Source organism: Acartia tonsa, chromosome 12, assembly GCF_053477335.1.
Source record: "Acartia tonsa isolate MP-2025a chromosome 12, ASM5347733v1, whole genome shotgun sequence".
NCBI classification, from domain to species: Eukaryota; Metazoa; Arthropoda; class Copepoda; order Calanoida; family Acartiidae; genus Acartia; species Acartia tonsa.
In genome coordinates this window covers 34,259,434-34,316,944 of record NC_137271.1, presented here as the reverse complement: position 1 = coordinate 34,316,944, position 57,511 = coordinate 34,259,434, and the positions used below count along the sequence as shown (strand labels likewise).

General features: G+C 32.8%; 2 protein-coding genes and 1 long non-coding RNA gene across 8 annotated transcripts; all 3 read left to right on the top strand.

The window, feature by feature from the left end:
• Positions 1-2,643: 2,643 nt before the first annotated feature.
• Positions 2,644-40,551, top strand: LOC145334295 (patatin-like phospholipase domain-containing protein 2). 6 transcript variants are annotated; one of them, XM_080179691.1, is made up of 24 exons: positions 2,644-3,033; positions 17,519-17,627; positions 18,463-18,523; positions 20,341-20,452; positions 20,926-20,986; positions 21,558-21,617; positions 24,204-24,279; positions 24,693-24,808; positions 25,360-25,454; positions 28,194-28,294; positions 28,809-28,927; positions 29,336-29,433; positions 29,765-29,869; positions 33,211-33,324; positions 33,977-34,055; positions 35,024-35,092; positions 35,545-35,615; positions 36,347-36,447; positions 36,967-37,058; positions 37,979-38,047; positions 38,581-38,625; positions 39,017-39,263; positions 39,801-39,894; positions 40,216-40,551. In XM_080179691.1, exons 2-24 carry the CDS (start codon positions 17,529-17,531, stop codon positions 40,235-40,237), a joined length of 2,106 nt encoding a protein of 701 aa, XP_080035817.1. In that variant the 5' UTR covers positions 2,644-3,033; positions 17,519-17,528; the 3' UTR covers positions 40,238-40,551. The 6 variants fall into 6 exon arrangements, 5 of the variants coding, with proteins under 5 accessions (XP_080035817.1, XP_080035819.1, XP_080035815.1 ...); XM_080179689.1 differs by lacking the exon at positions 2,644-3,033 and adding an exon at positions 6,512-7,048; XR_013884797.1 differs by lacking the exon at positions 2,644-3,033 and adding an exon at positions 6,944-7,048 and having other exon boundaries at positions 39,017-39,241.
• Positions 40,552-40,555: 4 nt separating this feature from the next.
• Positions 40,556-41,381, top strand: LOC145334296 (uncharacterized). Its single transcript, XR_013884798.1, has 2 exons — positions 40,556-40,760; positions 41,319-41,381. It is a non-coding gene; the product is annotated as an uncharacterized LOC145334296 (long non-coding RNA).
• A 12,094-nt stretch (positions 41,382-53,475) lies between these two features.
• On the top strand, positions 53,476-57,149 carry LOC145334294 (uncharacterized). The gene is made up of 3 exons (XM_080179688.1): positions 53,476-53,924; positions 55,565-55,742; positions 55,947-57,149. The coding sequence occupies exons 1-3, from the start codon at positions 53,847-53,849 to the stop codon at positions 55,994-55,996; spliced, it is 306 nt and encodes a 101-aa protein (XP_080035814.1). The 5' UTR covers positions 53,476-53,846; the 3' UTR covers positions 55,997-57,149.
• Positions 57,150-57,511: the final 362 nt, after the last annotated feature.

Here is a 57,511-nt window from a genome sequence, read left to right as displayed (position 1 = left end):
TTTTATTTAGGTAATTTAATTTACTAAATTTCATATTAAGTAAAATTTTTTGTGCAGCTAACCGTTTTTCGTCGAGATGGATTTCAATTGTTAAAACAAGAAAATTAAGTGAATATAACATAAATAATTGCTATAACATAAGTGATAAAAGAAACATAAATCTTGTGCATTTGAAATTCCTTTTGACAAAATCGGTTGGATATACAAAAAAATTTACTTCACATGAAATTTAGTAAATTAAAATGCCTAAATAAAAGTATTTCACAGTTATCTTGATAAATCAACGTCTTCTTACCACAAATGCCCATTAGAACCTCGGGAACGGCAAAAAACGTAAAAAATTCTGCCTTTGGCGGTGAATAACGGCAAAACGGTTCGGTTTTTGCGGTTTTTGCATAAATAACAAATGATGTGTCTTGAAAAGTTCTACAAAAATGAAGAAATAGTCTATGGCCATAAAACGACTCCTTCCCCCCAAAAATGGGCAAAAACCATCATTTTTCAAAAACATGCACAGGGTGTCCCAAAAGTGTAAAAAATTGTAAAATAGGCAAATATTATTGTTATTAGTCAAAATCTGTATCTATATGACAGTTTTAAGTAACTTAAAAATAGAAAAAAAAATTTAAAAAAAACAAAAATTTTTTTTCCCTTTTTTTGAAAATACAGGGTGTCCAAAAAATATGAAATTATTGATCTGGTCAGAAAACACTATGGCAAAACATACTAAGACACATATTAGAGTAATTTGAAAAAAATAGCCAATTTGGACCAAGTTTTAGCTCTACAGACGCAAAAATCACATTTACAGGGTGTCCCAAAGTGAAATTTGACAACCCTATAGTCCCGAGTGGTCCGAACCGTTATATACCACATATGCACACAGATAAAACACAGGATTTAAGCAAAAAAAAATGATTTTTTTCGGACAGGTATTTTGGGTATTACACTAGATATCCAAAATACACTTTTTGTTGGACACCCTGTAAAATTAGAGTTTTGGCCAAAATAGCATTATGTGCGCTTTTTACATGAATAAACGATCATTTTGGTGTATAAAATGTATAGATTGGATGTAAGATTGATGAAAAAATTAATTTTTAAAATTGTGAAAAAATGGGTGTTTTTTACATTTTTGTTACCTACTTTCATAGATAGCTAGATATCTAGACATCCAGGGACTCTGAAACTTTTTTTTGGCCATCCAGCATCCTTGAATGACCCAACGGACCAAAATATAGAGTATTAACAAAATCGGAGAGGTAGTGCAGAAAAGTGGTACATTTGGCAAATAATGCACCATATAATTTGTTTATTCTAAAATTTGTGTTGTATTTGAAATCCATTTAATAAATTTATTTTGAAAACTCAGTTTGTTTATTATTTACCTAGCCGATTTTGCGTTTCATAAATATTTAATTTTAACTTTTCCTCATTATATCCCAACACCAGTTTTTTCGCTGTTTCCTTCCCTTTCTTTTAATTTTTAACCTTCTCCTCTTTATTGTTCTTTTCCTTGGGGGTGTGGGGGGGGGGTAATAAAGCAATTTGCAATTTCCCCAGGGGGAGGGGTTAGAATTAAGGGATGCTAAAAAAGAAAAAATTATTTTTAAAGAATCATAAAAAAGTGATTTTAAAGAATATTCCCCTTTTTATTTTTTTCTTCTATTTTTTTGGGGAAAATATTTACCCCTTGCGTACTGCATGAATCGGGGGGCCTGGCAAAACGACAATAGGCCTAATTGTGGGAGGGGGGGATAGTTCCCCCACACCTCGGGTAGAGGCTTACTTAGAGGAGTGCCATTAATTCCGCCATAGTATATAACAAAATTCCAAAAATTATTAAAGCACAAACGTCCTTCAATTTCTATTTATAGGTAAACACCCAATGAAAATGAGAATGAAACTATGTGAATATGACATACAATATGCGGAAACGATAACCCATCTACTAAAGCGTAGTAAAAGCAACAAAAAATACTACGTTTTGGCAGTAATACACAACGTTCTTTAATTTTGTCAGGACATTTTTCATAATTCCAAAATAGGACTAAAAAATACAAATGTAACAGGATGTTTGACTGTAGCGAAAGATTTGCTTTTTGGGGGCGAGGGTAACTTTATACTACCAAAAGTAATCAAATTAAAATTGAAAATAGATAGTCATCTACTCTCCCCAACCCTTAAAGTGCGTCTAGAGGCTTCTATAGGCACAGCCGATTGTTTAATACATGTGATCAAGTCTATAATGTCGAAATATCAGCTAATATGTCTAATATTTACATCGACATAGTGACCAACAAATATTACAATTATATAATGTTATTCTAATAATGATTATATGATTATAAATTATTATGTTGTTAAGATAAACAGCACAAAATTATGATAGGGTAATATATGACATGACAAAATGTCTTAAACAAACTTAAAGATAACGTGTTACATACCTTTTTTCTCTCTCTTTCTCTCTCTTTCTCTGTCAGTCTCACTCTCTCACTCTCTCTCTCTCTCTCTCTCTCTCTCTCTCTCTCTGTCTCTCTGTCTGTCTCTCTCTCTCTCTCTCTCTCTCTCTCTCTCTCTCTCTCTCTCTCTCTCTATCTCTCTCTCTCTCTCTGTCCCTTTTCCCGACCCTCGGGTTTTGTGTTTGTGTGTGTCTGTCTATATGTGTGTGTGTGTATGTATGTGTGTATGTGTGTGTGTGAAAAAAGTGTTTTAGTTAGTTATCGTGTTATATAACAAAATACACACACACACACACACACCCTTACAAACCAATACAAACAGACACACACACATATCCCTAGGACTTACAGCTGTTTTTTCTTTTATAGTGCGGCAGCGTTAGTGTACTTTTAGAGTTATCTATATACGCAATAAAAAAAAATAAAAAACGCAGCTTATTTAGTTAGTTAAAAAAAATACACGTGAATTTGAGAGATATAAAAAGTGTTTTTTAAGAAAGAAAATGTGAATAATTTATCAAGTGATTTTATAAGGGAATGAAAGAATTGTTTGTTGTTTTTATAAAAAGTAAGTTTTTTTATAGTAATCCAAATATGATTACTTGGATGTTGCACAATATTTTCATGTACTCTATTAATAAAGTGCAATACTCCCAGCTGGCTAAAATAACGTTACCCCACCACCAACCCCCTTTACCCCGTCGATCCCCTCCGCTTTCTACTGGATTAAAGAACTGACCAACCGATGAGATCTATATTGGCAAACTAAATTAGCGAAAAATTTTCCCCTGTCAATATATCCAAGTATTTGTTAATCGATTTTTAGCTAGATAGAACGTTGTCTGGTTTTAATTTATATATTTACAATTTCCTTGACATTATAAAAATATGTAGTTTATTCGACCCTAGCTTCTAGGAGAGGAAGGGGGAGGTCAGGTAAAATAACCTAAAACCAACCCAAGACATATACAGGGTGCGGCACATAAATCGAGACAATTTTTAAACGACCATGGCGCCAAAACTACTTGACCAATCAGGCCGGACGTTTGACCCCACTATAGAAAGCTTACGTAATGACCTATTAGCACAAAAAAATCTTTGGACGAAGATAGACGTGTACACCGAGCTGGCCGCGCATATGTTCAACAAGGCAGATTCCAAATGCGCCGGTGGTTTAATGCGCAAAATCACAAAACGTAGGGTCCGACAGGGAAGGAGTTGGAATCTTGACCCCAAATTTTGTGGGTGTCTTAGGCTCATTGAGACACACATTTTGGCGTGTTTAAATTCATTTTAGCTCAATCCTAGCCGAAATGAGGTCGATTTTTCAAGATTTTGAGCCTTAAGAAATCACAAACAATAGGGCCAGACAGGGAAGGAGTTAGAAATTTGACCCAAAATTTTGTGTGTGTCTTAAGCTCATCAAGACACGCATTTTGAGTACTTAAAGTCCACTGTAGCTAAATCCTAACCCAAATGAGAGCAAAAACATGGATTTTGTCAATTTAGCGGTTACTCATGTTCCTAATAATGTGGCCTTCCAGCAGCCCGATCTTAATTCAATGGACTTTTGGGCCTAGGGCTACTTTGAAGCATGCACCAATAGACGTGACAATACCACAAAGACCTCCCTCATTGCCACTATAAAGAAGAACTACGCCAGCTTGGACAGGTACAGTTTGACCTGGACCTGCCGGCGGTTGAGGAGACCTGTAGAGGCGGTGATTGAGGCTGGCGGCGATTTTGTTGAATAATCTACTAGTCATTTACATATTGTGCTTCCCAGTTTTTAAAATTCAATAAAATCTTTAAAATTGATGATTTTATGTTCATTTCTTTAAAAATTACAAAATGTCTCGATTTATGTGCCGCACCCTGTATAAAGATTACCTGAAAAGTACAATCCATTCGGATCAGCAATATCCGAGATCATTAGTATTAGACCAAAAGCCTTTTTATGCCAAAACTATCCCAAGGCTCAAATCTAAGAATGAAAAAGCCTAAAAAAATTAAAGGCCCTAAGTGAAGATTCCCATAAAAGGGAGAACTCTATCGGTTTAAGTATTTATCGAAATCTTAAGCTACAGACAAAAAAAAACTTACTACTTTATATAAAGGAATATTTGGTTCTAGATGTCATATAGTATTCTAATGTACAAACCTTTCTGAATATATAAATAATTTTTTTATGCTTATTTTAAGCCGCTCGTCAGTACCAATGTGAAGTTTCCCTGAAATGGAAAACGCAATCAGTAGTTTTCGAAATATTAAACTAGAGACAAAAACCTTACTACTTTATATAACAGGATGAGGACAAACATAAAACAAATTGTTGAAATAAATATCAATTAAGATAATGATTTCAAAGTCAAGGATTTTTCAATCATATTTCTCTTTTTCGTTATCTTAAAACATTTTATAGTGAGTATTCACGTCCCCATTAGTCCCAAAAGTTTAGAATAACGTTTTCTTATTCGTTGGCTTAACAAATTTGGGGACTTTTATTTAATTTTGTAAGTTAGTTTATTGAGTGTCCAAACGATTCAACGTCTAGTTGTAATCTAGGGAAGGGGTAGAAGAGTGATTTTGTGTGTTATCTTTGGGGATATACATTATACATCAATTAATCGGTCATTGTCTTATCCCTTTAGATCCCTGGTGAATTATACTGGATCTAAGTAGCCTTTTGTTGGCTTAAAAACTTTGGGTACTTTTCTTGAATCTTGATTAGTTGGTTAAAAAATTTTGCAACCAATAATTTAATCAACAGAGGGAGTTATTTGTTAATTTATCGTCCATTGTCAAATCCATTAAGATTTCTAAAAATAAAAGACACAATCGCCAAAAAAATGTGCGGAATTGAATGTACATCAAGTATTCTAATATGTTTATTTTTCGCATCGTTTTCCGCGGATAATAAGGTTAAAATGAAAATTGTAAAGCAATATCTTTTCTCTCTTTCTTTGTGCCTGTATTTTACTCCTTTTTTTTTCTCTTTCTTTTTTCTGTCTCTATTTATCTTTAACAGAAAACATTAAATTAATCATTTTCTTAATTACTACATACTACAGTTAGGGAGTTGAATCCATTTTTATAGAAGCAGAAATATAATCTATGATTATGGTTTGGACCCTCTAAAACTGTAATCTACCCTTCCACTTTCCCCTCTCTTGGTGAAGATATCTTCAACGCCGATACGATTTTTGAAATATAAGATTCCACTTTTGTCTCTCTTGTTGAAGATATCTTCACAAAGAGAGGCAAAAGTGGAATCTTAAATTTCAAATATCGTATCGGCGTTGAAGATATCTTCACCAAGAGAGGGGAAAGTGGAATCTTACATTTCAAAAATCGTATCGGCGTTGAAGATATCTTCACCAAGAGAAGGGAAAGTAGAATCTTACATTTCAAAAATCGTATCGGCGTTGAAGATATCTTCACCAAGAGATGGGAAAGTGGAAAGGTAGATTACAGTTTTAGAGGGTCAAAACCATAATCATAGATTATATTTCTGCTTCTATAAAAATGGATTCAACTCCCTAACTGTACTACGTAAATTTGTTATCATTAAAATAAAACAATTATTTCTTATTGTTTTTTATACAGTTTTTTAATTTAAATCCTTCACCCCCCAATAAAAAATCGTCCTTATATACTCCCCCCTTAACCTGTTCCAATATACCTTTTTCCCTTCCCATTATCTTCTCCACCTCCTCCTGTCTGTGTTAGCCCGTCGGTCAATCTGTAATTGAAAGATTATTTAGGACAAACAGGTTCCCAACTTGTAATTTTTTCAGAATGTCATAATTTAAAAAAAAGATGTTAAATCATTAGAAAACATAAAAAAAAACAAGTATACCACTCTAATGCTTTAACATATATTAAAAAAGAACTCTGGAGTATTTTAAAGTAGTTTTTGCAGAAATCTTCATAAATCTGTAAATACAAAACTTAGTTTAAGTTTTATTCAAATTCATCAATAAGAAAAAAAATTTATTTGAAACGGTCAAACGAGCATACTTCAATTAAATAGTTATTTCGGTACCAAAATTATTAATGTATGCTTTATATATAATGTTTTTCGTAAAGAAGATTATTTCTAACTTTTAAATGTTGGCAACCATGCCAAACAGTCAAAAACCATTTGTAATGGTATAGGGTTGACAGTTATTAGTTATTATACTTTGTGGTGATATTTATATACCTAGTTATAGTTATTTATCGCATTGTATTTATAGACAGCTTTCCGTGGATATTTAAATGAAAAATTATAAGATTAAAACCAGTTTTGGTGGCCCGGTCTATGAAAACTGGTATTAATTTTATGATTGTTATTTTAATATTTGTGGAAAATTGGCTGTAATACGAAGCTATACCTAATTTTTCAGTGTGGCTGAGAACCGGTTCGTATCCAGCGGATACTAATCGGTTTCGAAGCCATACATGAAAAAATATTATAAGTTAATTTGTGATTTTAAAAAAAAATAACAGGAAGAAATTGCTTTTTTCAGTGTAATTTGTAAATATAAATAAAAAGTGTAAATATTAGTTATGACCATATCTTCAATGATGGACAGTGAAACGTGAGTATTTTTATTAGTAGCGGAGATACTCTATAATTAAGATTTGTCCGTACGTTCGCCTGTTCATTTGATAATCGCTAGGAAAATAAGAGTCTGAATTTGCAAAATTTTCCAAAATTACCTACCTTTTATTGAATGATACTCTACTATCAATTTTTTCATAAAAAATTATTAGCTTTTTGTTGCTACGCTTTTCATGCATACAATTGAACTTGTTAAACTGTATTTGAAGATACTATCTTAAATGTTTTAAAGAATTGGCAAGATCATTTAAAGTTAAAAAGTACTATTAATTACCTTGTGTTTCGTTTAAAACTTAAGGGTTAAAAGAAGTGAAGTTTTTTTACCGTCTTATACATATACATATACTATGTATGTACTAGTGGGTTCGCCTTTTGGCTTTTTTTTTGTATTGGATGGGTGGTCCCCCAAATAATCATAACTTTTCGAATGTTGGAAAGGGGGATGTTTTTACCCTTTGCCCCTCCCCGCTTAATAAACCTGCTTAGAAACTAATGCATTTTTAAAACATTAGAGTAAGTTTTAAAGTAAGAATATTATACCTTCTAAGAAAATTCATATTTTGATGTTTGAATTTAGTTTAATATTAACAATGTTTTTATGCATATTTGAAAGCGAAGCTTTTCTATAATAAAGGTCTGTACGTCCAAACCTCAGTACAACAGGGAGGGCTAAGTAAAATAATTGTTTGATTGGTATAAAACTTACAACATTTTTTTCAATTCTATTTTGAAATCGTTGTGAATATGTACGTATATGTAGATGCTTAACCCAGACAACTACTGGATCCAGTTTTGGGGACCTTTTTCGTCTGCTAGCAAATTGTTTTCTGTTCTTTCGGCTGCGTTATTATTCCCAACTCTATTGGTTAATATTTAAAGACCAAATCGAAATTCGGCACATGGTCAACGGGTAGGGACATACAATTATTTAACCCCTTTCCCCTCCATTGTTTTACTATAATGAAATCATTGATTCAAATATCAGAGTTTCACTTTTATTGATATTATCATCCATGTTTCTAATGATTTTATGCACTATTAACTTTGTATAAATTATAGTTTAAAACTTAAATAGTACATAAACAAAGAATTTTTAATCTTTATTTTACAAAGAAAGTAATTTACTTCCTGTATAAATCATATTCATTTCCTTTTATATTCAAATGGTTCAGTGGTTTGCGAGATATTACTGGAGAGACAAACAAACATAAATTTACACAGCGTTATAATCTAAGACTTTTAAAAAAGGTTCCCATTGCTGCAATATCAGATACGCGACATAAATAGTAAGAGTAGGGGGAATGTCTTGGTCTTAAAAAGGTGCAACTCATGACCATGCACAGTTAGGATTTACAGACAAAGATCTCGTAATCAAAGAGTTGGTTGAATGTAGGACATTTGTCCGCTTATTCGTGCCTTCACTAATAAGATTATGTTCAGAGTTACACCAAAATAAGACCTAATTTAGGAACCTAGTAATAGTGTCTAACTTTTTATCTTTGTGACGTAACACAAATCCATTTCTTTTTAAGGGGTTTCCACTTTCCTTTCCCACCTCCCCTCTCATCCTTCGATTTTTGTTACGTCACAAAGATAAAAAGTTACACTATTACTAGGTTCCTAATTTAGAGGTTATCTAGGGTAAAACTGGTAAACATACAAAATTAGCGAGTTCCTATGCTAATAAACAAGAATGACAACATCCTATGTAGTAGCAAAGCAAGCATACATATACCATCGATTGACAAACGAACAAAGTGAGTTATAGACCAGTTGTTCATTGATCATAAAAAAGAGATGGAGTAAAAGAATGAGAGAAAGGTTATAGATATATTGTAAAACAAGGATGACAACATCCATAAAAGCGAAGCACTGAAACGGTAGGACAAACGGACATTAACACTTGTATAGTGTCTGAACTGAATAATTAGAATATAAAAGTATCAACAGAGTCGAAGCAAAGTTTAAGTAAATTTGTTGGAAAATTGCTTGATATAGGATAATGTTTATGGACATACTTACATTTTGAGGACTTGATTATAGAGTTGATTCGCTTATACTATTGTTCTTTTGTTCTTTGTTGTCCCAGGAATCAATATACCAAAAATTAGATCAAACGGATAACTAGATCACATAAAAATTTGTTGTTAAAAAAGTAGAAAAATCAACATGTTTAAAATGGACGTACGGACATTCTGGTGATGATTATAGAGTTGCTACGGTTTTTAAATCGTACCTAACTACTATAGGAATCATCATGCAAAATTTGAAATCGATAGGACAATTCTAACATGCCTAAATTAACGAATAAAAGCTATCTATCTCGGACGGACGTACGGACGGACGGACGTACGGACCGACCCTAATTATAGAAAAGCTTCGCTTTTAAAAATACATTTTTATTTTGTAAGCATTACTGAAGACTAACAGATATATATATACGGTTTGCCCGTTTGTACATGGAATCTTCTTTAAAATATTCAGCTGTCAATCTTAAACAGCGGCTGAGAAATTAACATTTCCTTCAGACCGTTTCTTACAAACAGACTGATGAATTATCCAGTAGCTTTTCTGCTAAAAATCGATGAAATAATTGTTAGATTCACTCTGAAAGATATGCTAATATGCTTAATTACTTAAATGTATTATTGATCAATAATCTAAAAGGATAAGACAATGGTCAATAAATTTATTACCATCTTCAATGATGATACACAAAATTATCCCTTCAGTAGTGTACAATTAGTGGTTTAAAGGTTGATACACTCAACTTAATGAATCAACCAATCAAAGTTAATTAAAAGTCTCATAAAATGTTAAGCCAACGAATAAGAAAATGTTAATAAAAACTTTGGGGACTAGTGTAACAAACAGTATATTGTCCCCTTCTTTCCCGATTATTGATCCACTGTTATCAGACTTAAATAAATGGATAATAACAAGGATGACAACATCCATAAAAGCGAAGCACTAAAACGGTAGGACAAACGGACATTAACACTTGTATAGTGTCAGAACTTCGCTTTTAAAAACAAAAGTAGAGTAAAGGGGAAAGCTTCAAATTTGTCTTGTGATGGTTTAAGGGTATTTTAATTTCAGATTCAAGTCTTAGGATAGTTTTAGGCTATTTTAATGTTCTTCCTCATATTTAAAACACTAAGCCCCCACAGCAGCTAAAAGTTTTTAAATAAATTAATAAAAAAAATAAGTTAAGTTAAAATTTATGAAAAAGTTATAGTTGTGTTTTTTTAAATATGATTTTGAATGATATTTTTATCTGTTATTTTACTTTTTCTTTGAAATAAATTTGCTGCTCTACATATATACATTATTTTCTTTGTATAAATGTATTATTCATTCAACTTATAGTTAGTAACAATTTTAAATATTATATAATCGTATTATTTAAATAGTATTTAATATTCTTAATAGGAGCGAAGAAAATTATACACTCTCCCCCCCCCCCCAAGAAAAAAAAATAGTTTTATTCTTATATTAAACTTGTCATGTATGGTGATTTCCCTGAAAGTGCACAGAACCCCTTTAAAAGGAGGGGGCGGAAGTGACACTTTTTGAAACCAAAACTAAAAGTCAAAAGAACTCAACTAAATAAAGAGTTACAGCTCTGAGATTTTGCATAGTAGTTGTTTTATAGAGGTACAACATGAAACTGTGAAGAAACGGTGGCGGAATCGCCGCTCCCGCTGAAAATCACCGTATCCCGCCGAATTTTTTTTGCACTTTCTCGCTAAAATAAACAATTTTGAATCAATTGAGACAAACTTTTTTTCAATAAAAAAAAATTCCTGATATTTGCACTTGACATTTTTTGAATATGTTGAAAATGTTTGAATATGGAGAAAAATCACAAAAGAAAATATATTGGAAATTTTATGAAAAAAAAATAAGTTTGACTCAGATGATTCCAAATTGTTTATTTTGAAGAGAAAAGGCAAAAAAAAAATTCGGCGGGAAACGGCGGTTTTCGGCGGGAGCAGTGGTTCCGGCGCCGTTTCTTCACAGTTCCATTTTGTATCTCTTTAAAGCAACTGCAATGTTAAATCTTAGAGCTGTAACTCGTTACTTAGTTGAGTTCCTTTGAGTTTAAGTTTTGGTTTCACAAAGTGTCACTTCCGCCCCCTCCCTTTTAACAAGTTTAAAAAAAAAAGTCAATTAATTGACCTACTTAGGCATGTACTGACATACCAAAGTTATATAATAGCTACGCTTATAAGACAGGTGCATTATGGAAATAATATATTCTATATTGCTATATTATTTAATATATTTCATATAGAGGGGCTTCAAACCTTCTACACCTACCCTACTGTTTTATTATTGGCGTTTTCACCATATAGCTAATATCCTAATTGGTTAAGATATTATTATCCACTGATCCGATAGAGCTCTACAGTTTAAGGAAGCCTAACATATGTAAACTGTAAATTATAGATGGTTTTAGGCTATTTTTGTTTGTATTCGAATTCACAGACTCTATTGCTATTGAACTTTAAAATGAAGACATCCGAATATAAAAAGTAGTAAGTTTTTTGTCGAATGCTAAATAGATGGTGAAATGCTGGTCTCAATTGATTGTACTTTTCTGGGAAGTTTTATAAATGTCTTGGGGTGTTTTTTTACTACATTCCTGGCCCTACCTGTCTTCCCCTAGAAAAAGGGGGAGAAGCAATTAGTATAACATAAATCAACAATCATTTACTAGATTGTGGAAATTGGGAGGTAAAATATCTTTCTTGTTATATCTTTCTGTAAGAATAGCTGGTTTAAAGGAACATTAGTAACCCTTTCTTTTATTGGAATTTACTAATATATGTTAATAATAATCGTAATATTAAGAAACTAAAATAATAATTACTAATATCATAATAATTTAATCCCCCAACCCCCATTTTCGATTTTAGTTTTAAAAAGAAAAAGTAAAATAAAATGGTGGAGGTTAAACCATATCGATTCATCTAAGACACAAAGAGTTCCTTTTAACTTTAAAAAAAAATTGAAAAAATTGAAAAAAGAGGGTAACGCCAAATCTGGAGCAGCATCCAAGTAATAATATAATGATAGCCATATATTTTATTAATTAAGGAAGGAATGTCAGACAGACGGACAAAGTGAAATAAAAAGTAGCTTTTCAACTAACAAACATATTTTTACCATATCTTGTTTTTAGTGTTTCAAGATTTTAAGTAGCAATGATAAACTCATAAAAGATATATTTTAAAGCGAACCTTTTCTGTAATTAGGGTCGGTCCGTCCGTTCAACCCTCCGTCCATAACGGTTGGCTCTTTTTGTTGATTTAGTGTTAGAATTGTCATATCGATTTCAAACTTTTGCAGGATGAGTGCAACAAATTTACTTACAATTTTGTTTATTAATATTTTGCTTATTCAGTTCTGACACTCTATAAGTAATTAATGTTCGTTTGTCCTACCGTTTCAGAGCTTAGCTTTTATGGGTGTTTTCATCATTGTAATTTATAATTATTAAGCTCCTATGTGAAATTATATAATGTAAATATTTTTATTATGCAATACAAAATCACGCAACCTTAGACCAAAGTTAAAGCAAGGATAATTATATCCATAAATAGCTCAGCAACACCGAAACTTTCAGTCATTTCGGACATTAATATGCAGGGATCTTAAGAGATAAGTCGATGGACTATAAATTTATATAAACCCTAATGATAAAAAAAAATACTATTAAGATTATTGGTTTAAAAAGTTAGAACCCCTTAATGAAGGTTTATATAAAAAAAACCTGAATTTTTAAGCCAACAATTGAGTGAACGTGTTTTCAAAATACTTTTACGAAGAAAGAAAATTATACTATATGACTGACTGATTATTGAACTCTCATTTTTAAAAGCGAAGCTTTTCTATAATTAGCGTAGGTCCGTCCGTACGTCTGTAACGGATAGCTTTTTTCGTTAATTTAGGCATGTTAGAATTGTCCTATCGATTTCAAATTTTGCATGGTGATTCCTTTAGTAGTAGGGTACGATTTAGAAAACGTAGCAACTCTATAATCATTACCAGAATGTCCGTACGTCCATTTTTAACATGTTGATTTTTTTACATTTTTAACAACAAATTTGTATGTGACCTAATTATCTGATTGGTCTGATTTTTGGTATATTAATTCTTGGGACAACAAAGTACAATATTATAAGCGAAGCAACTCTTTGATCAAGTTCTAAAAATGTAAGTATGTCCATAAACATTATCCTGTATTTCTGCAGTTTTTCAACAAATTTAACTAAGATTTTAATTCGACATTTATACATTTATGTTCCGATTTTTTAGTTCTGACACACTACAGGTATAAATAATTGTTTGTCCTACCGTTTCAGAGCTTCGCTTTTATGGATGTTGGTCATCCTTGTTATTGTAATTGTTGAACAATTGGAGGCAAAATTGTTGCTCTGTTGCAGAGTGGTTAGTTATGTAGTAGCTGTGAAACAGTTTCTATACAAAAGCGGCTGCGCCCATTTTGAGCTTTGTAATTGTATGGAGAGGGAGGGGCTAAAAATACGGTAAATTCATACTCAAATTTTATTATCAAATAGCCTTAAACCATCCCAAATTCCCAAATTGGTTAACTCTATCGGTTATGTGGTTATAAAGATCTTAAAGAACCAAAAAACACCTTACTACCATATAAAATAGACTAGCGGCTTCGCCCCTAGCCTCTAGGGGCTTCGCCCTATGAAGTAATGGGAAGTCAACCCTCCTTACTGAGATTTTACAAAAATTGTAAAAAAAAAAAATTTGGGGGGTGGTTTTTTTAGTTTTGGGGGGGTTGGGGGTGTCCCACCCCCCAAGAAAATAGCTTAAAACCACCACAGGACCAGTAGGTATATTCCCTGAAGAGTAGAGCCCATTCGGTTCAGCGGTTACCAAGTTCTTAAGCTTCAGACGGACAGACAGACATCGTTCTACTTTGTATTATAGATGATACAGTAAAACAGAAGTTTAATGCTACACTTCCCAATTCGTACCAAAGTGTTACAAGAATCATCATGCAAGATTGAAGTAGATAAGGCAATTTCAACATGCCTAAATTAACGAAAAGAGCTATACAATACGGACGTACTGACGGACCGACCTAATCATAGAAAATATTCTCTTTTAAAAACAACGGCAAAAAAGTACCTATGTATATATGCGGCATGTCAGTTATGTCGCATCTATGGCGGAGTGTGGACGTCTTGACAAACCTTATCCAGTGAAAGACTGAATTACTGAATTTTTTCAGTCTTACTTATGCAGTCAGCTCAAAATTAATATGGGCTGAATAAATGTATAAGAGCCCAGTGAAGCATAGAGTTGTGAGAATACTGAAACCATCATGAAGAAATTTCCACATACCAAAGCCATTCAATAAACGCCAGCTTTTTTTCAAATTGAAAAAATCTCTTTCCCGCCTAAGAAGATTAAATTTACACCTACCCTATACATACACCCTATCTACAAAAATTCCCCATCTTCCCTTAACCTGAGCCTACCTTCCTTCCCTCTAGTCTGACCGACGCACAATTCAAATTGGCGTGCTATTTGACACCAAACTCCACAACACTACAACGCACACAATGGGTAAATCTTGGACATTTAAAATAAATTAGGTTGGAGATGACTAATTTATTTTGACATAACTCCTGATTTTTCAGTATGAATCTCTTGGTTACATCCATGCCAGGCGTCAGCCGTTTTTATTTATGGATGAAGGGTTTCTTAATTGAAACTTTGGCGTCTTGCTGTCGACGAGTTGCAGTTTCCTGACACCTTCCTCTTCAAATTTCAAGTCATGGTAATACTGCAGAAGAAATCAGCACCGAGAAGCAATGACATTTGTCTTTGTGGATTATGTACATAGTGTAAAAAGTGACAGTAGTAAACTTCATTTGTCAGTGGATAAATATCTACAATAAATGAGGAAATATGAATCTAGCTGCTAAAACATTAACTTCTATCATCCATTAACTATTATATCATGATATTAACCATATTATAACCTATGTGTCATTATATTATATATGTTAAAACATTATGTTGCTAATAATCTCATAACTAACTTATCATATTTTTCGTTTTTGAACCTATCTAACTCACTGTGAGATTGTTAAACATTGTTATTAACTTACTGTACTAATGATTATTTGCTATCTGTGTATCATTTTGTTAGTTAATTGTTTGTATTTTTCTTATTATTTTTTATGATTTTTTCCATAAGTTGAATAAATCATTTTAACAACAACCAATATATGCGGCATGTCAATTTTTATCTCTTAATAATTCATAATCGATTCTCTGTAGAGCGCATTATCTCTATCTCTCTCCCTTTTCTGTCTCTCTCTCACACACACCCTCCTTCTCACTTTTGTTTATATTAAAGTGTTTTGCTTCTAATATAATGAGTTGAAAATCAAAGTGTTTGTTATTAGTTTATAACAAGACGTGGTGATAGAAAGGTCAGAAAATATTCTGTGATAACTTAACAATAACAATCATTTATTACTATGCGGTATTAATTCAAGATACTTTTATATAATTGAATATGATATAAAACTTCTAAAAATAGGGGGGAAAAATTAAAATATAAAAAGCCAAAAGTAACTGCAAGTTTTTTTTTGATTTTATTTCTTTTTTTTATTTTAACCAATAATAATTACACAACTAATTTTCATATTATGTAAGCTCCTTGTGAATTTTTATTAAATATTTTATTCGTAAATTAATTTGCTAACAAACAAAAAAATTCAATGACAAAATAAAACATATATACCAATTTCTTTTCAAATTGCTTGGAAGTTTTCAATTAACGATAGATCTTTGAAAAAAAAGTAGCTTAGTTAAATTTGTTTATTTTTTTAATGATACAATGTCTTAAAAGCATTTAGGGACTTCGTGATGTGAAAATATTTTTAGTAGCGAAGCTACTCTATAATTCACTTTGTCCGTCCGTCAGTCAGTCCGTCAGTCCTTCAGTCTGTAACGCTATGGGGGAAATGGGATTTACTCAGCTCCTATAAAAGATAGAATGCTGAAATTTTTTGACAACATTTCCATTATTAAGGAGCACAATTGACTATAAAACATCATTTGCGGTCGGACCGATTTTTAGCAGGTTTTAGGCTATTTTTATATTTTTCACATTTTTCTCCATATCTTCAGTGTATGGTCCGATTTTCAAAATTTTTTCAGTTATAGATATCAAAATTAAATTTCCCGTCTTTTAAAGAAGACAACCATGACGGCCAGACTGCCTTTTCAGCAGGTTTTAGGCTGTTTTTTTTATATTTTTAACATTTTTCTCCATATCTTCAGTGTTTATAGTCCGATTTTCAAAATTTTTTCAGTTGTAGATATCAAAATTAAATTTCTCGTCTTTAAAGGAAATAACCATGACGGCCAGACTGCCTTTTTGGCACGTTTTAGGCTATTTATAAATATATTTAACACTTTTTTCCATATCTTCAGTGTATATGGTCCGATTTTCCAAATTTTTAAAGTTTTTAAGGATTTAAAAATTAAATTTTTTGTCGTTTCAAGAAAACAACGATGGCAGCCAGACTGCCTTTTATCAGGTTTTTGGCTATTTTTATATGTTTTACATATTTCCCAAGATCTTTGTTTATTTTGATCCAATTTTCAAACTTTTATGGGATATCAGTATCAAAATAATTTTTCCCATTGTTATGATCGAGCATCTTTAATATAATTTACTTTGACCATCGTCATCATACAAAATAAAACAAGGTTTCATATTTATCTTATCCAATAAATCTATTCTTGATTTTAGTAAAAACCTTTTAAATCTACCTGTACGTATTCCCATCTACGATTTTTTGTGCTTCGCTACTTATGGATGTTGTCATCCTTGTTTTTATGATGAATAATATGTTTAGACTTCGATATAGATTATAAGTTTACATACTAAACGTTTAATATCATCTATTATTCTAAATAATTATATTTTATTTATATGAAGTACTAAGATTCTGTTGGGTATGGTTTTATGTTTTTTTATTTTTAGATTTTATTTTGGGATAATTTTTGCACCCTTCCTTCCCCTTTGAATGTAGAATCCCTAGATGCTAGGGGTGCATTCATAGTAAAAAAAAACTTGTAGATCAATATTTTATAATTAATAGATTGATACCACAAAATAGCCTTAAACCTGCCTTGAAATTTTAAAGGTTTACACAAATATTCCTGCCATTTCAGATATCATTACCATCAAATAAATAGGTTCAGAACTCAAACGGATTCTAAATGAAATAGCATAAGACCATGAAGATTCATTTCAAGCACAACACAATTAGTCCCTAGCCGGTAGAGCGTCAAAACTGCCACACTATACTAAAATATAGCCTAAAACCATTCTAATGACACATGATAGAAACTAACTAATATATTTCTTTTTTAGGGCAAGTGGGATGAATGTTAGTTTTGCCGGCTGTGGATTTCTTGGCCTGTACCATGTGGGCGTGGCTTGTGCCTTCAAAACATACGCCCCACACATTCTTCTTAATAAGGTATACATATATTTGCCTGTACCCATACTCCCCCCAATACTTCTTATTAGGGTATACCTATCTTTAACAATTACCATGTGGTCGTGGCTTGTGCCTTCAAAGCATACGCCCCCCACATTCTTCTTAATAAGGTATACATTCATTTGCCTGTACCCATACGCCCCCCAATACTTCTAAATAAGGTATACCTATCTTAGCCTGAACCATGTGGGCGTGGCTTGTGCCTTCAAAACATACGCCCCCCACATACTTCTTAATAAGGTATACAAGTCTTTTGCTCTACTATGTGGGCGTGGCTTGTGCCTTCAAAACATACGCTCCCAACATACTTCTTAATAAGGTATACCTTATCTTGGACTTTATCATGTGGGCGTGGCTTGGATCTTTAAAACATACGCCCCCCACATTCTTCTTGATAAGGTATACCTATCTTAGCCTGTACCATGTGGGCGTGGCGTGTGCCTTTAAAACATACATTCTTCTTAATAAGGTATACATATATTTGCCTGTACCCATAAGCCCCCCAATACTTCTTATTAGGAATTTTTTCTCAAAATTCGACAATTTTTATACCCCCCCCCCCCCCCCAGAAAAACGGCCCCATGGCCTGCCTAGCCGCGGGCGCTCGGCCCCCTAGCCTGCCTAGCCGCGGGCGCTCGGCCCCCTAGCCATATAAGTTTATAACTATAAAATTGAAAAAAATTTAAGAAAAAAAATCTTAAGAGGATAACGCCAATTTCTTTTAAGACAATATCATTTTTCGCCAAATATTTTAGATATACCACAACGTTGAAGGTTCAAAACCCAGCAAAAATGTAAATATTTATGATTTTAGATATCTGGGGCCTCCGCGGGTTCGATTGCGGCTGTCTCCCTCCTTGGAGATATTCCCCTTGGTAAGTTTTATTGCATAACACAATACAATCAACAGACAACCAGCAATTTCATTGAATAGCCTTTATCTGGAAGTCAAAAACATGTTTTTTTTATATCCTCATACTAAAGTAACAGGATGTCTGTGTTTGTGTGTCTGTGTGTCTGTACCGAAGGATCTCGCTAACCGCTGAACCGATCGGGTTCTCCTTAACAGGGTAGCTTCTCATAGGTCCCGGGAAGGTTTATAACTATTTTCTTGGGGGATGGGACACCCCCAACCCCCCCCCCCCAAAAAAATGAAAAATCCCCCCCCCCGAATTTTTTATTTTTTTAACTAAAATTAAAAATGAGGGGGGGCACCCCCCCAAAAAAAAATTTCGCCCTCCCTCCAAACTTTTTTTACTGTTTCTTTTAAAATCTAAAATAAGAAATTGGGTTATTAAATTCGACTCTCTCCTCCTCAAGTGCCCCTAGAGGCCTCTAGGGGCGTATCCGCTAGTAGTAATATAACTTAAAATAAAAAAAATGTAAAAATATTTACATTATTTATTTAGATATACTCATAGTATACACATAGTTGTGCCAATTTTTACGAATAAATCTGATGAAAAATTATCAACTTAAAATATCATTCTAGTTAATTCTTTCAATTCTTTATCAAAATTAGTAAAAACATATGTTTTTAAAAGTCAAAAAATCTGACGTCATTTATAAAGTTTTTATTACAGTGTTGTTTATGAAGTTTTAGTCTTGATAAGGTCTAGGATACAGGGATGGGATAATGGAGAATAAATTAAAGGAACTGAAAGGAACCCTCATTCTTACTGTTGGAGAAGTTAAAGGAAATTAAGTTTTCTTTTAGTAGTTAAAACCCCCCTGAAAGTCAGAATTTTTTACTTTTTAACAGACATAGTAAGGGATAGAATAATGGACTTTTAATTAAATGTATGTAAACATTGACGCATGACAAAATTACCCCCTTTTGTAAAGAAAATTAGTTTTTAAAAAGTTGAGCTCTACTAGCATAGAACCAACAAATCAAAATTAAGTAAAAGTACCCAAAGTTTTCGAGCCAATAATAGTTATTTCTCGCATCGTATTATAAACGGCTTTCCGCGGATATAAAATGTACAAGGCACGGGCCAAAAAAATTTGTTTTAATCTTATGATTGTACATTATTATATTCGTAGAAAGCTGGATATAATACGATGCTAGGCATAGTTTTTTCGTATGGATGAGAACCGGTTCCTATCCACCGGATTCGAATGAATACGAGAAAAGAAATTATTTAGTTGTAAACATTGGATATTTTACGGTCTTGTGTCCCAACCTTCTTTGTTATTTTTTAAGGATTGTTAATATATCCCTAAATTCATGAAACAAGGTGTAATACTGTAAATGGCGCATGGACGTTTGTACCTTTTTCTATGGCGTAGCTGCTTAAGAATAGTTTTACAGGAATTTCAAGGGAAAATACAATGGATGAATAATAATGTACATCCGCAATTGCCATAAACAGAAACTGCCAATTTGTACAACCCAATCAAGATAAAGGCAAAAAAACTATTGTTTTTAAGCCATCAAATAAGAAAATTGTATTTCTAATTTAAGTTAGTGGTTGACTCTAATCCTGAGGGATTTTTTTCCTTGCGGTTCAATACCCATGTGCGGCTTTTCCAACCTTAAAATCATCCAACCTAACATAAAAAGCACCTTTAGTTCAAAAGATCTTTTGGGGTCTATTATTTATATAAAGAAAATCACCAGCTTTCAACAAATTATTTCGAAATTTCATGTCAACAAAAGATTCCATGTTTTACATGTGTCTATTTGTAGGTGAGATGACCAGCCGTATATTACAGATAGCCTGTGAAGCTAGGAAGCTTACTCTTGGTCCTTTCTCCCCCTCATTTAATATCACAAACATCCTTTATGATGGTTTAAACAGGTAATCAATGGCGGGCACATAATTTTTTTTCTTAAAGTGGTGAAAAAGAGGTAGATGCAGGCCCATTTAATTCTAAGGGGGGTGTTATACCCCCTACACTCCACTTAAACACGCTTTTGCAGGCAATTTTTTTGTAACGCTTTCAAATTAGTAGTGGCTACGCCCCTAGCTTTTAGGGGTGAAGCCCTAAAAGCGGGTAATGGTAAACCCCCACATTTAATCATTGTTGCTTAATCTACTAAACAAATCATTGTTGATTAATTTTGTAGAGAAAATAGCTTAAAGCCATTACAGGATCAGTGATTTTTTTGGTGAAGAACTGATCAACTGGTTGAGCGGTTACCGAGATTTTAAGCTTCAGACGGACAGACAGACTATAGTTAACAATCATAACTACTAGGACGAAAAATTTAATAATTATCTCAAATTAAAGGTTTCGTGATTTTTTTCAATATATAAATTCTATGTTTCAGAGTTTTGTCAGATGATATCCACTTGAAAGTACAAGGTCGTCTTCATATTTCTTTAACAAAGGTACTTATTAAGGCGCAATTTAACGTTCATTGCTCTGCCCCTCCAATTGATATAGAAATATAAACAGGGATAAGACAATGGACGAATAATTGATGTACATTTCAACCTACAGTAAACAAAATTACCCTTTCTAGTGGTAGAAATTTTTTGGCACCGCTAGTTTGAACCACCCAATCCAGATTTTTATAAGTTGTTCATAGTTTAGGACAAAGAATGAAATAATGGATTTATAATTTTTGTGTACCAGAATAATTTACAGTCTAATGTCCACTCCTTTTCTGGAATTAGGACATTAGATCTATGTTATTTTTTTAGACTTTTTTTTTAATGATAGTCTTCCAAAAAGTATTATGATTAACCCTGTATCTGCGCAATATTCAAGCTAATTAAACTTTTCTCCACTGTCCTATCCCTGCAGGGGACCATGGATAGAACAATGATTATAATCTTATTGTTGAAAAATATGAGGGGAATGTCTAGTGCAACTTATCTTATTTTAGCCTATTTTCATTACTTTGGGGCAAGATGTAATGAATGCGCATGGATGCCGCGCTAATTGAATATTGTTTAGGTTTATGATGGTAGCAATATTCTAGTCAATCAATTTGCAAACAAAGAAGAAGTCATTCAGGTAATATTTTGTGTGTGTGTGACGTGTGTTAAGTCGCGTGAGTATAAATGCATTACAGACAGACTAACCAACCAATCAATAAAGCAATTTTTACTTGTATTAAATTGTTATACTGGTAGCCTCAATAAGACATAAATGGAGATATATTATTATTTGGATCTTCAGGATTCTATGTTCTTTAATAAAGTGAAACTCACAGCGGGCTAAAATAACTACAACCCCCATCCCATCCACTCCCTTTCATTATATGGATATGTACATTCATTAAGACATCCCACATTGGCTTGAATTATTGTTTAATATAGCTTCTGGGAAGGTTTATACCTATTTGGGGGGTGGGTACCACCACCCTCCCAATCAACTTTAGAAAAATATGACACCTCCAAAAAAGAATATTTTTTACTTTTTTTAACTGAAATTAAAACTCCAAACCAACACCGACCTTGAGGCCGCTATTGATTAATATTGGAAGACACCTTTCCCCTTTTTTTTAACAAAGTATGTTCTTGTTATTTAAAACGTTAAAAGTCACATAAACATGATTATCAATTGTTTACGTTGAAACAAGGACAATTGTGTTCATCTTAGTATAAGCGCAGCAATAGAGATCACCACCCCCCTCCATTTTTTAATTTTAGTGATAAAAAATAAAATAAATTTTTTTGGGGGGGCAGGGTGATAGTTTTCTTGTGGAGATTTCTTTGTTGGGAGGGAGGTGGTACCCTCCCCTAAACCTTCCTTGGACCTAGAGAAGCTACCATGTACACTGGTACAGGAGAACCATATCGGTTCAGTGAATAGCGAGGTCCTTAGGTACACAAAGATAGACACACACAGATCCTGTTACTTTATTATAGAGATAATAATAATTAGCGACGTACAAATTGACGAACATACCCTAATTCTAGAGTAGCTGCGCTACTAAAAAAGGATTAGTTATACAAGTATATTACATCTTATCATGTACAATTTTATACAATTTTCACGTGAAAATTTTAACATATTCTTAAATTCATTTTGAAAAAAGTATTTTGAATAAAAAACTTTATAGGTATAATTTTTTTTATACTTTTCAAGATTTAAATTGCATTCAAATATTCAATCATTTCATAAGTCAACATAATAGACAAATAAAGGCTTTAGGGTTGTAGGAATAAAAATCGAAATATGATACCTTGGATATTGCACCAGATTTCTATGTACTCTATTAAATTGATACTCCCAGTTTCTTGAAGAATATTTTATGCATTGTCAGAACATTTTTTTATGCAGAACTTTAAGTACTGTTTTTGAAAACAAAAAAGGAAAATTAATAGATAAAATTGTTGATTTTTATGCATTTTTCTATGAACTTTTATGTTTACGTAGACTTATCATTTCTATTACATAACATAAATTAATCATTTTGGTGAAAATGTTTCTCTTTTTTTTTTGTCTTCTAGGGACACTGGTGTGAGGGTGGTGGTGCTCTACCCCACCCCCCCCCAAAAAAAAAAAAAGTTATAAACCATACCTGGACCTATTAGAAGCTACACTGTAAAGGAGAGCTAAATCGGATCATTAGTTATCCTTCGATGCAGACAGACAAAGTGACAAACACACATCCTGTTATTTTTAAATTAAGAGTAAACTAATGATCAATTTATAATTTAGGTTGATTATAATTTTTTAAAAAGTACTAAATGAATTTTGTGTAGGTTATCCTCGCCTCCTGTTTTATACCAATATTTAGCGGTTTCAAACCGCCTACCTACCGCGGGGCTTATGTTGTTGACGGCGGCTTCAGCGACAACCTGCCGACGGACAAGCACACAATAACGGTCAGCCCATTTTCCGGGATGGCGCACGTTTGTCCTGATACAGAGTTGGATCTAGGGGGTTATCACGTGAGTCAGTCAGAAATTGGCGGATTTTTTAAATAGATTTTTTGCCTTTTAGATTTCTGTTCATTTTAAACTGTTCTTCCCTTTTTATCTATCCTAGCTATATATCTACATATATTTTTTGTATTTCTAGGTTGTGTTAGCAGGTATTTATATCCATATTTTCTATCCAGCTTGTGTTAAAAGAGTATTTATTATCCATATTTTCTATCTAGGTTATGTTTAAAAGTATTTATCCATATTTTCTATCTAGGTTGTGTTAGCAAGTACTTTAATACCCATATTTTCTATCTAGGTTGTGTTAGCAAGAATTTATATCCATATTATCTATCTAGGTTGTGTTAGCATTTATTTATATATCCATATTTTCTGTCTAGGTTGTTTTAGCATGTACTTTTATACCCATGTTTTCTATCTAGGTTGTGTTAGCAAGAATTTATATCAATATTTTCTATCTAGGTTGTGTTAAAGAGTATTTATATCCATATTTTCTTTCTAGGTTTTGATAGCAAGTACTTTTATACCCATAATTTCTATCTAGGCTGTGTTAGCAAGTATCTATATCCATATTTTCTATCTAGGCTGTGGTAGCAAGTGTTTATATCCATATTTTCTATCTAGGTTGTGTTAGCAAGTACTTTTATACCCATATTTTCTATCTAGGTTGTTGTAGCAAGTATTTATATCCATATTTTCTATCTAGGTTGTGTTAGCAAGTACTTTTATACCCATATTTTCTGGCTGGCTACCTCCTAGATACCGAGGCACTAGAGTGATAGGTATGAACAGTCTTGAATCAGCTATGTGTTCAGTTCAAATCTAGGTCAAACAGTGTCATAACTAAAGACATTAAAATGATATCTTCTACTGCTACTAAATAAGACGTACAATATAATCATTCACTAGACTACAATCTGGAGTTTACTTATTACTAAGGTTTAGTTGGTTTCATAGATATTCATATGGATATGTACTTCATTGAGCAAATTCAAAAAGACCTCATGGTGGTACTGTATGTATAATTGCATTTTTAGAATTATACTCTTTCTGTTCTTATATTTTTATCTTTCTGGAAGAATATTTCCTCCTTGTTGACTTAAAATAATCTTGCCTTCTCTATCTTTCTTAATGTTCGGCGCCAAAAAATTAGAGTTAAGACGACCTTTAAGTAATGGCGCGAAATTTTGTATAGATGGTGGGTACAGTGATAATTTACCGGTGCTAGATGGGAACACCATCACAGTGTCGCCATTTTCTGGCAACTCTGACATCTGTCCACAGGATGATACGGCTTGGAAAGTCTTCCAGGTATTAACTAAATATTATGAATCAGAGAGATTGGCTGCTGTTTAAATTTGTTCTGGATTATATAGTATTTTAGAAGGAGGTGTATTTCATCTAAAAAAGGAACAATTTTGACTCTAAGTTTGTTTTCAGATGAAGTAGGCCTTCCCGAGTATTTCGATTATTTTCAAATATTTCTTTCTTCATTTCTCTATCCTGTATTAAATTGTTATAAGAATAAGAAAATTTGTAAAAAAAAAATTTAACTTTCACTTATCTATTTTTTTAAAATGAAGTTTCAAAAATTACTTTTTCGAGGATGAAAAAGGGGGAAATAGGTTGTGCTAAAATTTCGTAATATTATGAGTAAGTTTCCAATCAAAAGCGATAATTAAGGAAATGTTATTAAATATACGTTTAATTTTACTTTGCGTTTTGTCAACATTAAGAACATTTAGACTTAATAATCGCTTTCGACTGGAAGCTTTCTCACAACGTACTTCCCCCTATGTTATCATTGACATATTTAGTTTTTAATTTGTTGTGGTGACCTTTTTGATATTTGTATTGCTAAGGTGAGTGTGGCCAATACCTCCATAGAGATATCCAAAGAGAACCTGTACAGGTTGGGGAATGTCCTTCTGCCACCTCATCCAGAAGTTTTATCCAGGTATAATAGGAAATATGTTGCTGTTTAGTCCATACTCTAGGGGTTAGTTTATTTGAAACAACACGCAACAGACTATGAATCCTTTGATTGCAAAGAATACTTGAACACATTGGAAAATGTCATCTCATCCAGAAGTTCTATCCAGGTATAGTAGGAAATATTTTGCTGTTTAGTCCATATGCTCAGAGGATTAGTGGATTTCAAGTTACACATAACATACAACCAGCTAAGAACACTTATACAGATTGGGCATTACATCATTTGATAACACAGTAACAGTCTTGGCAAAAGTAACAGACAACCAACACATTTATCTCAGTATTTAACATAAACATGGTGCATTATTTGCCAAATGTACCACTTTTCTGCACTACCTCTCCGATTTTGTTAATACTCTATATTTTGGTCCGTTGGGTCATTCAAGGATGCTGGATGGCCAAAAAAAAGTTTCAGAGTCCCTGGATGTCTAGATATCTAGCTATCTATGAAGGTAGGTAACAAAAATTTAAAAAACACCCATTTTTTCACAATTTAAAAAATTAATTTTTTCATCAATCTTACATCCAGCCTATACATTTTATACACCAAAATGATCGTTTATTCATGTAAAAAGCGCACATATTGCTATTTTAACCAAACCTCTAATTTTACAGGGTGTCCAACAAAAAGTGTATTTTGGATATCTAGCGTAATACCCAAAATACCTGTCCGAAAAAAATCATTTTTTTTGGCTTAAATCCTGTGTTTTATCTGTGTGCATATGTGGTATATAACGGTTCGGACCACCCGGGACTATAAGGTTGTCAAATTTCACTTTGGGACACCCTGTAAATGTGATTTTTGCGTCTGTATAGCTAAAACTTGGTCCAAATTGGCTATTTTTTCCAAATTACTCTAATATGTGTCTTAGTATTTTTGGCCATAGTGTTTTCTGACCAGATCAATATTTTCATATTTTTTGGACACCCTGTATTTTCAAAAAAAGAGAAAAAAAAATTTTGTTTTTTTTTTAAATTTTTTTCTATTTTTAAGTTACTTAAAACTGTCATATAGATACAGATTTTGACTAATAACAATAATATTTGCCTATTTTACAAATTTTTACACTTTTGGGACACCCTGTGCATGTTTTTGAAAAATGATGGTTTTTGCCCATTTTTAGGGGGAAGGAGTCGTTTTTGGGCCATAGACTATTTCTTCATTTTTGTTGAACTTTTCAAGACACATCATTTGTTATTTATGCAAAAACCGCAAAAACCGAACCGTTTTGCCATTAATCACCGCCAAAGGCGGAATTTTTTACGTTTTTGCCGTTCCGGAGGTTGTAATGGGCATTTGTGGTAAGAAAACATTGATTTATCAAGATCCCTCTGAAATACTTTTATTTAGGTAATTTAATTTACTAAATTTCATATTAAGTAAATTTTTTTGTGCAGCTAACCGATTTTTGTCAAAAGGAATTTCAAATGCACATGATTTATGTTTCTTTTATTACTTATGTTATAGCAATTATTTATGTTATATTCACTTCATTTTTTTGTTTTAACAATTGAAATTCATCTCGACGAAAAACGGTTAGCTGCACAAAAAATTTTACTTTATATGAAATTTAGTAAATTAAATTACCTAAATAAAAGTATTTCAGAGGGATCTTGATAAATCAATGTTTTCTTACCACAAATGCCCATTACAACCTCCGGAACGGCAAAAACGTAAAAAATTCCGCCTTTGGCGGTGATTAACGGCAAAACGGTTCGGTTTTTGCGGTTTTTGCATAAATAACAAATGATGTGTCTTGAAAAGTTCTAGAAAAATGAAGAAATAGTCTATGGCCCAAAAACGACTCCTTCCCCCTAAAAATGGGCAAAAACCATCATTTTTCAAAAACATGCACAGGGTGTCCCAAAAGTGTAAAAATTTGTAAAATAGGCAAATATTATTGTTATTAGTCAAAATCTGTATCTATATGACAGTTTTAAGTAACTTAAAAATAGAAAAAAATTTAAAAAAAAAACAAAATTTTTTTTTCTCTTTTTTTGAAAATACAGGGTGTCCAAAAAATATGAAAATATTGATCTGGTCAGAAAACACTATGGCCAAAAATACTAAGACACATATTAGAGTAATTTGGAAAAAATAGCCAATTTGGACCAATTTTTAGCTATACAGACGCAAAAATCACATTTACAGGGTGTCCCAAAGTGAAATTTGACAACCTTATAGTCCCGGGTGGTCCGAACCGTTATATACCACATATGCACACAGATAAAACACAGGATTTAAGCCAAAAAAAATGATTTTTTTCGGACAGGTATTTTGGGTATTACGCTAGATATCCAAAATACACTTTTTGTTGGACACCCTGTAAAATCAGAGTTTTGGCCAAAATAGCAATATGTGCGCTTTTTACATGAATAAACGATCATTTTGGTGTATAAAATGTATAGGCTGGATGTAAGATTGATGAAAAAATTAATTTTTTAAATTGTGAAAAAATGGGTGTTTTTTAAATTTTTGTTACCTACTTTCATAGATAGCTAGATATCTAGACATCCAGGGACTCTGAAACTTTTTTTTGGCCATCCAGCATCCTTGAATGACCCAACGGACCAAAATATAGAGTATTAACAAAATCGGAGAGGTAGTGCAGAAAAGTGGTACATTTGGCAAATAATGCACCACATGCAAAAAATACATGTTGTCTTTTTAATGATTGTTTATTTTCTTGACCTATTTCAGAGTATGCAAACAAGGATTTGAGGATGCATTGCGATACCTTCAGAAAAGACATCTTATTTCTTGCACAAGATGCCTTACTATTGATGCTCATTATATCAAAGGTAAAAATTTAATTTTTAAACTTGTTACAGTAATATGGCACCTTAATTTTTCTATATTTTCAAAATATAACGCAAATATTTTTGCAAGATTAGAATGAATTAAAATGGCGCGAAAATTTCATAGCAAAGACGACATATTAAATTACCTCCTGTTCAGTATTAGTTCATCTAGTTTTAACATGTGCAACAATGATATGGTACCGATATCACTTTCTTATACTATACCGAGTTTTAGGGAAAGATTAAATTCTTAGGAAGGGAGGGGACATTGGGTTGTTTGTTACACTAGTCACAAAAGTTTTATAATAATGTTTTCTTATTCGTTGACTCACTAAATTTTGGGACTATTAATTAATTTTGATTGATTGGTTCATTTAGTTTAGTGTTAAACGTTTATTCCACTAATAATAATCTACAATAGGGGTAATTTTGTGTATCATCATTGGGGATGTATATCAATTTATCGGCCATTGTCTTATCCCTTTACATCCCTGTCAATATCTTGTCCATTTAGAAGAGGAGCAGGAAGAGGAGTTGAACATTCAAGATTTCAGGAACAGCCAGGAGTTTAAGAATATCCAAGAAATAAAATGCAAAAATCATAATTCAAACTGCTTAGAATGCAAACTTAAGGTAAAGTAGAATTGCGACCGCAGCTTTAAAGTGCAGATGCGGTTGCTTGTTGTGGGAAATTAAATAATTCTAATACACATCATAACTAAAGACGTTTAAAATATTAACAGTGGCGTGCACAGCGATTGATTCACTACAGGTGTGTTAAACAATTGGGGAGTAAAAAAAAGTGGAATTTAGGTCTTCCTAATTTTAAGTTTTAAGGGGATTATTGACACCTCCGTATCATATGCCATTGGTTCGTACTGCTTAGTATCAGTATTAGGAAATTCGTAATGCCTTGGCCTAAAGATGCAATACAATGCACAGTAATGGCTTATAAAAAAAGATCGACGTAAGGACATTACAAAGTTTTATATTAGTTCTACAATTTCATCAAAATTATGATTATTGAAAGATTTGTTTCAGAGAGAAGTCGCTAAAGGTGATGATATTCCCGAGAGTGTTTGGGTTGTCTTTGAGAATGCTATCTCTGAAGCAGAGGCTGGCTTTGCTAGCTGGCTCAGGTACTGCGCGCATTTTTCATTCTTGTTTAGACTTTAATAGTATTGTAGCACATCGTACTATAGCCAGTTTTCCGTGGATAATGAAATAGAAAAGAGGCCAAAGGCTTAGGTCAACAAAAAAGTGATTCAATTCATGATTTCAATTTAATTTTGATTTAAAATTATCTCTAAATCAATATCTGTGTCAAAACTGGTTTTAAATCAGTGAAAATCAATTAGATTCACAGCCATACTGAAAATATTTGACATCTTAATGATAATATTATCATTGCTGCGCTTTTTAATTGTTATCATGTTTTCATTGGCAGAAAAGTAATAACTCATATTCCAGGTTTATACCAGCCTCCAGAATATTCCAGCTGCTGACCTTGCCAGCTGCCATACCCTTCAACATTGCATCTAAAATGCTGAACAGATTGATTGCTCTGCTTCCTGGGTAAGTTTTGTACTTGTTGCTTACGGTGCTTTCTGTTTCTGTCATTAAAGATCATCCAAACAATTGAACTTAATCAAATTTTAGAAATATATATTGTTTAACTTTAGGAAAAAGAATATTTTAGTTATTTAAAAAAAGATATCGACTTATATTCTGTTTGTTTATTATATCATAAAATAATGGGACAGTGAACAATTTATTAAAATGCGCGTTGCATCTTTAAAATTCATACCAACCCCAGAAAAAGGATAAAAACTAAAATTATAGTGATATTTTCTCAATAAGCCTAAGTACACTTTCATACGTAGAAATGTGTTTTGTTTCTAATTGATTTGAAAAGGATTTCTGTATATTAAATATGCAACTTAGAATATGCGGATCATGGAAAGAAAACGAAGTAGAGGGTTTTGCCGTGTTTTAACAGTAGCCTTTTTCTTATTTTCTGACCCTGCGAGGCAATCATTAACATTTACCTAACCTAACCTAAAATCAGAAGCAACTGTGAAAAAACGACGAAACCCGCTACTTCGTTTTCTTTCCATGATCCGAAGATGCATTTAACTATAAAAACAAATATCGTACTTGTATACAGATAATTTGAGTTATATAAATGCAATTTCTTATCATACAAAAAGGCACGTTATTTTAGAAATATTATTTTATAATTGTATTCAAAAAGGATATAAAAGTACTAAATAAACAAGGGTGGCAACATCCATTAAAGCGAAGCTCAATAAATCAGAATACAGTTAATATTAACATAGAACAAATAGTGTACCTATTCGTCAAAGGAATCACTGTTTTAAATAATCAAACAAATGGAATAAGATTCTATGGCAATTTTAGTCAAACAGTATTTATAATTAATCTATCTATCTATTAATACCGACTTTATTTTTTCAAAAATCTTAGTTTGAATTCGATGATACGATTCTATCAAGCCTGCATTTTGGATCGAAGCCACTATAGTTGCATACAGACAGATGGACATACGTTTAATATTGATACGGGCATCATCCGCTTGATTGCGCTTTCTTTGCCTGGAGGTCTTAACTGTGCTTCATTCTAAATGTGTCATGCGTTAGACATAAAAGCAGTGGGGACCAGGGATCTAAAAATAAGTCAATGGCCGATAAATAGATTTACATCCCCAATGCTAATGCACAAAATTACCCCTTCTGTAGATTACAATTAGTGGTTGAAAACTTTGGACACTCAATTTATCAAACAAAAGTCCCCAGAGTTGTTAAACCAACGAATAAGAAAATGTTATTATAAAGCTTTGCGAATCTATGTAATAAACAGCCCATTGTTTCCTCTCTCTTTGAGTAGAACTATTTTTAACGCAATAAGTAAAATAAAATAAATGTTTGTTTGTTTGACATTAGCAAAACATGTGAGGTTTATGGCATATTGATATTTACCGTATTTGAATGTCATATTGCATAAAAAGAAAACATATTATTATCAAAATATTTATTGATAATAGAAAAGGACAAAAAAAATGTTTTAGTCAAGAAATATTTTTAAAAAATAAATGCTTCCCTGAAAGTTGTAGACTCATTATCTCATATGTTTTTATACGTCCAAGGGTTGGGGTAAAGGGATGTTTAAACCTCTCAAACTTTGCACCTCTAATTTTATTCCCCTCAAAAGCTAAAAATGCATTAGATAACATCCTTAATAGTTATTTCTTTCGTCGTATTATAAACGGCTTTCCGCGGATATAGAATGTACAATTATAAGAGTAAAACCAGTTTTTTTAGCCCCGAGGTGCCAAAGGGCTTTTTATATTCGTAAAAAGTTGGATATAAGACGATGCTAGACATAGTTTTTTCGTATGGATGAGAACCGGTTCCTATCCACCGGATTCGAATGAATACAAGAATAAACCCTTAAAACCCCTCATTTTACCCCACTTAAAAAAAGACTTAGATGTCCTTGTTTTCCTTTACAGAGAAGCTTCATGTAAATCAGGGGATGGCTTTATGGTTTTTGAGCAGCTTAACATTTTTTGCTCAACAAAACTCAGGTGCAATATAGTTTTTCTTCTGGATTCAAACTATTCGCCTAGTATCATTTAAATTTCAATAAAGTTATACTTTTGAAAACAAACTAAAAATTTAGTTATAAAACAATTTTGTAAAAGTCCAAAGTCTGTAAGCAATTCATTGTTATATAAAAGTTTGGGGCAGATGTCATTAAATCATCTGTTTAACTCATGCCTTTAGTAGCACAGCTGCTCTTACTTCGTCACCTCGGGGCTAAAAAACTAGTTTTAATCTTATGATTGTACATTTCTATATTCGTAGAAAGCTGGATATAATACGATGCTAGACATAGTTTTTTCGTATGGATGAGAACCTGTTCCTATCCACCGGATTCGAATGAATACGAGAAAATTCATTAAATAACAGATAAACTAATATCATCCTTGTTTTTTTTAAGATAAGATGTTTTAAAAGAATGCATTAATTATTATGGTGAAATTTCATATCTTTGTTAATTAGTCAAAATGTACTTTAATTGAACATTTTATAGTACGAATTTATTTTAAGATCATTTAGAACAAGGAAGTTTACGTTATTTAGTAGGAAAATATGTAGAATTCTGTCAAATTTTTATAAACGACGCTTTTAATTGAATATTAGAACTTAATCTTGGAAGTATGTGATTCCATTAAGGAAGGGATGTAACGCCGTTCTAATAATGATAATATTTTTTAAGCTATTATTATTCAATTCATATATTCAGGGTGTCTTTCAATTTGAAAGTAAAAAACACTGGGAAGAAGTTAATAAAAACATATTTGTATTGAATTAATATCATATAATTTCATAATGTCCCACAATTTAAAATTCTACAAAGAAACTTATAAATTATGCTTACTTTGATTTGATAATATATATTTACAGGGTATCCCATGAATTGAATGTAGAAACAGCTGATATTTCTTTGATTAATATATTTTATATTTACAAGCTTGTAAAGCTTAAGGTGTCCGACAATTTGATACTATTAAACGCTATATTTTTTTTATTTACTGGGTGTTCCATGATTTAAAACGGTAAAATACTGTGGAGAAACTGCCTCTGAAATTATTATATTAACAGGGTGTCCGATTTGAATATAGACAACGATTTGAAACTATTAAATGCTATGGATAAAGTGACTTTACAATTATTATATTTACAGGGTGTCCCACGATTTGAAACTATGGAACGATGTAGAGAAACTGACTATAAAATTATACTATTTTGCTTAAATTTGTTAATAGATAATTACAGAGTGTCCCACGAAACAGTTGATATTTCTTTGACAGATATATTTTATATTTCCAGGGTGTCCCACGATTTGAAACTGCGGAACGCTGTAGAGAAACTAATAGAACATTTCTGTGCCTATATGACAAACAATGGATATTTTATCAAGCATCATGCTGCACATCTGGCCAAGTAAGTTAAAAGAAATGTCCTGTTTTTGACAAAGAGAGGGGTAGGTTCCTGGTAGAATCCGTAAAGGTATGTTTTTTAAGGCTTAAAAATATTAGTAGAAAGATAATATTCACTAAATATGTGTGTTTCTTATTGAAAAGAACTATAGACAATTTTTTAAAAAAAAGTTAACATAAATTTTTATCGTTCTCCCACTGTTTTTAACTTATAACACATAACCTTTTCGGATTTTACCAGAAACCTACCCCTCTCTTTGAAACTTTATTTTGATATTTATTCAACCTTAGGACCTTAGAAAATGAATTATAATAAACAATATCACCCCTGTAGATAAAACTTATTTCTGGTAAAGTTTGGACACTGCTAGTTTCTGTTAACCATGAAAATTACCCAAAGTTTTTAAGCCATCAAATTAAATGACAGAGCTTGTCCAATTGTAGATTTTGAAAATAATTTGAGTCATCAAAAACATGTATCGTATCCAATTTTAGACAATTTCCTACTCATTATAAAATGAAAATTATAAAGTTAATACCAGTTTTGTTAGCCCGATACTTCGGCTCCTCGGGACAAACAAAACTGGTTTTAATCTTATTATTTTTCACGTTAATATCCTCGGAAAGCTGTCTATAATACGATATTATTCTTTTAGATATACCTGTGAATTTAACATAACCCAGTATGGAGATGAAGAAGAAATTGAACCTTCTGGCCATAGTGATTCTGTCAAGGTATATATTACTAGCGCCCCTAGAGGCCTTTAGTGCCACGTAAAATATTTTATTTTCAATCTATCCTTCTTATACTAAAGTAATAGGATGTCTGTGTGTCTGTGTATCTGTGTGTCTGTGTGTCTGTACCGAAGGATCTCGCTAACCGCTGAACCGATCAGGTTCTCCTTAACAGGGTAGCTTCTCATAGGTCCCGGGAAGGTTTATAACTATTTTCTTGGGGTGTGGGACACCCCCAACCCCCCCAAAAAATGAAAAATTCCCCCCCCAAAAATTTTTATTTTTTATTTTTTGAACTAAAATTAAAAATGAGTGTGGGGGCACCCCCCCCCCTCGACTCTCTCCTTCTTAAGTGCCCCTAGAGGCCTCTAGGGGCGTAGCCGCTAGTGTAAAGATAAGCTGTTTAACAAAAAATATCAGCTAAGCGGCGCTAGTTATATTTTTTTACTTTTTGGTGATTTTTCTTGGGAGGGAGGTGGTAATCTTCCCAAAATAGCTTTAAAATTGCCAAGGACCTATGAGAAGCTACTCTGTAAAGGAGAACCGTATCGGGTCAGTGGTTAGCGAGATCCTTCTGTTCACACAGACAGACATTTTTTTTCTTAATTATAAAATGAAAACTACTATCATTTTCAATACTTATATAACCACTGAACCGATATGGTTCTCCTTTACAGTGTAGCTTCTCATGGGTCCTTGGAAGGTTTATTATTGTTTTGAGTGAGGGTACCATCACCCTCCCAAGAAAAATCACCCCGAGAAAAAAAAAACTTAAATTAAAGTATCTTACTGTCTCTGAGTCTGTACTGAAGGATCTCGCTAACTGCTGGGCCGATATGGATCTTCTTTACAGTGAAGCTTCTTATTGAAACAAAAATGTTAAGTGGGGGGTCCTTATATAAATATTTTTTGTTTTATTATTTAGAGCGTATCTGATCTAAAACTTATTTCAATGTTTTTGTTTGTAGGATCTGTTCAGTATGGAGCTGACTGCTGAGTTGGAAACGAGTGATAGTGTCGACTTGCCTCATAACCAGGTAAGGTCTCGTAGTCTAACAGGGATAGATCAATGGCAGCTGAAATCATCTTCATTTTAAAAAAAAATACCTTATAGCCTTAAGAATCTGAGGCAACCACAAATATGTTTAGCTGAGGTTAAGTAAGGATTAGATATAGCCCCAGCAGCTTAAAGTCCTTGATTCCCCCGAGATTGGAGGGGGGGTTCAAATTTTGGAGGAAGGTGAAATTAATTTGAAAATTATTCTAGTTTAGTTTATTGAATACAAAACTTTACATACTTTAATTGATTGGTTGCTTCAAACTTGCAGTCTTCTACATTTTAAACCAATAATTTGAAGGGGTAATTTTGTTATGTTATTGGAGATGTCCTTCCTTTAGGCTACCAATGATTATCCCTCAACAAACATTAGAAATTTTTATATAAGTTGAAATAAATTAAGGCAAAATAATTAAAATATTCAAATTTAAGGTGGAGGCTATCAAGTTCCAGAATGAGAATCTGACAGCAGCTGTCGTTTCTGGGTCCAGAATGCATTCCAGGTATGACAATTTTCTGTCTTTATTTAAGATTTAAAGTAAAAAATAACAAGCATTTTTCACCTACCCTGGCGTATTTTTCACCGTTGCTACTAAAGTAAACTGCACAAATATACTACCTACTTGTATTTCCAAAAAACTAGAGCTCAGAGCAGTTCTAAAGGTATGCGTCGTATTTTTCTACTATTAACACAAGCCACGCAATTCGTGTTTTAAAAACGGATACATTTTACATGCCTACAATTTTGAAAGTGAAGCTGACAAAAAAAATCACGAAATTTTTATATTTACATTTCAATTTTTAAATCTTTGTCAGTCTTAATGAAGATTTTTACGTAAGTAAAAGTTGTAATCCAAATTATTTTAAAGGAGCTACAACACCAAATTTTCCTTGTATTCACATCAAAATTATGCTCATTGCATTGCTGCAAAAAAGTATTCCTACTTACTAACTTAATTCTAATGATTTAAATTCATTTTGATTACTTGCTTGTGTTGATTAAATATTAAAGTAAAACAATATAGACGCAAGGGGTTAGATAACTGTATTTCCCCACCCCGTGGAACTTGTGCCGACTTTCAATTGGGTCTTTGAACATAAGCCAATAGCGTCGTAAATATTAACACTGCACAGTCGCTACTAAATAGCAGAAAGCAATTTACTGGCAGACGTAAAAGGTACCCAGTACTTGAAGTTGTCTGGGTTATACATCTATACTTGATCAATTGTTCAGAGTAACATCACGTGCCACGTCAAGAGCCTCCTCCAGAGCTGTGTCAAGAATGGCGTCAAGAAGATCAAGCTTCAGCTCCTTGGCAGGATTAGCTGGCTTAGGTATAGATTAATAGATTATAGCAAGAGGTGCTTTGCCCAAAAGTGCCTAGCGAACACAAAATCCACACCCCCCCCCCTCTAAAATTTTCAAAATGAATTAAAGGGGTAGGTTTAGTTTTTTTTCTAATGCTTATACCCTGTGGTGTCCTAACCCTACGGTTCTACACTGTTCCTATTTTTATAAACTAACCTAACCTGACCTAAAGTAAAAGTTAGAGGTACCCCGTAGAGTTAAAGATCCAATAGCTAGTTATCAGAGTTTATTGAATTATCTAAATATTTCTAAACCAATCGATATATTATTACTGATAATTACTGGAATGTTGCACCAGATTTTCATATACTCTGTTGCTCGCAGATGGCTGAAATAACGATACCTAATCCCCTCCCCTCCTTCTGGATGAACTAACTGACCATTAAATGAGTTCCATATTAGCAAGCTGAATTGACTACAAATTTCCCCCTGTCAATATCCTCACGTATATCCTATATCCATTTCTAAATCTTATTAAATTTTAGACGAGGCTTCGCCGGTTCTGGATCATATCCGCCAAGTGACGCAGTATCAGGAATCTGTATTTGCTTTCTACTATACTGACGAGGATAATCAGGTTAGTTGCTATGCTCTTTGCGTATTTAGGTTAGCACTGGGATCCTTACAGGGATAGGACAATGGAAGATAAATTAGGTTATTATACTGAGGTGAATTCTTAAAAAACTTTTGCCCCACTAAAATCAGTGGGGCAAATCAAAAATTTAGAGTGGATAATTTTGCCCCACTAAAATTTTAGTGGGGCAAAAGCTTATTTAAGAATCCACCTCTGGTCCCCAAAGTTTTATAAACACGTTATCTCATTCCTTGGCTTTAAATCTTAATGGAATTTAATAGAATATTGATTGGGTTGTACAATATTTTTCCATATACAGAATGGTTTATACTGTGTTTGGTGATTATGAGTTAGCATCAATTTATCTTTTACATTGTCCTATCCCCTAAGATCCCTGGTTGAACACATTTGAAAAAGGATGTATACCAGAGAAAGAGGGGAAAATATGCTGTTTCTTACACTAGTCCCCAAAGTTTTATAATAACGTTTTCTTATTCGTTGGCTTGACAACTTTAATGACTTTTACTAGATTTTTATTAGTGTTAATTAAGTTGAGTGTACAGACGTTTTAACCACTAATCGTAATCTATAGTAAGTGTAATTTTGAGTAATTTCACTGGGGATGTACATCATTTATTGGGCCATTGTCTTATCTCTTTATATTCTTGGGTGTCAACTCTAAAATTTTTTAAGATACAAAATTTTATAAGATTTTTTAACTTATATCACAATTTGTCACTTGTATAAATGACATTTTAAAAACTGAAAACGTGATTAAAGACCAATATGTGATTTTATAAAAGGGCACAGCATTACTCCATAACTTTTGTATGAAATATCAACCTATTTTTACCTATTTTGTGAGGCTTTTTAGTGATGTTTCCATTTATAAAAATGTTTTATTAATACAATTTTTATTTTAGATGCAAATCACTGAAATCTTTGACGTAACACAAACAGACCCTTCCCTTCTTACAGATGATTATAGTCAGGTTAGTACCTACGGCTTATAGTATATTAATTATATTTGTATATATACTGTTCCCTTCATACTGATGATTATAGTCAGCTTAGTTCCTATGGCATATAGTAAATTAATTATATTTGTAAACACAACCTTCCCTTCTTACTGATGATTATAGACAGGTTAGTTCCTATGGTATATAGTAAATTAATTATATTTGTAAACACAACCTTCCCTTCTTACTGATGATTATAGACAGGTTAGTTCCTATGGCTAATATTAAATTAATCATATTTGTAAACACATCCTTCCCTTCTTACTGATGATTATAGTCAGGTTAGTTCCTATGGCTTATAGTAAATTAATTTTATTTGTAAACACATCCTTCCCTTCTTACTGATGATAATAGTAAGGTTAGTTCCTATGGCTTATAGTAAATTAATTATATGTGTAAACATATCCTTTCCTTCTTACTGATGATTATAGTCAGGTTAGTTATAGTAAGTTTCTCAGGCTTTTAGTAAAATTTACAATTTCAATCATTAAACTTAATTATTTCAGGATTATTCATTCTCCCAAGTGACAGATGCCTTACATTCATACCAGGTTGGTTGCTTTAAACATTATTATATTATTGCCAACTTTTTGATTGCACGACTATTGTTTAATAGTGCTTGAAAGAGATATTTTAATGAACCCTGGCAATTTTTGTGCTGTTGTTATATCAACATGTAAGGTTGCAGTCAATATGTCCATTATATACAGGGAGAGAGGAGACGTTGGTCTAATAAATAAAGTTTTACCACGTTATCTTATTCGTTAATACAAAACTTTGGGTACTTTTATTAAATTTTATTTGATTGGTTCCAAACTTTAAGTGTCCAAACTTTTCAAGCATAATGTAAACAACTGAAGGAGTTTTTTTTGCATCATTGGGGATGTTGAATCAAATTATCGTCTATTGTCTTATACCCTGAGTATTTATTAACTTTCCTAGGATGAGGTACGAAGACGACATCCATCTGGTCTGTCCCGCCATCCTAGCGGCAACACTTCAGAATCATTCATGACAGCGCAGGGATCATTGTACAGCGGCAACGGCGGTAATGGCGCCAACAAACGAGGCTCAGACTCGTCGGGAGCCAGTTGGGAGAGCGGAAACGGGCGCGCCACTAGTTGGGAGAGCGTGAAGACTAGTCCCACCGACACGCCCAAATTGGAGGCAAGAAAACCGAGCTTTACAAGTATGTTTGTGTACATAGTAGGGCATGCGCTTCTTTCTTAGTGAACAAGAATTTTGACAAAAATGTTTTTTAGCAATAACTATTTTTTCAAGATTTTTGTCCAATAACCAATGGGATTAAAAGTCAATTAAAAGCATTCTTTTTTATTTGCATGGTCTTTAATAAAAATTTTATTATTTCAGCTTTCAACAATTTAAATGAGAAAGTACAATTATGTCCATAAGTAGCGCAGCATTGGATGATATCAATAGCGGTTATTTGAAGATGGGAAAATATAGCAGAATTCAGAATCAAAATTCTAAGAAATCACGAAACCTATTAAACCTTATGATGACGTAGTAACTTACGGACTGATTGTAGAATAATAACTGAATTTTTGGCTATAATTAGCAGTTATTGTTATCAAAATGTTGAATCCTTTTAATGTTAACTAGCATGCTTTTCTTAAATAGACAGACAAAACAAAACTGCATACCAAATTAAAGAGTAGCTGCACTATTTGAAAAATTTAAAATAACAAGGACGTGCTATTATTAGTAGGTGGGAGCCAAGAGGACACGCGGCGTCACGGAGGTCTGAGTCCCACTGCGGAGTGCTCAGATCCTGAGTCAGATTGGGAGGTTAACCAAAGGTATTGATTGATTGATTGATATATAGACAAATAGATAGAATAATAGATTGATAGATTATTGGAAAGATAGATTTATATATTAAAAAATTGAAGGAAACGTGGAATGATTGATTGATAGATTTATTGATTGATAACTGATAGATTCATGGATTGATAGATAAACAGAATAGCTGGCTTGACCGATAGATAGCTATATAGACAAAGGTATAGTGTAGCTTTGCTTTACAATTCATTTCTATAAATAAAAAAGCACAATAAACCTACTACATTTTCAGACATATAGACGAAAAAACTTAAAAATAATTTTTTAAAATGTTTTAGGCGATCTTCAGCCATACTGTGATGAAAGAACGCAACAGTTTTTTTCTAAATTTAATTTTATGTATTTTTCAACAATGCACAATTTTCCTTAAATTCACGTTTAGTCTTCTAATTTTTGCTTAAAAATAGTTTAAATACTCATAAAGGATTAATTTAATAGTAATTATTTAAAAAATTTAGTTTTATGAAGGTAATTTAAAGACTATTTTGCCCCACTAATCGCTTAGTGGGGCAAAATTGTTTTCGTGAAAAATCCTCAAAAATCGCATAAAAATTCTATAAATAATTAAAGAAAATCTTATGTTAATAACCCTTCTATGATTTTGTTTAATTTTTGTAGATTTTTAATGTGATTTTGGTGGATTTTTCACGAAAACAATTTTGCTCCACTAAGTGATTGGTGGGGCAAATTTTTTTAAAGAATCCACCTCAAGACTCTTTATAATTAAAATTAATGAAACCAGGTTTGTTAACTCTATAAAATTAGTTTGAACACTGTACTTTGTTAACAAGAATCAAAATATCCGGATCTAGTGCAGTCTATGGTAAAATGTTCCTGGTAACGATTATCTCCAAAAATCTATGAACTTTAAAGGCTGCTAACGGCCAAATGGTGGATCGTTTAGTTTTATATATGGAAAAGTCATTATTCAACAATGCATAGCTATTTCACAGTGCCTTAAATGCGCGAAAAATACTTATGTTATGCGTTTTTCCAATTCAGTAAAGCTTTCCCTGTCATCATTGGATCTTGTCTATTCCAGATTATAATGCCATGTACATTGTACGTTCAGCCGTTTGGCAGTTAGCAGTTTCTAAAGTTTTGGAGATAGTTTTCTCGTATTCATTCGAATCCGGTGGATAGGAACCGGTTCTCATCCATACGAAAAAACTATGTCTAGCATCGTATTATAAACGGCTTTACACGAATATAAAAATGTACAATCATAAGATTAAAACCAGATTTTTTAGCCCGTGCCTTCGGCACCTCGGGGCTAAAAAACTGGTTTTAATCTTATAATTGTACATTCTATATCCGCGGAAAGCCGTTTATAATACGATGAAAGAAATAACTATTCCCATTTTACCGTGAATTGCACTAGATCCAAATATCCAATCAATGGCATTACAAACAAGAAATTAAACCAAAATAAACCTTATGTAAATTAAATTTGTAGATATTCCAGTTGCATTTTAATTAATTTAGATGATTTAAATTTTTTCAGTTATTTTTAACAGATTTTTTTTATACTTAATAAGTTTTTTTTTCAAATTTTGTCGAAGCAAATTTCCTTTTTTTATTTATAAATGTTTTTAAACCTTAAGCACAAACAATCGCCCACTACTATATGCCTTAAAGATGATAAAACTATGTATAAAATTAATGTATATTGTAAAAAGCACATGAACCTATATAATAATGACGGGATAGAACCACTATTATAAAAATTTATATATGTAGTATATTTTATTGTTACATTTTATAAATATGTTCACAAATTTAAAAAAAATGTTTTTATATTTTAGTAGTGAAGCTGCTCTATCATGATGATATGTTTGTATGTCCCTTTTTCTTAAATTTCTGTTGTTTACAAAGCACACCGCTCTTTACATGCCTTCCCAACCCAAAAAAATCTTTTAAACTTAGTATCTGGCATTTTATCTGAACAATAATAGGCCATTTCTTAAGGTAAACTTTGAATCAATGTTTTGCAATAAATTTGAGGGACAATTTAATGAATGTAGCATACATGGATATATTGATAGGGGAAAATTTGTAGTCAATTTAGGTTGGTACAATTTTGCCCATTTATTGGTCAGTTATTTGATCCCGTATGAGGGGAGGGGTATGTGGGGGTTATCGTTATTTTAGCCTGCAGTGAGCATCACTTCATCAGAGTACCTGAAATTCTGGTGCAACAACTAATAATTTATCCATTAACAATTTAGTTTAATTAATCACGCAACCTTTCTATAATAATATTTCCTTATGAATATTTTTAAAAATTCTCGAAACCTTTAAAAAAAATTATATACTAATTTCGCTTTGTCCTTTAAAATATTCATTAAAGCTGAACATCTGGATCAATCTTTACTGTTTTTTTTTATAGGAGTAAAGCAGGGAGGGAGAGGACATTTGACTGAATATTATACTGGTACCCAAAGTTTTACGTCTAATTGTTGCTTCAAACTAGCAGTGTTTAAACTTAATTCAACCAAAACTTTAACTATAAAAAAAGTTTTTTTGTTAATCCTTTTATGGAATGTATATTGTCAACTGTCTCGATCTTTATATTCCATAATGAAATGCTTATGCTTCAGTAATAATATGCAGTTTTGCATATATGGGAATATTATACATTTTGCGGAAATTATAGCACACAACTCAATAAGGTTCAAAATATATATAGGAGGGAAATTTTAAATCCTTCCTTTTTGGTTGGAAAGGGGGTACCGCAAGGGTGCGTGTATGGATTGGTGAATTTGAGATAATTTTACACCCCTAATAATGTGTTTTTTATTTATCTAAATTATGGTTGGAGATTTATTTATCTTCCATTATCCCATCCATCCAATGATGTGCATCAAGGTCGTGGTATGGGGGAAAATACCCAGAACAATATTATTATTTATTCTTTGGGGTGCTGCAAAATTGAAATATTTCAGATTTGTCCATATTCTCAAATACTTAACAAATATAGAAGGCAAAAAAACCTTCTTTGCACATTCCTTATAATAAAGTAAAAGGATCTCTGTGTATCTGTCTGCCTGTACCAAAGGATCTCGCTAACCGTTGAACCAATATGGTTCTCCTTTAAAGGGTATCATCTCCTAGGTCCTGGGCAGATTAATTTTTTAAAATTTCTGTTTAAAAAAAAAAATTTAATTCTACACCCTCCCCCCCCCAAAAAAAAGAGGTCTCTAAGGGGGGGGGGGCAGGGCGCAGTCGCTTAGAATAATAAAGTGAAAAAATAAAAAGATGGAAAGAGATTTACAATAGAGTTTAAAAGAATTTTTAATAGAAGGTAAATTAAAATATATAAAACAAGGGTAGAATAGACAAACAAAATATGAAAAGGGTAGGAAAGAGAAGGGGGTGGGGTAAATGCCGGGTGCTATATGAACTAAACATACACACACAAATTTTCTATAAAAAAATGAGAAAGAGAAAATCGGGGAGAATGACAGAGGAAGGGAGGGGACAAAGGAGATGGAAAAAATATAGGGATGGGGGGTGATAAAGAGGATCACTATCTAAAGAGAGCTAAGGCGTGGGGGGGGGGGGGGAGAGAGAGGTAAGCTTGGGGTTAAGAAGATATAAGCTTCTCAACTTAATAATAAAACATAAAAAGGAAGGGGAAGTTGAATGTTAAGAGACAAGAGAGGGGTGTCCAACCAAAGCCGCAAAAGTGACATTAGCAAAGATTTACATGTATTATAAAAAGCGCTATAATTGTACAATTAGTAAATAAGATTATAGGGAAGAGGCAATTTTCAATATTTTTTTCTATTTGTATTTTTTTAGATATACATAGTTAAAAAATAGGCTTTCTTGCAGCAACAGACAGAAATAAGTGCATTCATGCAAAAACAGCTGAAGTAACATTTTAGCAATATTTGATATAATTAAGTCCTCTTTGATACTAGCAGATTCATAGTTAAATGGGATTTGAAAAATTTGAAAAGGTTTTAATTCTTTACTGTATAGTCTATAATACCAAATTGACGTCCAAGGGTGGGAGTAAAGGTTTTTTTATCTCACTCAGTCTTTGAAACCCTCATTATACCCCCTCAAATAAAAAATACATCAATTCACCTCAAAAAAAAACTTAATTTTTTCACCGTAACAATATTTATATTTTGTTGTCGTTTTGTGAAATTTCCTGAAGGGGTTGAAGAGAAAGGTATGGAGATAATATATTGTTAAGGGTATGACATTATATATTTCAAGTAAAGGGGAAGGCTAAAGCTATTAACTAAACACTCTTAAAATTTACAATTTTAGCAAATAAATTAATTAAACAATTTATTCTAATAATAATTTTGTACAGTATATACTATTACATAAGCAAAAAAAAGCGAAAGAAAGCAGTCAATTTTGCTTCATACTTAGAAAAAACCTAGAACTAGGGTTTTGAAGAAAAAAACAAGGATGACACATAATCAAAGCTCATAAATATATTTCAACAAATTAGAGGGACTAAGAATGTAACAGAGGTGTTACTAAAGAGTATTCAAAATTTTCACAGAAATATTCAATAGTATATCTTTTATAGTAGCTGAGGAAAATATGTTCTAAGGCCTTAAACATTTTTCACAATCAGACCAACAAATGAAGAGAATGTTAGGAAACATGCCTATTTTTCATGAGAATATTCAAAAACAATATTTATTCATCTATTTTTTTAAGAGCGGCCGAAAAAAATATTACCCTTATTTATATAATTTAGTACAGCGGTCAGCAGTCGGACCAAGCAGGTTATACAGTATGAATTTATTATTTTGTAGAATCTTCACAAAAAATCATACTTCTAATTTCTATCTCCCATAAAAGCTAGACAAATCATGTTTATCCTTGTGATTTATAAAGAAGCTTCGCTACTAAAAAAATAATAATAAATCTTAATTATTTCAATGTAATATATAAACAAGAATGGCAACATTCATATGTAGAAAAACACAAAAAATATCTAAAGGAATAACTATCTAAATTTTCCCGAATTAAAAGTATTAGGTTGTTTGTCTGACCGCACTATGTGTTTATGATTGTCTTTCTAACTGCTTGACATATATGACTTTCTTTTACATGGAAGCTACGTGCAGGTTCCAGGAAGGTTTGTAACAGAAATCACGACTAGAAAATATTACCCTTTCAAAAACTTTTAAAGAATAATTACAATACTTCCCCCCCCCCCCCAATCTTTTAAATGCACCTAGAGGCCTCAACATAAGTTATAGAGTAGCAGCATACTATTGATAAATGTTAATCCAATATATGTATTTCTTTTATTAAACACAATACTCAGGCATTCATGAGATATACCACAATGGCTGATAAATTAAGCTTTGCTCTAAATTCTTATATGGTAGATAGTCTGCTGCATGCCTTAGTTTTTTACAAATTAAGTATATTTTTGACATTTCACACCAAAAAATCATGGATGGACTATCCACCACATATTTATGAGGGGTTAACCAACAGGAAAGTTGTGGGAAGTCAAATTGTTTGGGAGGTTAAATATCCAGTATTTTCCCCCCACTCACCCCAATTTCAATTATCCCACTTTTCAAAAATTATATATTATAAATTGTTATATTAAAACATTATATCTACATGTAATAGAAAAAAATAATCACCAAGAGAATATTTAGGTGACTCATTGAATGAGTAAATTAATTAGTAAGTAAGTGAGGGAAGGTGACACCTAACAAGATGCCTCGCATCTAAATTAAAGTTTAAGAGAAGCCTTAAGCTTTATTTCTAATATCTACATTAGGATATATAAGTTGGAAGGAATTTGAATGTTAGGGGGAGATTTGAAATCTGCATCAAATTTTAAGGATTTATTATAAAATTCATTTTTTGTATGATTCCTTATCTAAAAGCAGAAATTCAATTTAAGTTAATTAATTTTGACCAATAGGATAGGTGGATTGGAAACTACCTGCGCTCTAATTGGGTGAATGATGTACGACACTTCAGCTTCTCCAATCAGAGCGCAGATTTTTTAAATCCACCAATTACAGATGTCAAAATTAATTAACCTAAATTGTATTTCCGCTTTTAGATAAAGAATTATACAAAAAATTAATTTTATAAAAAATCCTTAAAATTTGATGCAGATTTCAAATCTCCCCCTAACATTAAAATTCCTTCCAACTTATATATCCTAATCTACATATAAGGCATGTTTTTCGGTTACTTAATACTAAAACGATTTTATTACTTCAATGTTATGTAATACATTTGGAGTGAAAAAATCAGGAATATAAACTTTATCTGAAGAATTAATTCTGCACTCTCCATACGTTTTTAGTCAAATGCATGATGTTACTTTCAAATTATACTAGCCCCCATAGACGTCGAGGGTGGGGTAAAGGGGTTTTACCCTCAAACTTTGAAACCCCTTATTTTACCCATTTCAAAAAAATAAGCTTGGACGTTACTGCTTGCGTCATCGACCATAGCATCTATGGGCTCTGCATTCAAAGTAGTAAGAGTGCAGAAAAAAAGCCTTAGAAAGACTCAAGGATTAAATCTAAAATCAAAAGAGATTAAATTAAACCCTCTTGAGTGTGAGACCTATGTGAAGCTTCCCAAAAAAGTAGAACTCAATCAGATCAATAAATCTTATGCTTAACCCTTTACAGTCGGGCCACTAGCCGCACCTTAATCGGTCGGGGGCGTTCAACGCCCCCCCTCCCTATTATCTTAGTTCCTGTTAGAGCTAGAGGGCTAAATTTTTTGTGCAAGTCTCCTGTTTGATAATGAATATCCGACCTTTAATAAGTCTAAGTCAATTTTCGCTTCCTTCACCCTTTTATTTAACAACTTTTGTCTTTAGGTCTTTTTTTACTTAAAAATTTCAAACAGCTGTAAGCTAGAAGAACAATTTTTTTCCAGAAAATGTTTATCTTTATATAAATTTTACATTAGAAATATCAAAAAATAAATTTCAGCGGCCGCAGCTGTACTTGGCAGCTGCCAGCCGCCGCAGTCGGCGGTCGGCGGGAAAACGGCGGAGGATGAAATTATGAAATTTTAATACGTTATGTAGACATGTCAGAAAAGCTTAAATTAAAAATTTGAAGTCTTTAAGTCAAAAATTGCGGCCACAGGAGCCTTTTAAAGATTTCTGGAGACCTGGAGGATCAGGACCTGCAGGATCATACCTGGAACCTGAAAGTGACTTGAACACCTGTATTTCAAATAAGGATGTATTACTAGAGAATATTTTAGTATTTTGGTATGATAAAGTGCTTTGTTTTAGTTAAAAAAAATATTTTGCTCTTTACCTGGATGACCCTGCCAGGTTTGCTGACATCATGTGCCCGCCAGGATGGAGATATTCAAAAAATTCCAACTCTCAGTTATGTGTCATAACCATACTTAAAAAGTCACGCAGTTTGGGCTCTTTATCTTTCACACACAGAAAATGAGATAGAAAAAAACCCCGACCGTTAAGGGTTAAGAAAACAAATATTTCTTTATGTTTTAAGATAGGCACATGATTATATATTGACGTCTTTGAAGTAAATGGAGGCATATTAGTTGTTTTTGAGATAGAATCTCCCTCTCTGATGAGACATACCAACAGTGGTGTATTTAGAATAAATAGGGAGGGGAGATAGCGTGGTGGGAGGGGGACAGGAATTTCCCTTACACAAACTTTCATCTCTCTCCCTCTCTTCAAGGAATGCAGGTATAGATAACTTGCAGAAAAATTCAAATTTTCCTTCCTAATTCTAATGTGCTAAATTTAACTTTTAATACTTAAAAATATCAAAATATTTTTGTGATTTATCTTAGTTTATTGTATCCCTCAACTCCTGTTTCTCTTATATGTTCTACATATATATCATACTACATAGTTTGTGGTATTCCTTCAAAATATCGAAATAAAACAAGGTAATGATTATAGCGAAAGTGACTCTAGATGTTAATAAAACCTGTACATGATTATCTAAAACTATTTAAAATGATGATTTGAGGTTACAAAGAGTATTGAAGCGTTTTGTTTGACAAAAATATGATTTATTTATCAGCCACTTTTATCGCTGTTTTGTGAGTTAACCCCATGAGCTTGGTAAGGAGACAACAACTTTACTCTCTAGCCTTATATGTGGAAATCAAGGTGTTTACAGATAAGTATAACTTGAATGCGACGCAATGTGCGTTTTTTTCAAGGTCACATGAAAGCGAACAATTTTTATTATTATTGTAATGGGCAAGTTTTTTGATGGGAGGGATGAAACAAAATGATACCTGTAATTGATGTCTTGTTGGGGGGGGGGGGAGGGGGGGGGCTGGTAAATAGTGCATAAAGCGCATGTTAAAAGAAGATGTGTAAAGTCCCTCCACAGATTATGACGTCATACGATAAAATTTACCATTGGTCAATTACAGTGTATACTGGCCTCTTATTGGCTATTCAATTGTATGACGTCATTATCTGTGGAGGGACTTTAATCATATTCATGTTAAAAAAAAATATTTTGAGTGGGGGGGGGAGAAAAATTTATCATCTTTGTAAAAAACCAAAGGCCAAAAAGACCAATAAAACAAAAATCAAAGACCATGACCTAGTCCTAAACCCCCTCTTGGGTGTAAGATTTTGGGGGGAAGTGCAACATATTTTTTAATATTTTAACCCGACCTCTCTTGATAGGCATTCCTGGGCAGGGGTTTAGTACCTAACAATTGGGCAGTAGAATTTATATTTTTAGGAGCAAAGCTACTCCATAATTATGATGTCCATCTGTATGTCCGTCCATCTGTCAAAAATCAACTAAAAAACCTCCATTTCAGTTGTACAGTTTATAATCCTTAGTTAATTTTTTACATATTTCTCCTATCTTTGGAATTTTTTTGTCCAAAATTATAAAATTAATCATTATGTGCTTGAAATTAAATTAAAATTTAGCAAATAAAATTGCAGATTTAGCATTTGTTTTATTATATAATACAATAAAATCTGAACACATCTTTATATGCTATTACATGACTATGAACATAATTTGCAATATTTGCACAATTATGCCACAAAATAACAGACAAGGATAATGAGATATATTTAAATCTTTTAAAACTTTTTCTCGTATTCATTCGAATCAAGTGGATAGGAACCGGTTCTCATCCATACAAAAAAAACTATGTCTAGCATCGTATTATATCCAGCTTTCTACAGATATCAAATTGTACAATCATCCCAGCAAGACATTTTGCCGTAAAGTCGCCTTCGAGCTCGTGCAATATATGTGCCGAGTCCTATGCTACCTCGAATCCCATTCGCCTAGAATTAACACCTAATTTTTGGGCGATAAACGGTGGAAAATCGTCCTTTCAAGCAAAAGGTAGCATGCGAGTTTGCCATCGATATCGTAGCAGAGCATGGGGAGAAGTCGCACAATAGTAGCATAAATTAAAATGCGTCAAAGGAGATCTCGACAGCAACTCGAAACATTTCTTATACGAACTCTTAAATGCTCCAAACTCAGGGGGAAGCTATAATCATAGAGAAAAGTGGAAGGTGCATGTAGGGAGGGGGGGGGGGGGCGAGAAAGAGAGAGACAGACAGAGAGAGAAAGTGAAATAGATAGAGACAGAGAGGAAGATAGAAAGAATATGTCATACTCAATCATGTCTCTCAATTTATTCATGTTTCAACTAATTGCTTAATTGAATAAACTTTCAACTTAGCAGAAACCATACCATTCTCAGCTTAATATAATGATCATTAAGATATGTTTCTATAATTGCTGTTGTTTAAAAAAAAAGAAGGCCTTTTTAAAAATAACTTTTTTCACCAAAGACTATCAACACTCTATAACATTATGTATTACCATTTTTTATTGTTTTCAGTTTGAAAACAGAAAGATTGATAGAGTCTTTAAAAAATTATTTGAGTCCCTAGTGGCAAATTTATAAACTACATTTTTTCCCTATCAATTTTGATCATGGGTTGATTGTGTGTTTGATGGATGTGTGTGTTAACACTGTAAAATGCTACGTTTGAGCGACATCGTGTTTTTTTCTTCTGCTAGTATTTTCGAGGTCGCCAAAGTTAGCAGAAAAGCTAATAATTTAAGAGGTAGCAAGCTACTAAAGTAGGAGCTCTAAAATACTAGCTAGCTACCATCTTACGAGCTCACAAAAGTTCGCCAAAATGCTACTCTTAGAGATATCGAAAAAGGTAGCATGCTACCTTTTTTTTAAAAGGTTTCGCTGGGATAAGATTAAAAACCAGTTTTTTTTAGCCCATGCCTTCGGCACCTTGGGGCTAAAAAACTGGTTTAAACTTATAATTGTACATTCTATATCCATGGAAAGCCGTTTATAATATGATGAAAGAAATAATTATTACATTTCTCCCCTTTTTACCACCTCATTGTGAAATGCTGTGCATACAATGGCATCTAAGCTTTTTTATTTGTAGGGGTAAAATGGTGTGAAGTGCACTGAATTTTTTTACTGCCTCCCAAATGTTTACCCTGGGGGTTAAATAAAATAATATCTCTTTCCTTACATGAAAACCCAATAGTGACTTGAAATTATCTTGCTTACAGATGAAACAATATGTTTCTCATACAGGGTGCGCCACATAAAACTGGACTTTTTTAAAATGGCCATAGTGCCAAAACTACTTGACCAATCAGCACGTTTGACCCCACTATAAAAGGCCTAAGTAATGACCATTTTGCCCATAATAATCTTTGGATGATGGAGGATGTGTACGGTAAGCTGGCCACGCATATGTTCAACAAGGCAGATTCAAAATGCACTGATAGTTAACTGTGGATTCTTGACTTGGGCCTACTAAATCTGACCTCAGCCCATCTGTAGGTGAGATGGACTTATGAAACTTGCTGGATATACTATCAGACCTAGTGAAAACACTAGAAAAGACTAGAGCTCTCAATTCCAGCTGACTTGGCTGTAGTACTTGACAAAGTGAATCATGATAGATTTTATAATGCCAAAAACGTCAAAAATCTTGAAAATTTCTTTTGACTTTAGGGGACCATATGGAACCTTAAAACTCGTTTGCAACTATGTGTTGCGCTGATAACCTTACCTTAATCTTCATGCCATTTAAAAAGGTATAAAACATTGTTCTAGATTAACTGTGGTCCAAATGAGAGCTGCCATGTCAAAGGGTAGTTTGAAAGATGGGTTAATTTGGATCCTGCGGTTACTCACGTCCTTAAGGAGATGTGGTCTCCGAGCAGCCCTAATCTTAATCCAATGGACTTTTAGCCCTGGAGCGCAATTAAAGCATGAACCAATAGACACACTTATACAAAAAAGACCTCTCTCATTGCTCCTATTATGGAGAACTTTGCCTGCTTAGACAGGGACATGGTGACTAGGATTGGTGGGCGGTTCAGGGTACATGTAGAGGCAGTGATAGAGGCTAGCGGTGATATTATTTAATAATCTAATAGTCATTTACCTAGTTTGCTTCCCAATTTTAAAAATTCAATAAAATCTTTACAATAGACGATTTTATGTTTATTTGTTTAAAAATAAGAAAAAATCCGGATTTATGTGGCACACCCTGTTGGTCCTGGTAAGGTTTATAACTAGTTTGGGGAGGGTACTACCACCCTGGCACCCCATTGAATGAAAATGGCCTACAGAAAAAGATTTGAATATTTACTGAATTGATTAACTTATTAGTGACGAGCCGGCTTTTATTGCCCAGTTATAAAAATCCCAAAAAAACTGGTTCCCAGTTTCTTAATTGCATCATTCTCAGTATGAATCCCCCCTTTACTACCCTGGTTTTCATTTCCCCCTAGTGTCAGAACCTAAATTGGGACATAGTTCATTTCATTACCCTAGGTTAGGTAACTTCATTTCACTTTTAAATAAAATCTAAAATGCAGCAGTTTTTGAGAAAATTAGATTTGAAAATTTCAAGTTCAATTTTCATCCACTAAGAGTTACCACATAATCATGAGAAGAAAAGCAAAGATTATTTATTTAAAATTTTGAACAACTTTGCTTTTATAAATTCTGTCATAAAACCTCTCTATATATGATTTATTTAAGGCTAAATTTCCGTGACCTTAGCAAAGCAACTGATAAAAATAGCCATGAATCAACTCACTTTAAGAGTGGTTTTATGAAAGCAATCTTGTTCAAAATTTTAAATAAATAATCTTTGCTTTTCTTGTCATGGTTATGTGATAACTCCTAGTGGGTGAAAATTCAACTTGAAATTTTCAAATCTAATTTTCTCAAAAACGGCTGCATTTTAGATTTTATTGAAAAGTGTAATGAAGTTATCTAACCTAGGGTAATGAAATGCACTATGTCCCAATTTAGGTTCTGACACTAAAGTCAAAGCACCTTCATACGCAATATGGACATGTAAGCTTTTTATTTGGAGAGAAAATCTAAAGTTTAAAGTAGGGATAATTTTATATGTTGGGTGTAAAATAAAACCCTACACTTTTATTTTACTAAAGGAATTATTTTTATGTGCAGGGGGGGGGGGGGTGTTCTAGGAGTGATTACTCTTAGCAGAGTGGCTGTGCACACCCCCATATTTCTTATAGACCTTCCCTGGATATAAGAGAAGCGTCATTCATTGCAAAGAAAAACCAAGTAAAATATTAGTCTATTTTCGGGTTTTGGGATTTTACAAATTTTTTTTTAAAGATTGTAAAAAGAAGATGCGGGAACTAGGTGCTTGTAGAAATGCAACTCACTCATTCAAAAAGAAGAAAAAAAAACAAGGATGATTATGTACATAAGTTGCGACTGAATTTGAAAGTGGTCAATTGAACGCAATTATAGCTGCGCAAGTCTATAATGTAATTTTTTGCCCAAACATGGATTTTGAAAGCAATATAGATCCATTGAAAGGGAATTTGGTTTAGAGTTGCTCTAGTTCAAATTACTTTTATTTCTACATCGAACTGACGCACTTTCTAACTTTGACGCAAATCTAGAAAAATCCAAATAATATTCTTCATATGCAATTTTCACATTTTGACTTTATAGATAATTAGTAATATTCGCGCTATTTCATAAGGATAAAAATTTCTAGTTTTAAAAATTTAGTTTTTAAAGAACTTTAAGACTAGAAAATTGCGACAAAGGCATTTTTTAGGACAAATGTGCACTAATTCTAATGACAAAAGTCCAGTCCCAATGTTCAGAGATTAGCAAATTGTCCGTCTACCTTTGAGTTGAATGTTAGTGTCATAGACAACAAAATTTACGCATTGCATAGATTTTCACACGCGGTAATTATTTCATTTCTATAAAAAATTTAATTTTGAAAAATTAAAAAGAGTAAGTTCATTTGTTTTACGGCTTTTTGATAAATTTAAATGTGCTTTCAAGAAATTAAAGTTTTCTTGAAAGCAATTATTTTTCATAAAATAGCAAAAACAAAATAATTTTTTTATGAACACAAAATAGACCCGAAAACTGTGAAAAATTGATTCATGCATTTTTTCTGACAAAAATTTATTATTTTTGGTGAAAACATTGTTTAATTTCTAATATTTTAAATACTTCATCTCTGCCATGTATGTCTAGAAGTAAAAGTCTAAAACCCAAACCTCCGTATTGCCGGGTAGTCTAGAAACCCTCTATTTTTGACAAGAAAATACATTTCTTCGATTTTTTATTCTTTTAAGTGATGCTTTATATGCCTAAAAATGCATATTAATTTTAAAAAGGGTACTTTTATTGAGTAAAACATGCAAAAAAGGCCCCTAAAAGTTGATGCCGAATCTGACCAATAGGAGGCGAGCTGAAGCCGGGCCTCGGACCAATCACATCCCACTTCAACATTACTAAGCCCGCCATTCTCAAACTCTCAAGTTGGTCGTAAAGGCTTTAGCCAGCAATATTTCTAAGTTAATAACAACTTAATATCCACACCAAAATCATGTCTGAGACCGAAGCTAAGACCGACGTTGCTGAGGCCACCGCCGAAGAGCTGAAGGCCCAGAAGAGACCCGCCGAGGTAAGATCTTAGTTGTTATTTGATGTAGATTCATCTTTATTAAGTATTTTTTTCATATTTTTCTGTAAGTACGCAATGACAATGTGTAATTTGCATATAAAACGTTTACTTATAACCCCTTTATTAACATTTATTCATAATTATTTGAATTTTCTTTAAATATATGCAAAAATTTGCTATTTCATTTTGTATATATACACCAAAATATAAATGAATGTTTATTAGTATGTACAGCTATTTGTTGCTTCTAAAACGTTCTCTATTTATTTTGTATTATATTGTAAGCGTAGCTACTCTATAGTTTTGTTATTTTCATTATTCCTGATGCTTTAAAAGCCGGCGAATTGCTTTTGTTGTAAATTGATTTGGGGAGAGGGGGGGGGGTTGCCTTGGCTAGCTTAAATGCCTTTTCTTTTATTATTATTATTTGATTTTTAAAGGTATATATGTTTAGCTTGCTACACTTTTTTATTATACTCAAATTAGGTAAAAAATCTTTTAGAATGAAGGTTTCAAGATTTACAAGTTTATCACACCCGTAGGACTTTCCCCTCCTTGTTTAACCATTATTATTTTTTTATTTTGCTATTTTTATATTTATAATTTTATTTGAATCATGTTTTGTTTGTACGCATGGGAAATAGGTATAAAAGCAAAGCTTGTTAGGAAAGGTGGTGTATTTTAGGGGGGTGGGGTGGGGGTGACTGTTTAAATGAGGGGGTTGTTAGGGGGGGGGGGGATTTAAGATTTAACCGGTGTTTATAGTTGTAGTGCGTACCATTGGTTTCTACACTTTTCACGAGGTTGCACAGGGTAGTGGGGGGGTTTGGGGTGTCCCCATTATATCGCCAAAATTACGCATGATTAATTTTGGTTACCAGATGAAGTCTTCTTATTGTTTTTGATAAAGAAAAAAAATAGCCATTGGTCTGAATCAACTGTGGGATGTTTATGGTCCTGGGATGGTTTCAGGCTGTTTTTATACTTCCTCCCCGCCCTTTTTATATCGGCCATATTATATGCTAGGTGCCCAGCCGTTAGTATTTTATTTGAAAATACGACTTTTCTTGTAAAACTTCTTTAAATTTGAAATTTCTGTATGAACACTTGTACGTGACGTCAGGCGTATAAAGTAGAAATGCTTGCTTCCTATTGGTTCAATTAAATAAATACCGCTTTTAGTTAAATTTTTGTATTATTTACATATAAATATTAGATATTGAAATATTTTTTTTATATTAACGATTATTTACAGTAGTCTGCTCTTAAATTAATATTTAATGTATATTTACTACAGTTTAATACCAGCTTTCTATTTCAAACACATTTTACCCCGACGACGACATTTATACCTGGCATTGCAATCTCGCGTGGGTAGAAATATGTATTTCTATTTTCCGCCCGACAAGTTTCCTTCTCTATAGTCATGGATTTAGGGATAGGTCATTACACTGAAAACCTAATTTTATTTACAAGCTGCGGATTAGTAATCAAAGTTAAGTAGGTATACAAAGTCAATTTATTACTAAGAATGATTTGTCTTATCCCTTTATCCCTGCAATTATTGCACAAAAGCTTGTTTTACCGTTGGAAAATAAAGAGACTCTGTAATTTTTATTAATTAATCCTGTTCAATTTAGGATGGTGAGGTTGACCCCAAGAAGCAGAAGACCTCCAACGGCGACCACGCCGAGGACGAGGGAGATGAGGGCGAAGAGGAGGGAGAGGATGAGGAGGACCTGGAGGGAGAGGAGGATGAGGAAGACCTAGAAGGAGAGGAGGGAGAAGATGAGGAAGGAGAAGAGGGAGAGGATGAAGGTAAAAATTTATTATTTTATAAATTCGCGAATGTTTTGAAGAAAAATCTGGCAAATTTTTATAATATTGGTCTAAATGATTGATTAGCTTCGCCTTCTCTTGTCAAATTTTCCCTTTCTCAATCTTGTCCGTATTTAAACAAATGTCACATAAGGTATAAATAAATTAGTATAAAAGTAAATAACACAAACTTATTAATTTCAGATGAAGGAGAGGGCGAGGATGAGGAAGGAGAAGAGGAGGAGGGAGAGTAAATCCCCCCCACCCAACACACACCTCACCACACATACAGTATCGGAACTTTCCCCAATGTATTAATGCGTCCCTCTCTTCCCGTTCCAACACCCCCCATTACAATCTCCAAACATCCATATTTCCCCCTTTTGAATACTCAACTCTCCATAATATATTCCTGAACCCCCCTTCCTTTCATATATTTATTATAGACATGATAAAAAGAGACAATTTGTGAAATAAAATGTGAAATGTATCGGCCCCGGCTTCCGAGACTCGAACCCCTTAACACACACACACACACAATTATCCGTAGCGTGGAATTTTAACCCTTTGAGGACGAGAGGATTATAGAGAAAACTGAAACCCTGTGTAAAGCTGCGAGCTTGGTACTAAGTCCTATGCATAATCAAGAGGGATGATGGCCATGGAGTTGCTTGTTCCTGATATTCTGGATCCAAGAATCCCTGTCCAACGTTCCGCCCAGAGCATTGGCCCGCTATGGATAACAAAAATCCTCTCTCAACCCTGTATCATCCCATCAACATGGCGCTGGTTCGAATCCCGGAAGCCCTGCAAAAAATCCTGATTATTTTACATGTGTGATCACAACGTACACTTTGCGTGTACGATAAAAGTACAACTGAAATACAGAAGGATGAGGTTGTACGGTGTCGCTATTATAAATATCAACTTCAAGATCTCTAAAACTTCAAGAGGAAAAGAAACTTTTTTAGCGAGAGCTGTGAAATCAATTACGCGGAGAAATTTTGTGTTTATAAACAATGTCTCCAAGTAGATATAGTATACAAAGATACCTTTTTTTTCTTAAATATTAAAGATTATTAAATGATAACGACCAAAACATATTTTTCTTTGCAATATTAAAACTATTGTTCTTATTAATTGTAATAATTGAAATGAAAAACCCCTGTTGAAAAATATGAGTACCTGTCAAGCAAGGCGTTAAAACAATATTTTTAATTCTTTAAAAAAAAACAATGTGCAAAAACGGTCAGGGGCGCTTTTTATTTGATAATAGCTACGCCCCGGTGAAGAATTCTTATTGAACCATCTCTTTTTGAAAATTAAGTGTCAAATATTAATTGATAAAATAATGATAAATAATACGAAAACAGCATTTTTGTTCTAAATAAACGAAAATCTACACAATTTCTTTGTTGATTATGATGTATGTATTAATATGTAGCAAAGCTACTCTGTAATTTTTATGTTCGTATGTATATGTTTGAATTTCGTCATGACTTCGATGAGAGAAATTCGGCCTCTGAATTTATTGATTTATTCAGCTTTCCTTCCATTTTATATTAGTCCTTGACATACTAATATAACATAAACCGTTAATACGTATTCTAGTACGTTATTGGTACTAGAAATAACCAGTTTTCTGGTTTAGTTGCTTTCTAGAGCAATCCAGTTTGTATATTCAATGCGTACATTTCTCCGCTATTTTAAAGAGATTCATTATGTTTATGTAATCTTGGGTGTGTTTGTTTTGCGTATTTCCGTACGTT

Excerpts from the sequence above, each read along its gene's own strand:
- LOC145334295 (XM_080179689.1), top strand. The coding sequence starts at position 7,017 with ATGACCATATCTTCAATGATGGACAGTGAAAC. Across the intron at positions 25,455-28,193 it reads CATCCAGAAGTTTTATCCAG|AGTATGCAAACAAGGATTTG; the intron begins GTATAATAGGAA and ends GACCTATTTCAG. Across the intron at positions 38,048-38,580 it reads TTACAGATGATTATAGTCAG|GATTATTCATTCTCCCAAGT; the intron begins GTTAGTACCTAC and ends TAATTATTTCAG.
- LOC145334294 (XM_080179688.1), top strand. The coding sequence starts at position 53,847 with ATGTCTGAGACCGAAGCTAAGACCGACGTTGCTGAGGCCACCGCCGAA. Across the intron at positions 53,925-55,564 it reads CCCAGAAGAGACCCGCCGAG|GATGGTGAGGTTGACCCCAA; the intron begins GTAAGATCTTAG and ends TGTTCAATTTAG. Across the intron at positions 55,743-55,946 it reads AGAAGAGGGAGAGGATGAAG|ATGAAGGAGAGGGCGAGGAT; the intron begins GTAAAAATTTAT and ends TATTAATTTCAG.